This window comes from Lagenorhynchus albirostris, chromosome 9, assembly GCF_949774975.1.
Source record: "Lagenorhynchus albirostris chromosome 9, mLagAlb1.1, whole genome shotgun sequence".
NCBI classification, from domain to species: Eukaryota; Metazoa; Chordata; class Mammalia; order Artiodactyla; family Delphinidae; genus Lagenorhynchus; species Lagenorhynchus albirostris.
The window spans coordinates 37112962-37182218 of NC_083103.1; the positions used below are offsets into that span (position 1 = coordinate 37112962).

The 69257-nt window shown below is 52.7% G+C and overlaps 3 protein-coding genes across 3 annotated transcripts in view; 2 read left to right on the forward strand and 1 right to left on the reverse strand.

Annotated features, from left to right (window-relative positions):
- Positions 1 to 3710: 3710 nt before the first annotated feature.
- PTPN5 (protein tyrosine phosphatase non-receptor type 5) lies at positions 3711 to 43667 on the forward strand. The gene is made up of 14 exons (XM_060157757.1): positions 3711 to 3780; positions 11184 to 11264; positions 28879 to 29072; positions 29613 to 29720; positions 29961 to 30038; positions 30530 to 30771; positions 32125 to 32314; positions 34732 to 34816; positions 38812 to 38891; positions 39075 to 39212; positions 39750 to 39860; positions 42019 to 42179; positions 42271 to 42384; positions 42812 to 43667. Exons 2-14 carry the CDS (start codon positions 11240 to 11242, stop codon positions 42903 to 42905), a joined length of 1620 nt encoding a protein of 539 aa, XP_060013740.1. The 5' UTR covers positions 3711 to 3780; positions 11184 to 11239; the 3' UTR covers positions 42906 to 43667.
- A 1862-nt stretch (positions 43668 to 45529) lies between these two features.
- On the forward strand, positions 45530 to 64633 carry IGSF22 (immunoglobulin superfamily member 22). The gene is made up of 23 exons (XM_060159556.1): positions 45530 to 45674; positions 46940 to 47073; positions 48619 to 48750; positions 48960 to 49096; positions 50301 to 50400; positions 50483 to 50522; positions 50730 to 50904; positions 51578 to 51691; positions 52223 to 52385; positions 53039 to 53311; positions 54273 to 54557; positions 55280 to 55404; positions 55493 to 55634; positions 55789 to 56085; positions 56994 to 57296; positions 58071 to 58244; positions 58457 to 58585; positions 59226 to 59522; positions 60020 to 60108; positions 60302 to 60494; positions 61608 to 61907; positions 62709 to 63038; positions 64403 to 64633. Exons 2-23 carry the CDS (start codon positions 46965 to 46967, stop codon positions 64471 to 64473), a joined length of 3978 nt encoding a protein of 1325 aa, XP_060015539.1. The 5' UTR covers positions 45530 to 45674; positions 46940 to 46964; the 3' UTR covers positions 64474 to 64633.
- A 1234-nt stretch (positions 64634 to 65867) lies between these two features.
- Positions 65868 to 69257, reverse strand: part of TMEM86A (transmembrane protein 86A) — a 4432-nt gene continuing 1042 nt past the window's right edge. Inside the window, exons 2-3 of the mRNA XM_060159555.1 lie at positions 67755 to 68019; positions 65868 to 67383 (exon numbers count right to left, since the gene is read on the reverse strand). Coding sequence (XP_060015538.1) covers positions 66947 to 67383; positions 67755 to 68019 — 702 coding nt within the window. The 3' untranslated portion in view covers positions 65868 to 66946. The remainder of the gene's footprint in view (positions 67384 to 67754; positions 68020 to 69257) is intronic.

The window sequence follows — 69257 nt, forward strand, 5'->3', positions numbered from 1 at the left end:
GCCCTGGGTCGCCTCATACTTTGTGCGCTTCAGTCACTTCCTCGGTCATTACCACAACCCTGCGGCCAGCAGCTCCTGTTGCTTCCATGGCCCAGAGGAAGAAACCGAGGCTCAGAGAAGTTAGGACACTGGTCCAGGGCCCCGTGGGGAGAGGGTGGCAGAGCACAGCGTTTCACCCGTGTCTCTTGGCCTCCAAATCCATGCTTTTTTGCAGAGGACCATGGCTGCCTTAAGGTATGCAGCCTCAGAATGGCCAGTCTGTTGTGTATCGAGGCATTCCACCAGTGACGGAAGAGTCTGTTGACAGCCCACCCCAGGCCCCAGGTTTCCAGACCCTTTTCAACCTTGATTCCTGGTCCCCTCTTCTTTTTTTTTTTTCCTCTTTCCCATTCCGTTCAGCTTCCTGGCTCACACTCTGTTCTCTCTCCTGGCAAAGATGCCTCAGACCTAGCTAAAGTTTCCAAACAGCCTCTGCCTCCCAGGCCCTGCCTCTGACTGTTTGCCTGATTCTTTTACCAAACCCTGAAGTGCCAGGATCTTTCCAACCTGAGCACAGAAGGGTTAAATCAGAGGCTGAGTGGGAGGCCCTGATAGAGGACTAGACCCCCCAGGGAGGTATGACAGGAGCTAGAGGTTTCCCTAGCTGCAGGTGGGAGCAGACCTAGCTCTGCACCCCAGCTCTCCCCTCTGTAAGTGCATATGAGCCCTATGAGAAGTGGTTTTGTAAGCAACGAAGAGCAGAGCAGATGCCAGCCAGGATCTTCATGGACGATCCAGACCAAGGCACAGGCAGCCCTGGCATCGAGGCCCAAGGTTGGCATCAGGGACGTCTAGGGCTAAAACCAGAGACAGGTAGAGACCAGAAGCACAAGATCATTTGTGATCAGGGTGGGTGTATAACCAGCAGTGCCCCCTCCCAAGTGGAGGGGGCAGAGCTGTAAGAGTGGACAAGACCTCAGTCCTAGAAGGCAGATGACCAAGAGAGAGACTCTGCCTGCCAGGGCATCAGGCGGAAAGCCAGGGGCTGGGATGGGGCCAGTGTCTGAGCCAGACAAGCAGCAGTGAGACTGAGTGTTGTGAAAACTCTTAACAGTGATATTAGTTACCACTTACATGGTACGCTCTGTGCTAGGAACTCTTATTATAAGAGTTTTATGTTTTCTCATCTCAATAATATTTTGAGTTAGGTACTACTACTGTGTACCTATAATATTTTGAGTTAGGTCCATTTTACAGATGAGAAAACTGAGGCACAGAGAGTTTGAGCAAAACTCCTCATCTCCTCCAAGACTGGCAGCATGACCCTTCACATTCATAGCTTGAAATCAGCCATGGTGGGAGCCTTTACACCCGGGAAATCAGCAAATGCCACAAATCATGGCTTTTTAATTTTTTATTTATTTTAAAAGATTCTTTTGTCTGAGAACCAGTTTACTAGCACACCACCAGACTCATCCCAGAGCCTCCGTGGACCTCACCTATGGGAGAGAAGTCCTGTATTAACTGAGAAGCAGGCAACGCCTGACATACTAGACGACAGCATTTTTAGGAGTTTACTGGGCCCTGTCTAAGCATTTTGCATGCATCCCATATAAAAACTTCATGTGAGGATCAAAATTCATTTAATCTCCGTAAGAACCCTCTGAAGTGTAGACACTGCTTTCCTCATTTCACAGATGAGGAACCTGAGGCACGGAGAAGTCAAGTATCTTGTCCAAGATCAGGCAGCCAGTGAGGGAGCCTTGATTCAGACTCGGGCAGCCCAATCCCAAAGCCTGCGCTTTGTGGCGTTTTTAATGAGCCATTTATAAATGCTCAAACCCTAGCTTACTTTTCATTTATTTTTTCAAGAATAGGTCTTGAATATCTGTCTGCTGCCAGCTAGGGTATTAAATACAGGAAACAGGAACGTCCACATCAGAGGCCACACACCTAGTGGTTTCAATAAAGCCTGGGCCTGGGGTTGAGGCAAACGGAGTTTGAAGCCTGCCTCTGCAGCCTACCAACTGGGTGACCTTGAGCAAGTGACTCAGTCTCTCCAAGTCCTTATCTCCACATGTGTAGGAGGGGGCTAACGGTGTTTTAGTTCATAGGGTTTTGGTGAAGGATGAGTGATGTAATACATGTACAGCACTTGGCAAGGTATCTAGCACTCAGGAAGCACTCAGTAAAAGGAGGCTGCCGTGATTATAATCCACAGGTTTGTGCTCCGGTAGCTCCATGTGAGGTGGGGATACAGGCATCAAAGATAATCACCAAGGGACTTCCCTGGCAGTCCAGTGGTTAAGACTCTGCACTTCATGGCAGGGGGCACGGGTTCGATCCCGGGTCGGGGAACTAAGATCCTGCATGCCACGTGGCATGGCCAAAAATAAAATGAAAAAATAAGTTTTTAAAACAATAGATGATCACCGAATAGAGTGTGAGAACAGAAGGCAGGTACCCAGTTCTTCCTAAGGGAGGGTTCTGCTGAAGGGGTCACATTTGAACAGGGTCTTGAAAGGGTCTTAAAGAGTTTTCCAAGCAGAGAAGGGAAAAGGGGGCTTTTCCCTGAAGGGAAAGGTGCATTCCAAGGTATCATAAGTAGGAGCAAGCATCTAACAGAATGGAAATTCCAGACCAGCCCCCTCCTGAGAGGTGTGATCACGCCTTCACATTTGTAATTGTTTCCTCCTTGTAAATTAAACTGTATACCTGGAGTATGGGGAGTGTAGAAAGAGGGAGCAGAAGGGGGATGTTTTCAGAATCTTGCAGAGCAGATGGTTAAACCAGATGACCTTTGAACTCTGAAATCCCGCTGTTTGATTGATCATCTCTGGGCTCCTGTCCACCACACGGATAGGACTGTCCTCAGTACATACTGATCCACACAGCTGAGCTGAGCCTCCACGAGTAACTGGCTGGGGTGGGAACGCCTTCCCCACTTGAAGGTTGGGCAGCCTCTGCCCCAGGCTGCATGGACCAAGGGCTTGTTTCCCTGGTGCTGGGAGCACCCTCTGCTGCTTCCCTGCCACTCTACCACCCCCGCCTCATCAAACCTTCATAGCCCCAGAATTGAAACTTGACCTTAAGGAAAGGCCCTTAAAAGTCATTAAATTCAGTTCCTTTGATTTTCATTTGTGGCTACTGACACTCAGGTTAGAGGAAATGACTGGATCAAGGTCCTACAGTGGCCTAGGACTAGAGCCCAGGGCTGCTGGGTCCTTGGCCATGGAGCACATTTGTTCCTCCAGTAACGGAGCACAGCTGCCACCATCATGCACACTCTCCACTCCAGCCAGTCTCCCAAGGAGGGCTTCCGGGGCCGCTGCTTCAGGTGGAGAAACCTGAGGTCGGGGTCCAGGGCAGCACTTCCTGTTGTTCTGTTCCTGGGGAGGACACACAGGTAATGGCCCCGCAGCAGTGAGCTCCTTCAGAGCCCTGGGGACTGGAGTCTCCCTCAGGCTCCTTCACTGACTCACCCACTGTGAGAGTCTAGCACAGTCACTTCACCCCCTGAGCCTCAGTTTCTTCATCTGTAAAATGGGATGATGCCCCAAAGACCTATGGTGAGGATTTTTCAAAGAACATCTATAACGCAACTGCTGTAGTCTGCTGTTACGTTCGTGTTCACTCTCTTCCTATTTTCAGAGTGTTGTTAACAACGAAGGCTGAAAGCCAGAAGAGAAGAGAGCTGAGGAATATGGGCGGCGAGAAGCAGATCTGTCATTACTAGCGTTGTGGCCTTGGGCAGGTCACTGCACTTCTCTGGATCTCTATTTTCTCATCTAGAAACTACAGGTAATGATAGTATGTTCCTTCTAGGGCTGTTGTGAGAATTAAGGTCTGCCTTATGTCTCTGGGAAAAAGGGGAGGGAGGAGGAAGACGCGAAGAAATAACATCACAAGTTAGCACCTCGGTAAATCTCCCTGTCCGTACTCCTTCCCACATGCCCTTGTCAGACTGAATTTCTTTCCATTCCTTGAGTGTGCCCTGCTTCCTCTCAACTCCAGGCCCATTCATGGGCCCTCCTTCTGCCTGGCACAACCCAGCTGCTCCCCTCTCACTCCACAGCTTCTGACCGCCACTCCTCCTTCATGTCTCATCAGAGATCCCTTCCTGGGAATCTTCCCTGACTCCTCTGCCTCACTGGGAGCCTCACCAGCATCCCCACAGCACCCTGCATTTCTCCCATCAAACGGGCCACCTGTGTTCCATTGCCTTTTGCTTACCTGCACTGTCCCACTGTGCCGTGAGAGCGTGTACTTCATTGTATCCCCAGGACTTCACCCCGTGGCCTGCACGTAGTAGGTGTTTGGTAAACACTAGCTGAACACATGAATGTTCCAGTCCCTGAATCGGACTCACAAGAAAGATGGAAAACTCTGTTGCCGAACCACCCCCACCCCTTTGCAAGCTGGGCCTCTCCAGCACCCTTCCATCTTCCCTTCCCTGGGGTGCCTGCCAGGCCCACGCCCCAGTCTCCCACCAACAGAGCAAGTTGGAGAAGTCATCATTCATCTGGGCACATCCCAAGCAGAGAACACTCAGACCCTGTGTTTGGGATCCAGAACACTCCGAGTTTGCAGTCTGCTCAGACGTGGGGACAGATGGCTGGACAGTGGACAGCTGGGCAGGGAGGGTAGGCAGCTTGGCAGGATGGAAATAGCAGTGAACTAAGCATTGGGAGTCCTGGGCTCGGAGCCTGTTTGTTCCACTAGTTTGCGGCATGCATCAGTCTGAGCTCTGTGGTTGCCAGCAACAGAAACTGACTGAGTAACTTAGGCAGGAAGGCTGCGTGTTAGAAGGCTTTGGGCTGTGACACAGAGTGATCTCTGGTCTTGGACCCTCCCTGTAGCAAGGGACAAGCAGAGCACCTGGGGAAGAGAGAGGTAACTCCCAAAAGGGAATCTGGTTTAACTACCTGAAAACAATTGTTCACACCTTGTGTGACCTGAGGCAAGTCACTTAACCTCTCTTGCCTCAGTTTCCCTATTTGGATGTTCTAAAGCCGGCCTCTCTCCTCCATTCACATCTCCCATGTGCTTTGTGCTGAGAAGGCTTCCTGCCCTGGCCCCGATGGTGCCTTTCCCCATCCAGACACCGTAGGGATGATGATGAGTGAGCGCAGTGAGCAAGCGTGTGTGTGCTTCCCTGCCGCCGCCCCAGGAAGGAGGGGCGAGGCCTCTCCACCTGCCTGCTTTGGGACACATGATTCATTTGTGTGAGGTGGTCAGCTGGTTTTCCATGAAGCCAGAATGTCCTCTGCCCCTCTACACAGAACGTGCTGATGAAAATCTGGATGGCATTATGGGTCTCTTTCCGGCCATGGTCTGGCCATCTTCTCGAGGTTGGGAAGCTCCTGGCTAGATTCTGCCCTCCCAGAACCCCAAAACCATTAACCCTGAGACCCTGCCACTGCCCTCCATTTGACCTTTAACATGTACATCAACAGGCTCGGGCCCTGAACACCTGGGATGCAGGGAGTGGCTGAGGGGGTGGGTATGCTCCTACGTCACTGGCTGCCTGGTGCGGGAGACAGGTGCACAGACAGCTAACTAAGCAGCAGAACAAAGTCAGAGGCAGAGAGGAGTGTGAGCCAGGGGTGCGGGGGCGTGGCCCAGGGATGGGAGAGCGTGATTCTTCCCGGGAGATCAGGGGGTGCTTCATGGAAGAGGTAACGCTGCAAATGAGTAAGATTTGGCAGGAGGAGGAAAGGAAACATCAGGCTGAGGTAACAGCACAAACAAAGGCCTGGAAGTGGGAGTGGACAGGTTTGAATTCAGAGAATAGGGATGTCTGGTGGGATCGGAGCTTCAGGAGGGTGGCAGAGGCTCTGAGTTGACAGTTCGGGGTGTCTAGAGGGCCCCGGGAGCCCCAGGAGCATGAAGCCCAAGGTAGAGGGCATGTCTGCCTGGGGTTGAGTCAGGAGGTTCCTGGGGGCTCAGCCTCCCACCCAGGAATCTGGCTTCAGCATCCCAGTTCCTCCTCACCCCTCACCCACCTGGGAAGAGGGCGCAGGCTCCTCTGCCCCCCTCCCCAAACCTGTCAGCTATTTCTCTGCATACGACCTGGGCAAAGCTGGCATCCACTCCATGCCTCCTGACAGCACCCACCCATCCACCATTCCACCGCCCAGGCAGAGGTGAGGTGCTCCCAGCCCGTCCCCGACAGGCCTCTGTTAGCACGCTTCTCCCAGGCCACAGCGTTAGCTGTCCTGTCTCCCCCACCAGCCATGAGCTCCAGGAAGGTAGGTGGGCTGGTCCAGGCCAGGTCTCCAGTACCCAGCCAGGTACACATTACCTTCACACACGAATGGACAAATGACGGTGACGACGTTCAAGCTTCAAGGAGGATCTTACCACCTGGCTTTATAGATGAGGCCTCAGGGGCCCAGGGTGAGAGAGGACTGCCCAAAGTCGTAAGCATGTTGGGAGCAGAGTTTAAAAGAGAAGTTTGGTTCATAGCAGTACTACTCACAGTAGCCAAAAGGTGGGAACAACCCAGGTGTCCATCAGCTGATGAATGGATGAAATATAGTTCACCCATGGAGTAGAATATTTTCCAGCCATTAAAAAGAATTAAGTACTGATACGTGCTACAACTGGGATGAACCTAGAAAATGTTATGCTAAGTGAACGGAGCCAGACCCAAAAGGCTCCTTTTGTATGATTCCGTTTATATGAAATATGCAGAATAGGCAAATCTATGAGAGACAGGAAGCAGATTAGTGGTTGCCAGAAGCTGAGGGAGGGGAGAATGGGAGTGACTTCTTAATGGGTACAGGGTTTCATTTCGGGGTGATGATAATGGTGGTGGTTGCACGGCGTTGTGAATGTATTGTATGTTTTAAAATGGTTAAAATGGTGAATTTTAGGTTATGTGAATTTCACCCCAGTTTCAAAAAAGGAGTAGATTGGGAGCAGATCAGATGCCACCAGCTGGGCCTAATGTTTATTCCTCGAACACATGCCACTGATCGCCCTTCTATGACAGACCTCCTCAGCCCAGGGGTGGGGGAGCCTGTGGCACATCTTGGTTCAGAGGAAGCCCCATGGTCAACTGGAAGAGGACAGGATTCCTGCTCAGGTGCCTCTGCTGGTGCCCGGCCTCCATCACTTCCCCATCCCACTGACCAACCTGCTTCCAGTTAATGCCAAATATTCCGTACATCTCAGGCCTCCGAGATGCTCAGCTCTTGCTCTTGCTGTTTGCACTATGAAGGAAGTTCTTTCCTTTGTGACCCTCTCATCCACCTAGAAACATCCTTTAAGAACCAGGTCCTGTCTTCCCTTGCAGAAGACATCCACCCTCCGCCCCCTCACCACGAGCCAAGCTGAGCTCCCCAAGGTATCACGTGCATGCAGCCTATTAAAGCAGGTGTGGGAATGATCATGTTTGCCTGTGTGTCTCCCTTGGAAGACTGGGAGCTTCGGGGGGGAAGGGCCTGGCTTGTTCACCACTGTGTTCCTAGGATAGCCCTGGTGCCTTACTCACAGGAGGTGCTCAGTAAACGCTTGTCGAATGGGGCAACGGCTTTGGAAAAGTTCTCCTCCCTCCCAGATATTCTCCATCGGTGAGGGAAGGACAGGCAGGGTGATCTCCAAGTCCCTTTATGTCTGGGGTTCTCTGGTTCTAAGAGCAGCAGTGAGGGGCCAGCGCAGCAAGTTGCTGCCTGTTGTCACAGGCCAGTTTTCTGCTCCTGTTGCCCGGCTGGTAGAAGTGGAGAAGAGGAGAGAAGGAGCCTGCAGTAATCCACTGCAAGCAGCTATTTCTGCTCTTGGCAGGGAGGAAGGAGGGCAGTTCCCAGAGACTGGGCTTCTCCATTCAGCCTGAATGGACGAGCTCTTCTCTTTGGAAATCTAATTAAAACCCTCCCCTGAACAGCCGAGACATGCAGGTTTTGGCGAGGTTGCCTGGAGTCCTTCAACTGCAGGGCCGAGAGCAGGCTCTAGCTCCATTTTCCTCTACAGACGAGAGGTGCTACTCTTTCTGCTTTCCTGATTATGAAATTAGTCATTTTCTAGGAAGCTTATTTATAGAGTCCGCTGCACACATGCAGCGCTGAGCTATTCTGAACACGGCTTGGGGCCTAGGAGGCTTAAGGTGTGAAAGCAGCTGTGAGTCACACATGGGTCCCCCTCCAGAGGTATCTGGATACCTCAGTTACCTTTTTGCACTGAGCTAGGGGCCAGGCCTTTGGGGCTGCCCTCCAGCTGGGGCGCTCTTCAAGATAAATAAAGAAAAAGCTTCAGATCGGGAGGTAGGGGGTAGGTGTTCTCCATCCCAATCCACATGGCCACCCACTCGATATATCACCTGGGACAAGTCAGACCTCGGTTCTGTGCCTCCGTTTCCTCCTCTGCTAAATGAGAGGCCTTCCCGATGTGTGATTCTGGGCCTGCTGTGGACAGTAGCTGTGGAGGAAGGTTCCAGGTGACTTCACAAAGACTGCCTTCAGGGCTTCCCTGGTGGCGCAGTGGTCGAGAGTCCGCCTGCAGATGCAGGGGACACGGGTTCGTGCCCCGGTCCGGGAAGATCCTACATGCCGCGGAGCGGCTGGGCCCGTGAGCCATGGCCGCTGAGCCTGTGCGTCCGGAACCTGTGCTCCACGACGGGAGAGGCCACAGCAGTGAGAGGCCCGCGTACCGCAAAAAAACAAAAAAAACTGCCTTCACAAAGGCAGCTCAGATGATGGCCATGTTTGAGGTTCCTGATGTTTTTCCAAGAAGGTCAGGGCAACATTCAGTTATTCAACAAGTGTTTGTTTATTTATTGAACACCTGCTGTGAACCAGGCACTATTCGAGGCTTTCAAGATACAATGGTAAATGAAACAAATGGTGGTCCCTGCCCTCGTGTCGCTTATAATCTAATGTTAGTCAAATAATGGCCTGAGTTAAAATGAAATTTCAAACTCTGTCAAGTGCTGTGAGTAAAAAGTACTGGGAAGAAAATAGCTAATGGGAAGCAGCCGCATAGCACAGGGAGATCAGCTGGGTGTTTTGTGACCACCTAGAGGGGTGGGATAGGGAGAGTGGGAGGGAGACACAAGAGGGAGGAGATATGGGGATAGATGTATATGTATAGCTGATTCACTTTGTTATAAAGCAGAAACTAACACACCATTATAAAGCAATTATACTCCAGTAAAGATGTTTAAAAAAAACAAAAGTACTGGGAAGTAGAGCTCCTGGAGCGGTGGGGGGCTCTCCGGGCAGGGAGAGAAACACGTGCAAAGGCATCATGAAGGAAAGAGCCTGTCCCAGTGTAGCTAGAGTGCAGAGGTTAAAGGGGAAAGGGGCATGAAATAAAGTTGAAGGGATGAACAAGGGTTAGACCATTCAAGATCTGATAAACCATGTCAAAGGTTGCCATTGCCTTTGTTCCAAGTGTAATAGGATGCCATTCAAGTATTTTTTTAAGGAAAGTTATATGATAAACGTTGAGTTGTGAAAAAGTTCTAGCTCAGGCCTGCCCCATCCAGATGTACAGGTTGTAAAGTGCACAACCTATGAAGCCGTATGTATTGGAGCCATATGGAGAATGTTTTGGAGGCCAGGCTGAGTGGATGCCAGAGACCAGTTAAAAGACTGCCACAGTAATCTAGGCAAGAGATGCTGCCCTGGGCCAAGATGTAGGTAGTGAAGAGGGAGAAAAGTGGAGAGACTCAGGAGACATTTAAAGGGCCTTGAAGATAGCAGCCCTCTCTCCATAGGAGAGCAGGGCCCTGGGATTTGGGATTCTCAGAGACCCTGCCAATTGGAGTGAGGAAAAAATAAAACAATTGCCAATTGAGAGCAGAAGATGTCAGAATGAAAATGGTCACCATCCTTAACGGCCTGTCTGCCCTTCATTGATTCCGATCTGCAGCCGGGCCTGGAATCAGCCTCAGGACCAGTCCGAGAGGCAAGATTGCAGGACTAGTGGGTGGAGAGGCAGCTGACCTCCTGAACTTCTTGGAAGTATTATGCTAGCAAGGCTGTATTAAAGTTTCTTCTGGTTGCCAGTTTCAGAAATCAGATGCTGTTGGTTTGAGCTAAAATGTTGGAATTTATTGGAAGGATACTGGGGCATCTTATGGCCTTAACAGAAATTTTGCCCAATCAAGACTCAAGATGGGCCGGAATGAAGTAGCTCCAAGACCCATGGCAGCAGATGTGTTTGGACCTTCTCTCCAGGACCCTGTGACTACCGTGATTCAGCCCCCAGAATGCATTTTAAAAGTGCAGAGGAGAGGATCTGATTGGCCCAGCCTAGTGGGTTTGTCCAGCCCCGGATCAGTCAGCTACTGCCAGGGGTCAGACACGAAGGGCAGGCAGAGCCACTGGAGCCCACACCTGCACGGCAGGCTATTCCCAAAGCAGGGGAAGCCCTGAGAGCAACGCAGTTACCCTCAGGATATGTCAAAGTGCAGACACTGTCTGGGGTCTGACTAATCTCCAGCAACCTTTTTCCCAGCTTACTGGGTAAAGGAGAAAAACTAGTCCCCAGCATAGTCCTGGAAGGTGCCCTGATGAGCTAGAAAGAGGGTTTTCTGAGTTCAAAAAGAAATAGAACATTTAGAAAATGCATATACATATACAGCTACTTTTTCTAGCTATTTCCAGAGCAGAGTTTTGCATACCACTTTTTACTGCCTGAAGCACAGGGAATGTGCAGATGTGGGGAGCTGGACACACTGTATGTTACCCAGATCCCTCTTGCTCACCCATGGTTCAAACCCACAGGAACTAGGAGGCAGAATGGCACAGCAGTGAAAGTGTGAGCCTGGAGTCCTAGACTGTAATTTCGTACCCAGCTCTACCCTAATGAGCTGTGTGACCTGAGGCAGGTTACTTGACTTCTCTGAGCCAGTGGAATGATCCCTAATTCATGGGGCCCTGATGAAGATTCAGTGTGATAAAGTTTGTAAAGTGCTTTGAACGTAGTGAGCCCTCCTTCCTTCTGTGGCAGAGATGATGGTGCTGATGGTGGTTTTAGATGTTGCTGGTGGTTATTCCACCTGGAAGACACCTGTAAAATTCTGCTTCTGCCTCTGCAGCTTGACCCCTCTGTAGGTTGGTCTTTTCCTCCGGTCCCCCAATGGGGCAGGGTTATTCCAAGGGACACAGTGCAAGAAAGAAAGGCTTTTTCTCTTTGCTCAGGGTTTTGTCTTGATCCCAGCTCAACAGCCTCATCTCACGTTTTGCATTCTGCTGCAGGAGTGAGAGAGAGAGAGAACCACACTGCTGATGACTCCGAGGGAGGGGCCCTGGACATGTGCTGCAGCGAGAGGCTGCCGGGTGAGTCTTCCCAGCACCAGGTCCCCCAGAGCTGCAAATGGAGGAAGAGAGCTCCGGATGGCACTGGGGCTGGAGGAAAGCCTGGGTGGCTGTGAATTTGCTTTAGAGGAGTGACTCAGCTGGTCTGTAGGTCTTCGTTTCAATGAGGATTTGTTTTTCTAATCCCTGATGTCTTTCTGACCTGTTATCATTTGGAGCTGCTGTAGACTCATCTGGAGGGAAGAAGAGGCAGCTGAGGGTGTGCGGGGAGGGTGGAGAGAAGGGTGAAGAGCTGGGGAGTCCAGGCTTGATCAGGACATGACCACTGGCCGGTGGTGTGCTGGGCAGATTTCGAAAGGTAAGATTAGGAAACACAGCCTGACCGTGGCATGAGCCAAGGGTGGGGTGGACGAAGTGGAGAAAATCCCTGACAGCCCTGAGGAGAAGCCTGGCTGTGAATGTCAGATTGTGCTGCTTGAGTCTGGTTGACCACACTTGAACCACGGGCCATTGCTCTCGCCACAGAAACATTACCAAGGCACTCCTGCCCATGGAGAAGCAGCACGTCCAGTTGTAGACCAAATACCCAAGTCATGATTAACAGCCTTGGAAGGAATGAAGGAAGGAAGGTGGGGGAAACTTTTTTGTGTTTTTTCCTTTTATAAAAGTTTTTATTGTTTTTTTTTCCTCCTTATAACAAATATCCATTGTAGAAATATTAGAAAATAAAGACAAGAGAAAAAGAAAAATCACCATAATCCTGTAACACTACACACATTTTCACATCTCCCTTTCCAAACCTTTTTGTTAAGAAATAACCAATTCTGAATTCTAATTTTGAACTCTCAAACCTGTAGCTTGTCAGAAACCTCATGATTGGCAAGGAACCTTAGAGTGTCGAGTCTTCAGTGACCCTCTTTAAGACAGACATGGAAAACAACTCGGTGTGACTCTAAAGCCATGACTCTTTAAAATAAGTGGTGGTTTTTTCACCCCATGAGCAGTTGCCCCTGCTATGGATGAAGTTCCTCCAGCCTCCCACTGAGCATTGAGCCCTTCAGTATAATTCTCACCTTATCCAGTAGGGGGTGCCATTGCTCAAAACACTTAGGACGGCCTGTTGAGATGGGCTAGGATGGATGCCATTGCACCAGTGTCGCTGTGGGACCCAAAACAGCTAGCTTGAGGACTAGACTTCTCCAAAGGGATGTAAGAGCTGTCTGCAAACATCTGAAAGGCTGTCTTGTGAAGGGGACGGCATATTCATTCTGTGTGTGTCTTATGAAGAGGGCATAAATCCAATACATAGAAATTTAAAAGAGGCCTGTTGGCCCACGGGATGCAGAACTTTCTTTCTGACTCTAAAAATAGTCCAGTCATTGAACTTGATAATGCAGGAGAAAATGAGTGTTCCATCACTGGAGGTATTCAAGTATTGTCTGGATAGACACGGGAGAGGAAATTTCCACAGTGGGTGGGAGGTCGAGGTGACAGCACAAGTCCCTTTCAGCTATTAAACAGTTCTGTGATTCAGATATGAGTCATAGAATTCAGAGATGATTCTACAACCAGGGATGGCCCCAGTGGCTAGAAAAAATCCACAGAAAATAGGACACCGTGTATAGGAATCCAGAGAGTAGCATGGTGTGAAGGAAAGAGCATGGGGTCTGGTCTTGGAGTCTGGCTGTTCTGCACACAGGCTGTGTGTTTATGGACAAGTCATGTAACCCGCTGGTCCTGCAGTCCTTTATTTGCAAATGGAAACAGCAACAGTATGAACATTTATCCTCACAAGGAAAATAAATGTAATCACACAAGCATTCATTCAACAAATGCTTATTGAGCGTGTACTATGTGTCAGGTGCTGTACTAGGTGCTAGGGATATAGTGGTGAGTATGATAGACAAGGTCCCTGCCCTGCTTTGAGCTGCTTCTGGAAAATGGGATGAAGCCACCGCAGAGAGGCTACAGTAATAAGCGTGATTTGTTTAATTCCAACCTTCTCTCCCATTCCTCCCCAAAAGCCAACAACCAGAATAGAATCAAAGAGGATTATTGGTCATCTCCGCTGGACCTGGCACATTGCCTACCTTGTGCCAGGCACTGTGCTAAATGCTTTCACATGTATGCAAAGGTGCAGTAGCACCAGCAGGTTATCTGAGAATTCAGCTCATTTCTGACACTGTCTCCCAGGAGATAGCATCAGATTCCACAGGTAAAGGGCTCAATCCCACAAGTCTGCCCTCTACTTCAGACGCCAGTTGCAAGCCCAGGTTGTTACCTGCAGTTCTGACTGACTGGCTATATATCAGAGGTTCCCACAACCCTCTCCTCAGGTTCAATTAATGTGCTAGAAAGGCTCACAAAACTCAGAGAAACATTTTAGTCACTAGATTACCAGTTTATTTTAAAAGGCTATTAAAGGATATAGATGACCATCCAGCTGGAAGAGATGCGTAGGGCAAGGCAAGGGGCGCGGAGCCCCCGTACCCTCTCCCAGCACCACTCTCCCCACTTCTCCATGCGCTCACCCGGAAGCTCTCCAGGTCCCGTCCTTTGGGATGTTTCTGGAGGCTTTATTACGTAAACATCGTGGATTAAATCATTGGCCATTGGCAAATGATTCAACCCCCAGCCCCTCTCCCTGGAGGTCGGGTCTGGGACTGGAGAGTTCCAGTGCTCTAATCACATGGTTGGTTCTCCTGGCAACCAGCCCCCACCCTTGGGTGGGATCCAAAAGTCACCTTCCCTGAAGCATTTTCAGGAACTAAGGACAAGAGACCAAATATGATCCCACTGCTCTAGTAGCTCAGGAAATTCCAAAGACTTTGGGAGCTGTGAGTTAGGAACTGTGGCTGAAGACCGAATATATATGAGAAATATATATTTTGGTCATCTGAATGACGAATTATATATTTCTGATAAATCATAATATCACAACCTATATCTCATGCAAGCCTCTCTGCTACCCTAGGAAGTTGGTATTATTTGCTATCACCGTCTCATAGAAGAAAGGACCAAGGTTCAGGGAGGTTGGAGGGTCTGTCTGGGTTCATCCAGTGTCCAATAGAGTGAGGAGTCCCTCCAGGCAGTTTCCTTCCAGAGCCCAGGCTCCTGGCCGCTACCCCATTCTGCCTTCCTTGTCGCCATTGAGCCATTCTGATCTTCTGGCACCCTGTGGACTGAGGCAGGAAGGACTAAGCTATGTCTGTCCCCAGGGAGGAGTTTGGAGGAGTTGGGCGATGTCACTGTGCCTGTCCCTATCTGTGTCCTTCCTCTGGAAAGCCCGCCTGCCAGGGGCCAGGCAAGTTATATGCCCTTCTAGGCACCCATGACGCCGTCTTCATATGATACTGAAATAACTTTTTGTCTGTTTCCTCCATGGGACCGTGAGCTCTTTGAAGGCAACTACCTCTCTATTCCATCCTCCATGGCAACGTTCATTCACTCATTTCTTCATCCATTTACTCAGTATTCACTGACCACTTCCATGTGTTGGGCACTCTGTAAGCACTGGAGTTTCAACAATGAAGCAACCTGAGAAAATTTCCCACCCTTACAGGACAGTATTTTGCCCTAGTTAAGAGCAGGCATCCTGGACCCAGGCGTAGCTCCACCATTTACCGTTGCGGTGATCCTGGGCAAGCTACTTAACCTCTCTGCCTTCCATTTACAAAATGGCAAGAATAACATTCACTACCATGTACGGTTGTTGGAGGATTAAATGGAGCTCAGAACAATGCCTGGAATGTGGCAAATGACATAGGCATTTGCTATTAAGGGAAAGATAGGCAATAAATAAGTAAAATATATAGTATAGCAGATGGTGATAAGTGCTGTGGAGAAAATTAAAGCCAAAAAGGGGGAGGTGGGAAAGGACTGGGACTGGGTGGCCGGGGCGGGGGGGGGATGGTTGGCATTGTAAATAGGGTGGTCCTGGAACCTGGTTAGGAGTAGACTTCCGCAGTGTTCGTCAGCCAAAACCACCAACCTAAGCTGCACCTTGGACATAAAAGGAGATGGAGGCATACAGGCCCAGAGACCTGGGGCGTTGGGCCTTTAGAATGAGCCCATGGACACTGCAAGCAGTTGCATAATGATGATGTAAAAATACAGGCCTCGGGTAATCTCTCCCCCTCCCAGCTGTCTTCCCCACTGGGCGAGACTAAGAGGCAAGGCAGAGTGAGGACCAGCCATGCCTGGGTGACTCACTCATTCCCACAGGAGCTGCCAGGCGGGGGGGGCGACATGGCCAACACTCCCGGGGCCGCGGTCACCCAGACCCTAGCCAGCGTCATCCAGTCCTCCCAGACTGAGATTTCTGGGTGAAAACATCCTCAGGCATCGCCGACACCTGCAGGCAGCCCACAGCTGCCCCCGGGGCAGGCACGCTCACTCGCACCCCCGGAGGCGTTCCACACAGGCGCACACACACTCATGTCTGCTGTCACTTGTCACAGCCTCGTGCTCACGTATGCATGTGCACATACCCACACGCAGTCCCCTGGGCACGTGCAGCTCCCGCACCTATGAGTCTTCTTCCTCTTGCACACCCAGGACCTCTTAACTCCATCACCCTGTCATCCACCCCTTTCCGCTAGAGATGCTTCTTAGAGATGGACACGCTTGTTCTCTGTTTCCTCTTTAGGTCTCATTCTTTCCTGCAACGACGCCCCCTTCTCCTGCACATGCAGATAAGCAGGCACATTCCTGCCCTCCCTCACTGCACGCAGTTCCTAGGTACCGTGGTGGGCACCGGTGTATCTCCAGGTCCGTGCACGGGCATACACAGGTTTCTCCTCTCGCGTGCGCACGCGCTTTTTCACGTGCTCACCCTCCTTTGCTCTTGCACTCCCCCTCACTTGCTCACTTCCTCCCTCATTTTCTTGCTCACAGTCACCCAAACACATTTAAACATTCAAACTCACACTCTCTCCCCTTCTGTGTGTAGGTGTTCACATTTGCGAGAAAGCAGGCAACCCTGCTGATGCTGGGACCTCTGCTCCTGCCCGAACAGCACCAGTGCAGGCCTAGCCTGGGACCAGCAGCTTCCTCAGGGATACAGGGCAGGGGAAGGAGGTGAATAAGGCGACAGTAGGTGCTGGTGATGGCATGACGTCACCACGTTGCTCACAGCGTCTCCAGCGGGCAGGTTCATGAGCAGGCCTGCTCCTAATGTTTGCAGGGACCGAGGTCAGACTGCCGTTGGGGCCCCTCGTGGGGCACCACCCCCTGCTCAGTGCTGCACTGGGAGGGCCCTCGTCTGAATGCATGGGGGCACGTCAGTCTGTGCGTGCAAGTATGGTTCACACTCCACCCTGCTAGCTGACACTTGGCCACCCCTCAGACCTAAATATACCCCCGGGGAAGGCCACGTCCCTGCTCAGAAGCGTGTACGTGCATTCATGAAGACTTCAGGCCATTCGGGCAGAGAGTTCTGGAGTCCTCGTAACCAGAGCATGGCCTGGAAAGCGGGGCGTGGGCACGCCTCCTGGGCCCTGGGGGCCTTTTGCTCCGTGAAGAGTGGCGTGGCCAGAGGAGAGGGAGCCCAGGGGCCAGATCTAAGGACCACACTGCTTTGGGGAATAAGGTGCTCCCAAAGGCCTCCTACAGCCGGCAGCTGGTTGGAGCCATGGCAGTCCCCGCCACCCTGAGATTTAAGTGTGTTATGATCAGCTGGGTCTATGCAAGGCTGTGAGTAGCCACTGAAGGCCTGAGTAGGTCATTGCCCCTTTGGTAGGAACAGCTGACTTCTCCACACCTTAAGTCCTGGTGCTTTGAAGGCTACCCCCAGCCCAGCCCTAGGCTCTGTACCATCATGGATATCAGATGGACCCTCCTCTGAGGAGGTCAAAGTCTAGGTCTCAGCAAGAGACCACTGTCCATCCTGGGTGGTCTTTTATAAAGTAAAGGGAAGGCCTGTATTGAGGAAATCTTTGTTATCCTAATCATGCAGTGACTACCGCGGTCATCAGGGAGAGTCAGGCCGTAGCTTTCACAGCCATCCCACCATGACATGGATGAGGTCTTCGCCAGAAGCCAACAAGGGCTGATTGAAAAGGCAGCCTGACCCTGTTATTGCTTTAGCAAGCGTTTATTGAACATCCACTTTGTGCCCAGCGCTGTACCAGGTACTGACGATACAGTGAAGAGCAGGAGAGACCTGGTCCCTGCTGTCAGGAGGACAGGGTACCATGGAAGTGTGCAACAATAACATTACGTTATCTTGGGCGGGTTCGGCTGGGGGGGGGCAGTCAGGGAAGGCTTCCTGGAAGAAGTGGCCTTTAAACTGTGACCTAAAGGATGAGTAGGGTCCTGGCTCGTGTCTTGAGGAACCAGCTATCAAAGCATCTTAAGGAACAGGTTAACCTCAGAATGGGCCTTATCCCCCACCTGCTAATGCTTGTTCTCACAGAGCCCCCTGATCTGGTGCCTGGTACTGGTTCAAATGGTCTGGGACCAGGTGCAGGAGCCCAGATGGACAAACGTAGAGAAGACAGACTTGGAAACAGTATCATTACTGAGATGTCACTTCAGCAGCTTAGGTGCTGTTGACTTTTAGTTCTTTAATCGATGGCTCTGTTTTCATTCGGGACTTTTAATGCATTTAGGTGTGTTTATGTGGCCAATGGTACTATGAATTGTCTTTGAGACTTTAGGATAGAAATTAAAGAAAGGCAAACAACACCATCCAGATGTGCTGAGAACCCTAATTTAGAGGGTAGTCCGTAACGATACCACTGTATTGAGAAGAAATGTACCAACCCAGGTACTCACTGATCAGCGATGGTAGCGGTTAACTGTCCTCAGACACCAGGACAGATATGGAGGCAGGAGCCCATCTAGCTGGGTCTTGGGGTCCTGGAGGGGCAGTGAGACCTGGGTTCCAATCTCAGCTCTGCTGCTGTCCAGCAGCTTGATCTCAGGTAAATAGTCTGACCACTTTGAGCTCCAAATTCTTCACTGCAAAATGAGGGTGATAATAAGATCTTCACAACATTTTGGGAGGTTTAAATAAGCTGATGTGTGTGAAATGCTTATTACGCAGTGCTCCATAAATGGTAGCTAATAATGATGGTGATGATTTTGCCAGGATGTGGAGTATAAACAACAACCAAAAACACCTGTGCACGTTCCCAGGCATCAAGGGCCCAGGCATCAAGTCCCAGGCCAGACCTTCAGATGTGGAGTGGGTGATACGGGTCTGTGGCTCTTTCATGACTCCCCACCACATGCCACCACAGACACATAGGGGAGTGTTGTTTACTTGCAAAGTCAGGTGGGAAGAGGAGCCAGACTTGCTGGAGAGGCCAGTCATCCATTTTCCTGTATAGAAACAGTGCTGACGTTCCTGGGAGTGGCCTGGATGTATGATGAAACTACAAAGAGTCTTTGCAACTGGAAGAAAGAGGCCATCTGCTTCAGTCCTGTGCCTCCACCCAGGTTGATGTCAAGCCCTTTCAGACAAATGGGCATCACTCTATAACTAAGATATGCAGTGACAGATGCTGTCACCTTTCTCCTTGACTTGGCCCGGGGACTAAATACCCCAACTCCCAGGAACTTCTTTATACCTTAAAAACAAACAAACAAAAACAACAACCTCTTTCTTTCCATTTAAGCTCATTTCTTCTTTTCAAGTCTCAGGATGTGCTTTGTTTATCTATTGCTGCCTAACTGTCTCAAAACTTACTGACTTAAAACAACCACCATTTTATTTGTTTATGATTCAGAGGGTCATGAGGGGTTCAGCTGGGGGGTTCTTCTGTTCCCTATGGCTTCAACTGAGGTCACTCCTCAGCTGTATTCACCTGGTGCTGGGCTGGAATAGAAGGTCCAAGAAAGCTTTTCTTACATGTCTGGCACCTTGGTGTGAATACCAGGAAAGGGGGATCTCTAGGGCCCCCTGGAGGCTGTCTACCATACTGCTTAAGAGTTGAATCCTTGCAATTCAAAAAGGCATATTCTCAGGATATGCCTGTACAGTTGTCCCTCCGTATCCGCAGGGGGTTAACTGCAGGATTCCCCACGGATACTAAAATCCACCCATGCTCAAGTCGCATATGTGAAATGGCATGGTACAGTTGGCCCTCCATATCCACAGCTGTGGAACCCGCAGATACAGAGAGCCAACTGTATACAGAATGGTGGGGGAAAAAATCCACCCACAGAGAGAGAAAAAAATACTAGAAAATATATCTAAAGGAAACCAGTGCCTTTCTCAGTGTGGTAGGATCATGGATGACTTGGGGTTCATTTATGCTTTTATGGGTTTTTTTCCCCTCATATTTTCCAAAATCATTTTTAAAAGATTGGCCATCTGGGACTTCCCTGGCGATCTGGTGGTTAAGACCCCGCACTTCCACTGCAGGGGTGTGGGTTCGATCCCTGGTCGAGGAACTAAGATCCTGCATGCTGTGCGGCGTGGCCAAAAAACAAAAAAAAGATTGGCCACCGGAAAATATTTATTAATCCTCGCCAGGCAAGAGTGGTAGCTGGGGATCATGGGGGCCCCCTGGGGTGAGTCACCTCCCTCCAGGTTGGGTTGCTCAGCAGGGCAGGCACAGAGTCGGGGGCTGACCCAACCCCAGGGATCTTAATGGGGGCTGGTTAAGCCTTTGGGGGCATCAGTGGAGACAGTCACCAAGGCATGGAATCCCTCCCCCCACCCCATAGAAAGCCAACGAAATGACTCACGTCATGTCATGTTGGTGAACCAGCTCAGAGAAGGGGAGACTCAGGGGTCCTTGACAGGCAGCTCTGTTTCACTAAGTCCATGAGTCCTTCAGTGGGTGTCCGTTCCCAGGGCAGGAGGAACAAGTTCTCGCTCTGTAATTCTCCCAGTTCCAGGACACAGACGGGATGGAGGGTCCTCTGCTTTCGTTCATTCTTTCCCCATTGGACCTTGGCCCCCCCTCCAACTCAACTGGTTTTGTTTTTACCTGGGGGAGCAGGGGGTAGTGACTGGTGGTAGGTTCAGAGCTGTCAGTCATACTCCTCTGTGGCCCTGCTTTCTTCACGGGTCCCCGCAGTGCCCCTCTCTGGTTTCATTCACTGATTTTTTCTCTTTTGTCTCCCACCGCCAGGTCCCTTCTCCCCACAGTTAGCGTGTTCTAACGTGTTTAAGGCGTATTTTGTGCGTTTCTGTGTGCTCTTGCAGAATGAGTGGCAATATGTCGTGTGTATATATTTTTAAAATTTGTGTCTGTTGTGTTTGGTCTCATTCTTTTCGCTCAGCCGTGTTTCTGAGGTCCTTCCATGGTGCCATGTGTCCTCTGATCCTTTGCTTCTAAGGGCTGCAGAGTATTCCCCAGTGTGTCCCTGGACACGGCCTACCAGCTTCCCCAAGTGGTGGGAATGTAGGTGCCCCGCTCCTCCCACCCCACCGCAGATAGCACAGGAGGGAGCTTCGGCTTACAGCTTATGTGTTTCCTAGGACTAGGTAAGAATTTTTTGGAGCAGAAGCACGCATTTCCAGAGTTTTCTACTTCCCGGATTGGTTCCAGCAGAGGATCTGGAACACAGAGAACCAGGAGGAAACGGTGTGGGCGGTAGCTGGGGAGGTACGCAGGGGACAGAGCATGCTGGGCCTTTATTGATGGCCGTGGCAGGGATTTGGGCCTTTATTCTAAGAACAAGGGGAAGCCATTGGACGAAACTAAAGCAGGGGCTCAGATTCGTTTTTTTAAAAAAGGCAACTGTGGATCTTTAGCCTTAGAAGGGCCCTTAAAGACCCCCAGGCACACTCTGAATTTACAGAAGGCCTCTGAGGCCCATAAAGGCAGTGAGACGCCCAGGGTCACACAGCCCACTCCTCACAGAGCTAGAACTGCTACCCAGCCTCATGACACTGCCAGTGTTGTGAGCCTCCCCAGTTACTGAGGGCAACAGCCCCTGGAGGGTTGGAATTTGTCAGCACATCTGTCCTGGGGGGTCTCGGTTGGCTCTTGCTCACCTCCTATCCCCTGGACTTTCCTAGACCTCTGAGAGCATTTACCAGGACCCACCAAGCAACCCCAAACCAGGACCCAGCCTTCTGCTGTCAGGGAGGGAGGCCTCAGACCTTCAGGTACCCACAGGCAGCCCCTGTGAAACATCCCATGCTGGCTTAACGAGTGAAAACTGAACCAGAGGGTTAAAGACATGTGTGCCAAGCCTGATTCTGGCTCTTACTCTCTGGTCCTCAGTTTCCTCATCTGTAAAATGGGAGTGTGGAGCAAGAGGCTCTCCCAATTCTGTCCCTCCCTCCCCACATGTTTGGGCTTAAGTCTCAGGCACTAGGGACCTCTGGTACCCACTGCCCAGGGCCTCTCCGTTGGTTATTTTAGTTCTCACCGTGGGCTGGGGGGAGGGGTAGCTGCACCCTCAGAGTTTCATTGACCCTTTTCACCCTTGTGCTTCTGGGCCTCCCCTCCAGAGAGGCACAAAGAACTGAGGCTTTGTTTGCAGCAACAAAGCTGTTTGCAATTTCAGATAGAACCACTTTATTATATCCCATCCAAAGAGTACTTGAGTTGCCTTTTGTTTTGAAAGCTTGTTAGCATTTCAGATTTAATTAACTGAGAGAGCAAAGCTGCCCCACTTCCAGGGCACCCACTGTCCTCCTGAGGGGCTCACCTGGCAGATGAAAGGGACCCGGTCCTGTTGCCTGTCCCTCATGCTCCCCTCCCCTCCCCTCTTCCCCCTCCTCTCTCAATTCTGCTGCTGTTTACTGAGCGTTCACCGTGCGCCAGGCACCAGGCTAAGCACCGGGCATTTTTTACCTTATGGCATCCTCAGACCCCAGCCAGCAAGGCTTAGTGGATCTGTTGTCCAGAGGAGAGATTGAGTCACTTCCCCAAGGTCACACAGGTGGTAAGTGGCACAGTCGGGCTTCAAAGCTAAGTCTGGGTGACTCCAGAGCTTTGGCTAGGAGTCCCCCCAGGGAGCTTCCTCCCCAGAAACAAGGCACTTGTAGGGACAGCAAGAGCTGCGGTGCCGACTGGATAGGGCTGGGTCCTAGAGATCGTTCTTGTTACAGATGTACCTCCTTTTATTGCGCTTTGCTTGAGTGCGCTTCACAGATACTGCGGTTTTCACAAACTGAAGGTTTGTGGCAACCCTGCGTTGAGCAAGTCTGTCGGCACCATTTTTCCAATAGTGTTTTTTTAAATGCAGGTGTGTACATTGTTCTTTTAGACATAATGCTACTGCATACTTAATAGACTACAGTAGAGTACAGGCATAACTTTTGTATGGACTGGGAAACCGAAAAATTCGTGTGACTTGCTTTATTGCGGTGTTTGCTTTATTGCAGCGGCCTGGAACCAAACCAATAGTGTCTCTGAGGTACTTGGAAATCTGCCTCCCAAGAGCCTCCACACACTGGTCCCATTCTCAGCTCTTGACGTGCCCCCTTCCCTAGCACAGCCCCCTCAGGTGTCTGCAGACAGGCCCCCCGCCGCCTCCACTCCCCTCCATCCCCACAGTGAGGTAAGAGCAGTAATCCTATAAACAAGTGTCTGTGTCTAAGGGTGGGGTTTCAGACACAGTGATGGGCTGTGGAGCCCAGCACCATCTCCCACAGAGATGACGCTGTACTTGTGAACACATGGAGGGTCAGGAGTGTTGGAGATTTCTTCAAGATGCTGTGGTGTGGAGAGCTGATCACCTGAGCTAGTCTCATCTGGTGGGTTGGTTAACGGTATGGGCTCTGGCCGCAGGCTGCCCGGGTTCTAGTCTTAGCTTCTGCCTACTGTTAGCTGACTTGGCCAAGCGACTTAACGCCCGTGTGCCTCAGTTACTTCATCTGTAAGATGGGAGTAAGAGCAGTACCTTCTAGCATTGTTGTGAGGATTAAATGGGTTAATATACGTGAAGCACTCAGTGAGCGCTCAGTACGTGTTAGCCCTCAGTGGTCCTGGCTCTACGTTTGGCTGACTGTTGACCTACAGCAAGCCACTTTCCCTCTCGGCCTCAGTTTCCCCATCTGAGAAACCAGCAGACTAGACCAGATGCCCCTCAAGGCTGGTCTGGCTCTGCCCATCAGTGGTTCTAGAAGCCCGGGCAGGGCTGAGTGTGATGTTCTGTTGGTCAGCGCCCCCATGGCTATGTGGGCATGGTGGGGAGGTCCCTCCTGGCCACGTTTGGGAAGAGAAGAAAAGCTGAATGGGACAAGAGCTCCCTCCTCATGTAAACAGAAGCGGGCCAGCCTTCCGGCTCCGGTTCCGCCGGCTGGCAGCTCCAAGGATGAGTCACCAACAGGAACAGCCATGTTCTCGGGCTCGGGCGGGGCCGGCCCCGGGGCACACCACGGCTGCAGAGTTTAATGGTGGGATTTGGGTGCCAGGTGACGGGAGAGGGATCGTGGTGTTTCCACATGCCCAAGGTAAACCCTCAAGGCCACTTGCCTGCGCGCCTTACCCAGGGCCCCTAGAGCTCTGGCCCAGGATGCAGAGCGCCTGCCTTCCAGTGTTCCTTCCTTTCATAAGATACAGCCTTTGAGGAGCCGGGATCTGGCACAAAAGCTGCACCGCCACCCCCATGCAGCTGGTTAGGGTTCAAGGATCCCCAGACACAGGGACTCCCTCCCTCCCAGGTTCTCATCATCTCCCTGCCTTTGCTGCAGTGACCTCTCCTGAGAAGCAGTTTGGCAAAGCGGAAAGACCACTTGGCGTCAGGAAGGCCTGGGTTTGCATCTCGGGTCTGCACGTACTTGGGCAAGCCACTGAACCTCGCTCAGCCCGATTTCCATGCCTGGAAAATCCCTTTCACCCTATGCAGGAAGCAGGCCCGAGAGGAGCCCAGTGTTCTGTCACTGTCAGCAAGGTGGCTCTGAGTCAGGGCTTCGTGCATGGCAAAGCAGCCACCTTGCTGTGAACTGTTGAAAAGCCAGTCCTTGACACAAGCAGCCGCCTCTCACCAGCAAAACAGGGCTGATGATGCCAATGTCTACCTCACAGAGAAGCAAAAGGAACTGCGTGCGCACAAGCGCTTTGGGAGCTGCACAGAGCCTACCCAAGAGATCTGGCATTCTCATTCCGGAGCAAGACAGTGAGTGGAAGGGTGGGCAGGGTGAGGAGAAGGGCTGGCGTGATCTCTAGGAGCAGGACCTGGAGGACAAAGGACAAAGGAGCCCAGGACCTCTGTGGTCCATGAGGGCGGGCACTATGTTGTTCACTGCTGTATCCACAGAGCCTAGCCTGGTGCTTGGCAAAGTATTGATATATAATCGGTGCTCAATAAATGTGTCGGACTCACACATGAATGAGCAGAGACTAAAATCAGCCCAGTTCTCTACCTCCCCACTTCTACCACCTGATCACAGACCTCCGCTCCCCATCCCTGAGATCACGGGTTCTTAACCTGAGGTCCGTGGATCCCCTCCAGAATTACAGGCAGAATATAGTGTGTGTGAGAAGAAGTATCCTCCTGAGTAAAGAAATGTTAGATTTCTGCCCAGAAGAACTTTTAAATAAACCCTGCTCTGAAAGGTAGGCACCTACCAGGCACTCAGTTGGACTCATCCAGCCTCCAGGGCTGCCAGATACCCTGTGGGTTTAAAAACAAAAAAACAGCTTCCACTTGTCTCTGAGAGGTGCATACAGGGCCCCGCCAGCCTGCAGGTTTTCTTCTGCCCCCTTAAGGTGCCAGGCTGTTAACCTGCCATCTTTCATATGCAAAAGTGATGTCAGGGGGCCTGTCTTCTGAGTGGCTGCTCTCTGGCTGGGTGGGTCTCACAGAGACTTGCACTCACTCTCAGTCTCTCCCAGTCCCCCCACATGCCATTTAGGTGTGACAGGTGAAAGTTGGGGTCCTGAACCTGGGAATATTAAGCAGGCCTCATAATATCTGAACTCAGAACAGTGCCCTCTTTTTAAAGATATTTTTCCTCACTACAAATAAATATATGTATATGTATATACACATATATTTATCTCTATACGTATGTGCCTATTTACTTATTGGAGGAAATTTAGAATATATAAACAGGGACTTCTCTGGTGGTGCGGTGGTTAAGAATCCGCCTGCCAATGCAGGGGACATAGGTTCGATCCCTGGTCCGGGAAGATCCCACATGCCGTGGAGCAACTAAGCCTGTGCGCCACAACTACTGCACCTGCGCTCTAGAGCCTGCGAGCCACAACTACTGAGCCTGCGCACCACAACTACTGAAGCCCACGTGCCTAGAGCCCGTGCTTCTCAACAAGAGAAGCCACTGCAACGAGAAGCCCGTGCATGGCAACAAAGAGTAGCCCCGCTCGCCTCAACTAGAGAAAGCCTGTGCACAGCAATGAAGACCTAACACAGCCAAAAATAAAAATAAAGAATATGTAAACAATGAAAAAAATCACTCTACTCTCACCCTCCTCCAAAGAACTATTGTTACTACTACCTGTCTTCTGTTCTTCCCATTTACCGTGTATGGTGTTCATTAAACACTTCCTGTGTGCCCGGCGTCCGGTGTGCTGCACGCTTTCCAAGCACCACTTGAGTTAGCCTCTCGTCTTTCATCGGGGATTCTCCACCTTTTTATATACTTTCTTAATTTTTAAGGCCAAGGAGAGCAGACTGTTTTGTAACCTTGCCTTTCTCACTCCACACCATCGAAATTTCTTTCCCCATTATTAAATATTTATCTACAGAGTCATTACTAACGGCAGCATGATGACGTTTTATTGCAGGCAGGTTCCAGGCTTCTCAGACTGGGGTGCATGTACCCCTGAGGGCAAAGCCACAGGATAAATGTAGAACATTTTCCTGAAGCATAAATTTGATTCCAAGCTTTGGGAGGAAAAAAGAAAACATTATTTTAAGATCAAAACAAGCACAGATATGCCGTAGAATAGAATAAAGAACACCCATGAATTTTCAAACAAAGCAGCAAAGTCCAGGATCATGTGACTTGCTGTTTTTCCCCAAAGACCCGTGTCCCCTCTGCTCTAAGGATGGGAGAAGCATCTAAGAAGCACTGTGTTCTCCCTCTTCTTACAGATAAGGAAACTGAGACCCAGGGGGAGAAAGGATTGCCCAAAGTCCACAGTGTGTGTTACGAGCCAAGCCAGGTGGCCCCTGAGCTGTACCCCTCCTACCTGTCCATATTTGCCATCACACATCGACTGCTTTTTCTGAAGGTGTGGGTGGAGAACTTGCCACTCGGGTAATCAACCCTCTGCTTATCAATAGTGGAAACTCTTGGCTTCCTACGTCATCCATCTCTTAGCAGCGGCTGGATCTGAGATATCTGCTCTTGTGGTTAGTAACTATAGCCTCCCTGGGCAAAGGTAGAGGCCCTTAGGCTCTACCAGCACTTAGATTTTTCACGTAATGCACTGTATTGTAAATACTCATCCACTGGTCTGTTTTACCCAGCTGACTTGAGCCTTTTGAAGGCAGGAGTTACGTGTTGTCATTATTATAATCTGATGTTTCTTGAGCAACTACTAGATGCCAGGTGCCAAGTTGGATGTTTCATCTATAGGATCTACCGTCTTCATCGCAGCTTTTCAAAGAATGTATTATTATCCTTGTTTATCACTTACCCATCATCATTCACTCATTTAGGAAATATTGATTGTAGACTTACATGCCAGGACTAGCGCTGCATGTTGTGGACAGTCAGGATGAGCAAAACCAATACTGCTCTTGCCCTTGTGGAACTTACAGAGACTGGGGGAGATTATATTCAACAAATAATTTTGACAGACTGGAGTGAGTGTACTGTAGCTCAGAGCCTGTCCAAGTGCCTCACTTCAAACCCACCTCAACCACTTATTAGCCTCTCTGCACCTCATCTTTCTCTTGTGTAAAATGAGGATAATAGTAGTGCCAACTTCATAGGGTACCATGAAGGGTGAATAGATTAACGCGCAGAGCACTCAAAGCAGGGCTGTGTGTTCGCCAGGTGTATTGTTGCTGCTGGTCGTATGAAGGAGAGATGTGGGTTGCTGAGTGTGTGTGGTAGGGGAGCCCCTCCTTTAGGAGGCAGCTGATTGAGTTCTACAAGATGATTAGGAGTCAACTTGGCAAAGTGTTTTGGGGACAGTTGAGGGGAGCAGGATGTTGGGGGAATGTTCCTGGCAGAGGGGACAGGATATGCAAAACATGGGGTGTGGGCTTACCCGAGGAACTGCCAAAGAGTATGGCTGGACCACAGCAGGTAGGGAGCTATACAGGGTCAGGTCTGGGAAGGAGGAGCCTGGGAGAGAAATACAGGTATCCCCAGGATCACCGCATTGTTGATCCAGGCCATGCGAGATGCTCAGCAAATACTTGTCACGTAACCAAGCGAGCATGTAGACAACTATGTTGGCCTCACGTGGTCTTGGCTGTGAGTGTTCCGTTGTCTCCCAACCAGAAAAGGAGTCCATTGTCCCATATATATACACAGTGATATGTGGACCGTCCCATCCCCACCATCAAGCCGTACACGTCCGTCTTGCCGGTGCCTCTCTTCTTGGCAATAGATTGGACGGTGTGGGTTTAAATGGGGAGCTCCAACCTCTGGGGCTCACTGAGGTGGTGCTGCTGGAATCTCCACACTCCACCAGGGCATCAGATCCAAGCCAGTGCTGTTCAGACTTGTTTAGTAGTGGAACCTTGTGTTGAAATCATCTTAGAGGAAACCCAGTATATGGAACGGTACTGAACAGCTCCCACGGCTGAGGCCCAGGCACAGGGACCCAGAGCACCTGGTCATAGCTGGTGCACCTGAGAAAACACCAGGGCTCCTTAAAGCACAGTTAGAAAACCAGAGGACTTCCCTGGCGGTCTAGTGGTTAAGACTTCGCCTTCCAATGCAGGGGCCGCGGGTTCGATCCCTAGTCGGGAAGCAAGATCCCACATGCCTTGTGCCCAAAAAACCAAAACGTAAAACAGAAGCAATATTGTAAAAAATTCAATAAAGATTTTTAAAATGGTCCACATCAAAAACAGCAACAACTTTAAAAAAGAAAACCAAGGGAGGACCCCCAACCCCCATTTTCGAGGTGTGGAAATTGAGGTCCAGAAAGGAGGGGGTGACTTTCCCAAGGTCACACAACCAGGGATAGACCCAGAACCGGATCTTAGACGTTTGACATCAATTCTGCTGCACCGAGATTTTCCTCCACACCATCCTGACCACCCCCATCCCCCCTCAGTGTGGGGTCTTGAGGTGGGGAAGGGGCACGGGGCTGTGACCTTGTCAAGTGTCCAGCGTCTCCCCCCCGGCACACATACTGAGTCGGGGTGCAGAGCATGAGAGACGAAAACCCAGAGGACAGGCATGGGTGGGCTGTTCAGGGTCACGGCCTGGTCATGCCGTACCTTTTTTTCCCTCTCTCTTGTAATTGAGTTTGAGGTGGTGGTTTTTCGTTTCCTTAAGGAATGGGAAAAGAATGAAGCTGTGTAAACACCACGATGTTAACTCCCTGAAAAACCTCCTGCCATTTTAACTCTGTTACTGGAGAAATCAAAGAGAAATAATTTGTCCACCCACACTTAGCTCTTTCTGACGAAGGTAGGTGAGTATTGCTTTGCTAATCGAGGGTGACTGCTGGAAGCGGAGCCAGGCTGACTGATCCCGGATTGAGAGGAAGCCACGGCAGCCCCAGAAGGAGCGGTCCGCCGGGGTCGGCAGGGCCCGGATCACCGGCCGTGTGTCCGCCTTCCGCAGGTGTCCCCCAGCCGGTAGGGATGCAGGCGCTGGACCAGGCCGAGGGGCCCACGGCCTTGCAGAGAGAGGTGCCACTGCCCCCGCCTCCTTCACCGCCTTCAGAGACAGCTCAGAAGCCGCCACCTCGAGACGCCAGGAGCCCCTCCCTCGCTGTCAGGAGCAGCCTGTGCCTGCTGGCTGCCTCCCAGTTCCTGGTAAGGACATCACAGGCCTTGCGGGGCCTGGAGGGAGGGCGGGTTGAGGGACGGCCTCCACTTCCTCCCCGAGATGGCCGCCTGGGGACACAGAAGGATGAGGGGCCTCCGTGGCGTCCCTCGTGACTCCAACCCTCGGGCTGGTGTGAGGAGAAGGCTGGAGTTCTGAGCCACAGCCTTGATGGATAAACTCCTCACACCCTGGCCTCAGAAGTAGGAACACAGGCCCACTCCCAACCCCCTGGCCCCGCAGGGGTTCTTCTGAGGACTTCCTGTCTCTGGAGGCATCTCTGGGAGACTCTCCTTGTTAGGTGTACCTGGTGGGGTGGGAGGGTCCCCTCTGGGAAGGGCTTTCTCTTGGCTCCCTTGAGTCAGCTCTTCTCTAGGGAGAGGTCCCAGGCCCTTGCCCCAGCTGCGCAGTCTGGGCCTTGGGGGGCCAGGTTGAGGCTGAAGGGGAGCTCTCGAGGGTGGGGAGATGGGGGTATATGGGAGCAAGGAGCCCAGGCTCCGGGCTCAGCGTGCTGCCCCCGGCCGCCCCAGCTCGCCTGCGGGATGCTCTGGCTCAGCGGCTACGGCCCCATCTGGTCGCAAAACGCCACAGACCTCATCTCCTCTGTGCTCACGCTCCTGGAGCAGCTGGGACCCTCGGTGAGTACGCTCCAGGGAGCCCCAGGGTAGGAGGGAATGCTCGGGGGCCTCCAGTCCCACCAACCCCTGCCTAGGGCTTCTTTGAGTTCAGGAGATATTTACTGGCCCCTGAAGTGTTTCTCCCTGTCCCCCACCCAGACCGGGTCCAAAGTTTTCAGAGCCTTGATTTTATCCCTGTTGAAACATGAGAACTCTGCCCACCCCCCCATCACCCTGACCTGTTTGTCTGATGTTCTCCAGGCCTGGCTGGCTGTTGGGACCTGGGACATCCCTAATCTGCTGCTGGTCTCTCTGTCCGTGGTCCTCGTCACCACCTTGGTAAGACTCCTCCTGAACCAGCCTCCGTGCTCCTCTTCCATGACCCTGAGGCCCGATCCCCACCTTCTCCCATTTGACCTACAGACTACACCTTCTGGGTAGGGCTGAGGATGGGGTACCCGTCTCCTTCCACCAATGCGCCCAGCCTGGGGGGAGAGGTGCCGTCTTTCTCAAAATTGGTTTGCAGCGTTCTTGGCTGGGGAAAGGGGCTGAGGCAGGGAGAAGACTGGAGAAGGAACCCTACCCCCACCCCACGAAGAAGGCTTCAATCCACAAGAACCTGAGGGTTGGAGGTGGAGGGGGCTGGGAGGACATGACAGGGGTGGAGCCTCTCATCTAGGTGAGGGGTGGTGCAATGCAGACAGCTCCCAGGAGAGTAGGGCTGCTCCAGACACATGGAGGAGCAGGGGGCTCAACTCCATGGGCACCCCCTCACCCAGGAGGGCTGCCAGAATGGTCCTCGGTCCATGATGCCATATGCCCTGAACTAGGTGTGGCACCTCCTGAGAACTCCCGCAGAGCCACCCAGCCCGCTGCCCCCCGAGGACAGGCGCCAGTCGGTGAGCCGTCAGCCCTCTTTCACCTACTCTGAGTGGATGGAGGAGAAGGTCGAGGATGACTTCCTGGACCTGGACCCTGTCCCTGAGACACCTGTGTTTGACTGCGTGATGGACATCAAGCTTGAGGCCGACCCTGCCTCACTGACTGTCAAGGCCATGGGTCTGCAGGAGAGGTGGGTTCAGTGGAGAGGTGGGCTCTGTGGGCCCTGGAGCTCTCAGCTCCCGATCGGAAGGGCAGATGCCTGACTCTGCCTCCCAGTGCCCAGGGAAGAGCTGAGCTCATAAGCCCACCGGTGGAGACACATCCTCTTCAGGTCTGATTCACATAGATCAGGATGCCCCAAGGTGAATGCTAAGAAATGCTGTTACTACACACAAACACATGGGCATACACAAGTGTACATACGTGCATGCTCGCACATACACTTGTGGTTTGGATAGGTTTCTTTACTGCAGGACTTGTCAGGACCTTTAACGTGCTTGTAGTCATTGTAGACTGACTAAGGGGAGTGTGTGGCATTCCTCAAAGCCATCTGACCACAGAACCCTACTTTTTTTTTTTTGGTTTGAACTCAATTTTTTTTTATTTTTTATTGGAGCATAGTTGCTTTACAATGTTGTGTTAGTTTCTGCTGTACAGTGAAGTGAATCAGCTATATGTATACATCTATCCCCTCCCTCTTGGACCTCCCTCCCACCCCCACCCCCATCCCACCCATCTTGGTCCTCACAGAGCACTGAGCTGAGCTCCCTGTGCTATACAGGTTCCCACTAGCTCTCTTTTATAGTGTCTCATAGTGTTCCACAGAGCACACGTTGGGAGGTGTCAGCACTCTCTTTTGGGGGCCTGGCTGGGTAAGCCAGATCACACCAAGGTTGAGATGCCCACATGATGTCATGGAAAGACCACTGGACGAGGACTCGGAAAACCTAGCTTTTTGTTTCACCTCTGCCACCCCCTCACTGTGTGCTTGGGCCATTCTCGTCCCCGCTGTAGCACTCAGATCCCCTTTCCGTGTAACGAGGGCTTTCCCATGCTGTGCCCTGAACACAGTAGGGTTTGTTGCGTCTGCTCATCCTTGCTGCCGCTGTGCTGCCCCTGGGACCCCATCTTTCCCAGGCCTCTCCTGGATTCTGCGTCCTTGCAGACTGCCGGTCCAGGGCTGGTATATAGAAGGTCGAGCCCTGCTTCTCTGCTCCAGGCAGGCACCCTCTCTGTGAGCTTCCTGGGGCCACAGGGCTGGGAACTACCTCCAGCAGTGGCAGAGGAGAGTGCTCAGGGCCCTTGCATTGAACCTTGGGAACCGGGCTGAGGCCACGCTCGGCTACTCCACCACAGGCAGCCTAAGCCTCGGGGCTGAGCCGCACGCTCCCTGTGTCAGGGGAGATGTCACACCCACTCCTGTCTCTGGAGCCCACCTGGTTCCCACCCCCATCTCTCCCTCCCTCATCCTCCTGCTCCAAGGCCCCCAGCTGATGGCCGTCCCTGACCCTGATACTCACCCCTCCTTACCCGGTCCTTCCAGGAGGGGCTCCAACGTCTCCCTGACCCTGGACATGTGCACCCCGGGCTGCAATGAGGAGGGGTTCGGCTATCTCATGTCCCCACGCGAGGAGTCGGCCCGCGAGTACCTGCTCAGCGCCTCCCGTGTCCTCCAGGCTGAAGAGCTTCACGAGAAGGCCCTGGACCCCTTCCTGCTCCAGGCTGAATTCTTTGTGAGTCCCCTTGAGCCGGCTCCCCTGCAGGGGGCAGCCCGTTCTGCACATGTTCATCCCCCCAGCAAGGCTTTGGAGCGGGATACCCCAAACTCAGCATCTGATAGATGAACATCATTTCATTCTCACCTCTCCTACTGTCTTGTTTTCTCTCTGGGCCTCAGTTTCTCATCCGGAAAATGGGAGTAAAAATAACAGGGGTATTGCAAGGATTCAAGAGATGCAGAACGTGTGCAAAGCGCCCATGGAGTGATTGGTGTTTGTGGCGTTCCCAAGTCTTTATCATCCAGGACTGTGCTCTGAAAGCCTGAGAAAGACTTAGAAAGCTTTCTCTTCTTTTTTTCTTCTTTGGCCACGCCACGAGGCACCAGGTATTGAACCTGGGCCCCAGCAGTGAAAGCACTGACTCCTAACCACTGGACTGCCAGGGAATTCCTGAAAGCCTTCTCTTCTGACTCTCCCGTTTTCCCACCCTCCCCCTGCCCGACATCACCTAACATCGTTCGTCCTCCTTTGAAATCTGTCCAGTTCTGTGATTCAGGCTTAGGGGGGTCCTGATCGCCTCCCCTCTAGACTTAGGCAGCAGCCTCCAGCTGCCTCCTGTTGGACTTTGAGGGGCCCATAAATGACAGCCCTGTTTTACCTGCCTGAGCACTCAGCCAGTTAGGAGCCAAGGCATGGAAAATCACAAAACCACCTTTATTTTTGCTGATAAAGGCTAGGTTTAGCATGAGGATTAGGTATGTAGCAGTAGGGAACTTCCTAATACCAACCACCAGAGTGAACAAACTTTCCACCCACCCCGGGCAGTGCTGACACCTCATAGGGGAGCCCTATAATTCTTCCTTGGCAGGAGGGCCGGGAAAGAAGGAGGAAGGAAGGGGCTGGGGCCCAAAAGCCCGGTTCCTCAATCAAACACACTCATTGGGTAACTCGCCCACCTCTGTGGGTAGGAACGGGCAAGAGGCCATGAGCATTTGGGGAGAGTCCCTCTTGGGAGAAGCCAGAGGGATGGAGAACCTGTGTGCCTCCCTCACAGCTCCCCTCGCCCCAGGCCACCCTGCTCCCTACCTGGACCCGATGGCTTTCCCCTCTGAGAAGCCCTCCATCACCCTCTGACCCGTTGCTCCAGATTCTCTAGAATGTGGCACAGCCTGCCTTACCTGAGTTCAACGAGCCCCAGACTCCTTTTCCGGACTTATATCCCCATCCCTGCAGGGACTGTCCACTTCAAACTGGGCCCTGCACCACGCCCCCGCCCCGGTGCCTTCCCTGTCATCATCCCCCACCCTGGAGTCCCCTAGGAAGCCTTCCTCGACCACTCAGCCTCAGCTGCCATTCCCACAGCCACACCTCCCCTTGAGGAAAGGGCTTGCGTCCCCTTGTCATCTCCGGTTCAGTAGATCATTGTCAGTTTTGCTCAGAGAGTAAGAAAGAAGGGGTGCCCACACATCCACTCCATGGGCGCTTCTGCACATGCTTTTTATTTTGATTCTCACAACCACCCTAGAAGGTAAGTATTAGGATCCTCATCATACAAAGCACATATGTAGTGTGTCCACAAACAGTGAACACTGTAAACCATGTGAAGTCAGGTGCTAAAGCGTGTGGACAGAGGGAAGGGACGTGAAGAGAAGACAGACACTGAGGAGTCATCCCAGAGAACATAGGTCGGGGGGAAGAGGTGAACCTTAAAGGCTGGGAAGGATTTGGGGTGATGAAGAGGGGTGGGACCGGTGCTCCCCACAAGCTGGGTGCCGTGAGCTCAGACCTGGAGGCTAGCTGGATACTGACAAATTAGCCACAGGAAGAGATGGGCACAACTGGAGGGTGGGTCTCTTCAGAGCAGCTGGTGGTGAAGAAAGGCCAGATCGGAAAAGACCTCACATTCCAGGCAGAGAAGTTCCAACTTGGAACTCTTGACATAGAGAGTGATTGGGAGATGCAAATACAACTCTGGGAGGCCCAGAAGGAGGCTCCTTTCCTGCTGGAGAATCAGGGAAGGCTTCTTGGAGGAGGTGGCTTTATGATGGACAGGAGGACATGAGAAGATGAGGATGGGGTGGATGTTACTACAGAGTCAGCAGCACTATCCAGGGTCCTGAGGTAGAGACACCCAGGGTAGGAACACGGGTCAGTAAAACCACTCAGTGTGGCCACAGCACAGGGTGCAGAAGAAGGCAGTGATTTGCCAGGTCACTTTTTCTTCTGTTCTTCTTTGAGTGTCTACTATGTGCCAGGCTGGCCCCCAATAAACAATGGTGATAATAACATTTATTATGCACTCAGTATGTGCCAGGTCTGTTCTAGATACTTTTTATGTGCACTAACTCATTTAATAGTCAGTGTTTGTTGAATGAATGCATGCACTTAAGTCAACCCACCTCTCCTCACACCCCCATGTCCTCCTCCTGCAGGAAATTCCCATGAACTTTGTGGATCCGAAAGAGTATAACATCCCTGGGCTGGTGCGGAAGAACCGGTACAAAACCATCCTTCCCAGTGAGTACTCACTGCCCCAGGGGGCGGGGGAAGGCTCCCCCTCACCTGGGTGCCACTTCACCCTGAGGAAGGCCTTAACCCCAGAGTGGGCCTCCACAGTCACAAGGAGAGGGGACGGAGGGTGCAGGTACCCAGTGAAGGGAAACACCCCCTTTAGAGGGTAGAGGGCTCCTTGTTCCTTCACACAGCACTTTCCAGACCCTTGCCCTGTGGAAGCCCAGAGAGGAAGAGGAACAATAACAGCAGCTCCTAGACAGTTCGTGGTGGCTGAAAAGTCTTATCACATCCTTGGTCTCTTCAGAATGGGCAGATTTTAAAGAGAGGACATTAAGGCTCAGAGAGGATAAGTGGCTCATCCAGTGTCACACAGCTAAGACATACAGAACTGAGTTTCAAACTGGGCCTGTGACCCCAGAATTGGGCTCTTTTGTCTACCTTGAGTTCAGTTTGGCCAGACTGTGAGTCCTCTAACAGGCAGAGCCACCCCCTAAGGGAATGAGCTGCCTGTCCGGTAGTAAGCTCCCCATCAGTCAGGGTATTCAAGCTAGACTGCATGAGCAGTCCCCTGGAAGGTCTGATAGGGATTTTCCCTCTTTGAAGGCAGTTAGACCAGGCGACCTGATATTCCTCTTTTAGCCCCGGAGTGTCATTTTCAGGTAACTTTCATCAAGCCCCTATCTGCCTGTCACCCCTGCCAAGTTCTGGCCCCAGGCCCCAGGGCTAGCATAGAGGGTGATAATATTGAAAGCAAATCCACAAACCTACTCCACTCAGTTTATGGAGTAACGAGGCTTTAAAAAAGCAGTTTTGCCATTAGCAACTCCAACAACATGTAAGATGTCATGACTTATTTTTAACTTTTAAAATATCGACTTGTGGTTGCTATGGTTACACAGTGTCTAGGTAGTTCCGGTTAAACAAAGCACCATTTAAGGCCAGGATGCAATATTCAGGGCTGCTCACCTCTTCCCTCCTCTTGCCGCCCTCCACCCACCCAGCCCAACCTGGAGGGAGGGGTTCGGGTACCCCACAATCTAGGGCTTTGCTGGCCACTCAGAATAGCCACTGGGGGAATATGGGAGCCGGGCCATCACTCCATTTGGTCCCCACTGGATTCCTGAGAAGACTCCAGCCTCCAGCCATGCCCTGAGCCTCCAGGTCCCCGAGCCCAACAGAGACCTTCTCTGTGGCCGACAAGAATTGACCCTGTGCCTTCAGAGACCAGGCTAGGGTGTATGGCAAAGCCCCCTCTCAGATCCGGGACACCCAAAGGTTTGCTTTCTCATTCATTCTACACCATGCCCAGGGCCTGAGAATTCAGACATGAATGAGACACAGACTCTGTGCACAGGGAGCTCGCAGTCTAGTGAGAGAGAGATCCATGGACAGTTCCAGTACAGGGTGACCCAGCAGGCAGCATTGAAGACAAGATACAGGGGAGCTGCACCTATATGAATGAATGAATGAATATCCCTCAAATCTAGCTCCCCCTCTCCAACTTCACTGCCAAATTACTTTTATGGGGTGAGGGCTTCCATGTTGCCCAGTGATTTTGAGGGGTCGGACTTGCATGTTGCACAATTCCAGGGGTGCGATTTACATGGACTGCGTTGACATAGTGCCCCCTGGAGTTGTGCAGGGCTAGGGCAGCCCTCTGACCTGACATGTCTTATGTGGATCATGACAGTAATCTAACTAGCCTCCTGAGTCCCACATTCTCTCCTTCTGTCCATCTTCTACCATTGTCACCAAAATCGTGCAAAACAGAAAACTAATCATGTCATTCTCCTCTTTAAACACTGTCACTGTTACCCTGTAATCCTTGGGTTGAGGTCCAGCCTTATGAGCATGGTTTATTGGACCCTTTGTCAGCTGGTTCCTCTCCAGCCTCATCTCTCCCCAACTCCCACCTGGCCCTGTACACTTGAATTGGACAGAGTGGTGCTCCCTACTCCGCTTTCTACTGGTCCTTCAAACCCAACCCAGGTGCCCCCTCTTCCATCTGAGCCAAGTCAAGTCTCCTCTGTTCCCTCATCCCCAGTGCTCACAGGCCATACACTGCTCGACCGCCTGCCCAGCAGTAGGGGACAGGGACCGGGCCTGGCTGATCTAGGAGCCCCCGTGCTCAGGCACAGTGTCAGGCTCAGAGTCCACGCTCGGTAGGGTCAATAGAACCATCACCATTCTCACGGTGGTTCTTTAATATCAAAGGCCCTGGTGTCTGGCCAGGGGGTCTAGTGCCCACTTCTGAGTCCTAATCTGGGCAGGCACCACGAGGAGAAGGGAGGTGGCCCACACAGTGCTGCCCCTCCTCTCTCCCGCTGGTCACCCCAAGCCTCCTTCCATTTACCCTCGCTCTTCCCCATACCTGACGCCCCTCCACTCCCTCCTCCACAGGAGCTGCCCTGTCCCCACCTCCCCCACCATCACCTGCCCAAACCTCAAGCACTGGGGCCAGGGCATGAAAGGGCCAGAGAGGGGAGGCTTTGTGGGTGTCATGTCCCATTTCATCTACCGGGTTTGGGATCCTTCTTTTTTTTTTTTTAACGTCTTTATTGGAGTATAATTGCTTTACAATGGTGTGTTAGTTTCTGCTGTATAACAAAGTGAATCAGTTATACATATACATATGTTCCCATATCTCTTCCCTCTTGCGTCTCCCTCCCTCCCACCTTCCCTATCCCATCCCTCCAGGTGGTCACAAAGCACCGAGCTGATCTCCCTGTGCTGTGCGGCTGCTTCCCACTAGCTAGCTGTTTTACATTTGGTAGTGTATATATGTCCATGCCGCTCTCTCACTTCGTGGGATCCTTCTTTTAACCTGTTAGCTTATAGTGGAACTGGTAATGATGGTAGTAATAACAGCAGACACGTGCCCTATAGTGTTCACCATATGCTGGGCCGAGTTACGGGTCTGAGGACTCACTAACATCTACTCTTGAACGTTTACAAGATGAGTGAGGTTGTGATGGAAGGAATGTCTCTAGTTTACAGAGAAGGCACAGGGGGACTAAGTAAATGGCCTACACTGACACTGCCAGGACTTGAACCCAGCCTTACTGGTCAGTGGTGTAGGCTCCTCACACGCTCCTCACACAGAAGAGACCCTGGGGCCCAGAGAAGGGAGAAGACAGCCAATTGGTGACAAAGCCAGACCGGAGCTCCAGGCCCCAGGCCCCAGGCCCCAGCTTCCTGCCCACCCCGCAATCTGCCGGCTCAAGCCCAGCTTCTGCAGGCTCACAGAGCAGACTAGTCAATACAGGGAGGCTGTAGCTGGAACAAAACAAACCCAGGAAGAAGGGCAGGACGTTGTGAGAATCTGCTGCTGTGGGATTTGACATGTGAATAGATGGGGGTAGGGGGGAACCCTTGTGCACGTGTGTGCCATCTCATCTCAGACGTGGAAGACTTTATTCCTTTCATGGTAATATTCTCCCTCAGCGTCCTACCCAAATCTTAGCTATAAAGTGCTTTACAGTTTAACATTGCACTTTCCCATCTGTTTTCTTATTTATCTTCCCAACAATCCTAGGAAGTAGGCATCTTTGCCCCCATATTACAGATGAGAAAACTGAGGCTTAGAAAGGCCATGTGCTTTACAAGCTTACACGGCACGTTGGGGACAGTGTATACTCGAACTCAGCCCTGCTGTCCAGGATTCATCCTCTAGGGAATTCCTTACTGATTTAGCTTTCTCCTCCCCAGAACATGAGGCACAGTGAGGACAGGGAAGCTTAAGGGACACATGGCAAGGGGCGGCATGGATCCTACAGAGGGAGAGACCTAAGGCCTCTCTCTGTACTGTCCTCTTCAGCCTGGGCCTCACCTGCCTGAGTGGGCCACAGGGATGGGTCAGTGTTTTGCTTCTGGGCAAGGGAAGAAGGAACTTAAAGTTCCAGAAGAAATGTGGGTGCCCTGAAATGGGGCAAAGTGGGCTCTGCACCAGGGGGACTGCATATGTTAAATCCCAGCCTCACCTGTCTCCCTCACCCCAGACCCTCACAGCAGAGTGTGTCTGACCTCACCAGACCCTGACGACCCTCTGAGTTCCTACATCAACGCCAACTACATCCGGGTATGTAGCCCCATCCCGATGGCCTCTCCCTGAAAGGGAGGCCCGAGTCGATGGGATCCGTCCTCTAGGCTTGTCCCTAAGCCCATGTGGCTCCTGCCAGCCCCCCGGAAGAGCCTGCGTGTGGGGACTGGGCCCCAGGAGCACGGCCTCTGACCCTGATGGCCTGGCCTTGGCTGGCTGCAGGGCTACGGTGGGGAAGAGAAGGTGTATATCGCCACTCAGGGACCCATCGTCAGCACAGTTGGCGACTTCTGGCGCATGGTGTGGCAGGAGCACACGCCCATCATTGTCATGATCACCAACATCGAGGAGATGAACGAGGTAGGCACCCCTGTACCTTACCAGGTGTCTGCTGCTTTGTGCCCTGAGCTAAGCGTCTCGTTTCCGTATTAATCCTTACAGCAGTTTTGTGAGGTTGGTATGTTCACCTCACTGCCTGCCAGGGGGAGGAAATGTGAGGCTCAGCGAAGTTAAGTCAGTTGCTCAGAGCCACACAGAGAGTCAGAGGCAGAGCCTGGAGCTGTGGCCTCTCCACCTCCAGGGCTCAGGATCTTAAACACGATGCTCTGCTGCTGCTCAGCCTGCCAGGGCTGATGCTGGCTACTTCTGTACGCATCACGGCCCATTTAATCGAACTCCCATAAAAGTCCTTCAAAATGGGTATTATTTCCATGTTCCAGGTGAGGAAACTCAGGCTCAGAAAAGGGAAGTAACTTACAGGTTAGGAAGCTGAGATTTGAACTCTCTAACTGCAAACCTACTGCCCTGTTACCTCTCTTCCCGCTGGCCTGGGAGGGGTATTGGGGAGAGTATGGCTGGGGTGCTGGGGGTATCACAGCCTGATCTGGGCCCCTGCAGAAGTGCACCGAGTATTGGCCGGAGGAGCAGGTGGTGTACGACGGCGTGGAGATCACTGTGCGGAAAGTCATCCACACTGAGGATTACCGGCTCCGACTCATTGCTCTCAGGGTGAGGCCTGGGGTTGGACTGGGCTGGGCAGATGGGGGACTCCACAGCCAACAGGGTCCCAGAGGCCATGATAGCTGAAATTAAGGCGTGTGTCACTCCCAGGATTTACTGATAAGCAGGGACGAGGGAGAGTGTGGTGAATAGACTTGGAGGCCAGAAGAAGGACCAAACCCTCAGTGCATTTCATATCGTTAGGTTCTCTCCATCCACACTGTCATTCATAATGTCTTCCAGCTCTGCTTCAAGTGTACCCAAGGCCAGGACTGTCTGGAAAAGGGGGCTTCAGCAGCTTCCAGCACTGTCCTTATAACTGAGCTTTGAGGTCCTGCCTAGAAACATCCCTTTACCTGAGCTTCCAGCCTGTAGTATGACACCGTCCACCAGAGGGCAGGCACTCCTTGCTGCATTTGGGCTGCACAGGGAGGTTGTGGTTGCACAGAAAAAGGAAAAAAAAGAAAAAAAAAAGAGAAGAAGACATACGAAATACGAGCAATTACAGAACAGCCCAAAAGAGTGGGGGGAGGCATCCTCCCACCCTGAGGTTGAGCCTCTTCCAGGCTCAGCATTAGAGGAGATTGTTCCTTTGGAGTCAGGAGAATCAGTGCGTTCTGTTTTTGAGAAATCATATGACCCATGTTTGGGGAAAGTGGTGCCACTGTAATAACCCAAAGTCTGGAAGATGAGCTTAGATGCCAGTAAGCTGACATCCTATCCAGAAACAGCCTAGGAGGTCCACTGATGCTGGCAGCCACAGGGTCTGGATAGGATGTCAAGGGCCTGAGACTTGTTCCTCTGAGCTGCCCCCTCCCACTGGAAAAGGTGAAAGAGGGGGTGTCAAGGAGAGCTCAGCCCCTGGAGGACTGGTGCCAACTAAGCATCTCCAAGATACAGGCTTGCTTGCGGGCGGAAAGGGCCAGGAGGTAGAGGGCAGAGGCCGTGGTAGCTGCCACAGCCAGGTAACACAGGGGCGCAAGGAACCAACTTCCTTTTTCCCCCCGAAAGATATGCTGGGGCTGTCTCATCTTCTCAGTGCTGCCGGACTGGTTAGGGAAGAATTGGGACAACTTGGGGCTTGGGGGTATTTACTTCTGTCCATAAACCTTTACAAGCACCTGCTCTGAGCCTGGTTCTGGGTTGGGTACTGGGAACACAGAGCTGTCCAAAGCCTGGACTCTCTCCTCAAGGAGCACCTATAAAATGGTAAGTACTGACATAGAAATAGGTAAGAGCACAGAAGAAGGACCCTTTGTCAGCTAGGGTGCTTAGGGAGGGCTTCCTGGAAATGGTGGTGCTGAATGGGGTTCTGAAGGATGAGTAAGAGTTGGCTAGGAAGCAAAGAAGTGGAGAGAGCATTCCAGGCAGAGAGAAAGTAAAAGTAAGGGCGTGGAAGATAGAATAGCTCTATGTGTGTATACGTGGAGGAAGTGGGGGAAGCAGAGGTTTGATCTGCAAACCATTTGGAGTGCAAGAGAATCAAGTGCAAGTTCACAGGAGCAGGAGTTGGGCCTGGAGGGTAGATACTGAACCATGTGTGTCTTATTTGCCTGGCTGAAGACCGGGGACGGTGGGTTTGATTCTAAGAGCAATGACGGCCATCAAAGGGTTCTGAGTAGCAGAGCAGCCTGTGCTGTAGACAGACCGTTTTGACCACTGTGGAGCTGAGGCTGTCAGGGAGGAGATGGGAGGGTCTCACACAGTCGAGAGATGATAAAGACCAAAGTGGAGGCGGTGGTGGTGGAGAGGATAGCACGGAGGGGGGAACACTTGCTGGGGTTGGAGGTGGGCAGGGAAATATACTGAGGCAAGAGGAGGGGTCCCAGGGCTCTTGGGGGGTGACTGGGCTGTTAAGGGGTGACCAGGAGACAGGAGTGAATTGGAGAAGGGACTTTTCGCCTCTCTTGGATGATCTTGGAGTTGCTGGGGCAGAACCCACGTGAAGACCAGTGCTGACGCTGCTGACCAGCCCCTGCTGCCCACCTGGCTTCGGGTCTCTGTCTGGTGCCACTGGGTGATGTGGTATAGCTGGCAGAGGCCCGAGGCCCCACTCCCTGTGGCCTCCCTCTTGTGTGTTTCCTCCTTCCCTCCATCCATCTCTGGGCTGATCTGTGGGCTCAAAGAGTTCACGTGTATCTGGGGTGGGCCTCTGTGTCCTGGACAGAGTGGCACAGAAGAGCGAGGCCTGAAGCATTACTGGTTCACATCCTGGCCTGACCAGAAGACCCCAGACCGGGCCCCCCCACTCCTGCACCTGGTGCAGGAGGTGGAGGAGGCAGCCCAGCAGGAGGGGCCCCGCTGCGCCCCCATCGTCGTCCACTGCAGGTGGGTCCTCCCAGACACCCACGAGGGCAGGGCAACTTCCCCCAACCCTAGGCTGCCCTGCCCCTCACCCACCCACGCCCTCGGCCCTCAGTGCAGGGATTGGGAGGACGGGCTGCTTCATCGCCACTAGCATCTGCTGCCAGCAGCTGCGGCACCAGGGCGTGGTGGACATCCTGAAGACCACGTGCCAGCTCCGTCAGGACAGGTCAGCCCATGGGCAGGGTCTGAGCACGTGGGGAGCTAGAGCCCTGGGGGCAGCAGAGAGAGACTGACGTGTGCATAGGGTGAGGGTTAGGGGACACACTCCATGGGGACTGACCAGCAGACAGGAAGTAGGGAGGACAGATGGGTAAAGGAACCGGATGCAGGCAGTTGGTGGCTGGATGAAGAGGGGAGAGAAACAGAGCTGGGGGACAGAGGGGCAGGGGCTGAGTGGGGGGGGACATGTCACCTGTGTCCCTGCTGTCTGTGCCAGAGCTGGCAGGGACAGGAAGGGGCAGGGGGAGTGGCTGGCCAGGGTTGGCTTCTCTAAGCTGCACAGAGTCCCTGATGTGCCTCAGATGACTGGCACTCTGTGGATCTGGGGGCAGGTCCCTCCATGACCCCGTCCCCACTGTGCGTCTGCCGGGCAGGGGCGGCATGATCCAGACGTGTGAGCAGTACCAGTTCGTGCACCACGTCATGAGCCTCTACGAGAAGCAGCTGTCCCGCCAGTCCCCCGAGTGACCACACTCCTCCCCGAGGTCCTCTGGGTACCACCCAGCCTGAGTCTGGGCCCTCATCCCGGCCACACCCAGGGCCCTGCCTCGGGTCCAGCCTGCCCCCTGTCCCTCCCGCTTCCTTCTCCTCAGTCTGCTCCCCAGCCTGGGCCTGGCCCCTGCCTCCCCTCACAACGTAGTTCTTCCTACTGTACATATTGGGGAGTGGGGGAGGGTGGGGGAGGGGTGTGCCAGGCCAGGCCTGGGGCCCCAGGGCCTGACCCACGCTGCGCGACCTGGGGCCTCGGTTTTTAATGATGGTTCCATTGCTACTTGATCCAAAACATTTCCGTGCCGCACTCTACGTGTCCTGCTGCAGCGTGTTCTGTCTGTCCATCCATCTCTGCTGTCTGTACCGGACACTGTGTCTCCTCAGCCCGGGAGAAGGGTAATGAGCTCCAGCCCCCAAGTGGCCCTGGCAGAGGTGCCTGCCCCCGGCCCCCAGCCCCACTTCTCCCAACAGGCAGATTGCACTTTGCCCCTAGTTACTGGGACCAGGATAAGGACGGGGGGCCTGAGGACCTGGAGGTCAGGCACAGGGAGCTCCTGAGGGGGTGGCAGAAAGATCTCAGCTTGGGGAGAGGTCTCTGGGTGGTGGTGGTGGGAGGAGTATCACAGCCAGGGTGGCCTCTGGGTGTCAGATGCCCGCAGGAGGCAGTGAGCAACCCGCGAGGCATCAGGGAGGAAGGGGACAGATGGGGACAGTGAACCTAGAGGACCTGGGCCACGATGGGAGAGGGGGAGCTCCGAGGGTGGGGTGGGGACTCGGCCCCAGATATGTGTGAAACATTTTTCGGTGTCACTGTGGGAAATCCCTCCCAGAAGTCTCACCACGTGTAGCTCTGCGTGTGTCCCATGTCCATGCGTGTGTTGAGAGCCCGTCAGCAGGGCATGCATGACTCTTTGGCAACATGTGTTATCTTGGAGCCACGTGTTTTTATTGCTGACTTTAAGTACTTATTCCACGGCAGACAGAGACATTTGGTGTCTTTTTATAATTTGCTCATGGTCATTGAATAGAGCAATAAATGGAGCATTTTGAGCAAAACTGGGCCTGTGTGATTGCCTCTCCCCTCCACTCCCTGTATCCCTGTCTTTGTATACACACACGCGCACACACACACACACACACACACACACACACACACACACACACACACCTGGGCCTTGAGATCCCTAGCACCACACACACACACACACACACACACACACACACACACACACACACACACACACACACACACACACACACACACACACACACACACACACACACACACACACACACACCCTGGCCCTCGAGATCCGTGGGACCCCCTTGTGGATGCTGGGAGTGTGGCTTGAATCCAGATTTGAAAAGCCAAAGTCCATCGAGCAGGATCCTCACACACCCCCACCGTCTCACCCAGCCAGGAGCCAGGAGCCATGGGGAGCCACAGGGACAGGTGTTGGAGGTTTCCAGAGAAGGAAAAGTGTCTGGCAGGCCACCAGCTTCGACAGATGGGCCAGAGAGGCCAAGGCTGGAGCAGGGAGACCTTCAGCTCACTGAGGCCCCTCCCTGTTGGCCAGCCCACTTATCCCTTGTTAGCCCTGCGGGTCCCAAGAGCAGCTGCAAGCCAGCAATTTCCCCTGTAAGGCCTGGGCTGAGAGGAAGCCCCACCCAAGGAGCCTGGGGAATCTGCCCCTAGGCAAAGACGCTGTGCCTCCTAGACGTTCCTGCTCTATTCTTATCCCAGCCCCCAGGGATGCAGCAAAAGTAGTTGTCATGCCCTTGATGACAGGTGTGGGTCAACCCAGGGCAGGAGGGAGTCCAGGGCAGGGCTGCTAACCAGCAGGTCCTTACAAGGTAGCCTTGAGTGGGCTGGTCGAGGGTATACTACAGACAATGAGGAAAGAACAGGGAGTGCTTGGGCAGCTGGGACGGAGGGCCCCAGAGTAGGGGGGCCTGCTCTCCAGCCACCCTGCAACAAGAGGGTGGGCTCTTCTACCCTTCTGCCCAGAATAGGGGGGTTGGGCGGTAGAAACGGGAGCGGGGAAAAGAGCTAACAATTCCCCCTCTTCTCCTGGGGTGGCCCTGTGAGGCCACTCAGCCTCTGCAGGCACCGCGTGTAGAGCACAACACGAACGGTGCCCCCTGGATTTGTGCAAAATGACAGACCTGCCAGACTCTCCCTAACTCACCCCCTCCTGGTCCCTGGAAAACACAGACCTGTCGCTTTGTTCCCCAAGCCCTGTTGGCCACACACACACACACACACACACACACACACACACACACACACACACACACACACACACACACACACACACACACACACACACACACACACACACACACACACACACACACACACACACACACACACACACACTGCCATTCAGCTCAGAAGGTCCCACCCGGCAGCAGCGAGAACAAAAAGCTCTGCACAAGGGAACAGAAAAGGTACCCCGGGACCACCCCCCTCAGCCACCTGCCTGCCCCATGCCCCACGTTTCCTCCAGCCCTGGCCTCAGTCCCCCCCCAAAGCAGTGTCCCAGCTCGCTGGGACAGCTGCAGAGCCTGAGTAAGGGATCGCCCCAGGGGCCACATACTTAAGGAACCAGTGACTCCTGGTGGCCCCATTGCTGGGGCAAAGGAAGAAGGAGACTGGTCAGTCTACAGCCCAGGCACCAGCTGCACCTCCAAAGCTGCGGTGGACACAGCATTCGAGGGTTACAAGGGATTGGTGACACGAAGGTAAGGCTTGCATCTTCCCTCAGGAAAGGGGCAGAATCTGCTAACTTCTGAGCCCAGAGGGGGACAGCAGGAGCTGGGACAGGGGAGTGGTCTCAGAACCCGGAGGGAGAAGCAGCCCAGGCAGAGAGATATCATGGGATGAGGGGGTTAACTTTAGCCCCAAACCTTCTAATTTGGAAGAAGGCTTTGGGGTCCCCTGGAAGGACACTGGACTGGGAGTCGAGGCCAGGATTCTAGTCCGGGTGACCTTGGACAGGTTATTTCTCTAACATCAGTTTCTCATAAACAAAATAGAGGTTTAAAAACCGCCACTCTGGTTAAATAAAAGATGGTATGTATACCCATTCGTTGGAATACTGTGTAGCTATTAACAAGGATGGGGAAACTTTACAAACTGGGATGGAAAGATCTGAAAGATGAAGAAAGTGAAAAGAGGGCTGAATAGCGTGTATAATAGGCTACCTTATGTGTTAAAAAAGAGTAGAGACAAAAACATATTCATATTTGCATGAAGGAGGTCCAGAAGGAGCCCAGAGACCACAAGTGGTTACCTGCTGGGGAGGGCTGGGAGACGGAGGGGCTTGGGAGCCGGAGGGAGCCTCTTCACATAGATGTTTATATTGTTTTACTTTTTAACTATATGATTGAATTACCAATTCAAAAAAAAAGTATAAGAAATAAAAACTCAATCTCTGTCTTTACCATGTCGCAAACGAAAGCAGAGCTGTAGCAGTGCTTTGTCACCTGTCTTAGCATTCCCCCAATGCCAGGGCTCCCCAGGGCCCAGCAAGAAGATCCGCAGTTTCCTTTCAAGGCCTGCTCCAGTGTGGCTTAGTCAGGAAGTTCCTTCTCAGGTCTGACTTCATCCTCTCCTGATAAAACCTCCAGCAGTGCCCCCCTAGTTCCATGTAGCTATCAGTAGTTATCCTCAACTCCCTCTGGGCCTTACTGGGTATGCTGGGTAAGTCTAAATCCTACCTCCTCTCCCTCCAAGTACTTGGAATAGTTTGGCACTAGTCAGTGGGGGACAGGCCCATTGGTCCTTGTAGCCAACCAGGGAAAGGGAGACACTAAGGGAAGAGAAGAGAGGCCAGAGGCTTGCTGCCCAACCTCACCTCACCCTCTCCTGTGCACAGCCATTTCCCTCTGTGTCCACCTGTCCCATCCCTTCCCCCCACCACACACACACATAAGAACATCTCTGAGTCTCCCTCTTGCTCCCTTCCTTGTCCTTCATGGCCTCATCCTCTCCCTGGTCCTCCCAGGTGAGCGCCCACGCCTGCTGTCACCATGATGACCATTCACCACAAGGAGATGCTTCAGGAGCACGTGTCCATGGAGTTCTCCAGTTCCACCACCGACATGCAGACCTTCTCCCAGACAACCAAGATCGTGGGAGGCAAGTAGAGTGGGATGGCTGGAGGAGGGGGTCAGTAATCAGGTAGGGGCAGCCTTTCTTCCTCCAGTATTTGCGACTGCTGGGCCCCTCAAGAGCCCAAGATACCACCAGCAACCCTTCCCAACCTGTGTTTCTAATCTATGCTTTGATAAAGCTTAGCCAGCCAGATGCTCACCCACAGATCCAACCTCCAGAAAAAAAGCTTAGGAAAAATCAGTCACATGGATGTGTGTGAGTGATTGATGAACTCTCAATTACTTAAGATCAGAGCCATAGGCAAATACCATCTCTGATGGTAGAATTTCAGGCATGGAGGAAGTTAGGGAGGTAGCAACCTTATCTACCTATGAATAATAATGCTGGCCCTGCCTCACTTAAGAAAGAGAAGACCTGGAGCTGCCAGTGGAGAGAAGATGAACACATAAACAACTGACTTGAGCTTCCAGGCAAGCAGCCCTTGGGGACCAGACTTGGGGGAGGGCAGATCCAAGGGAAAGCTGAGAAATGGTCTCAGAGCAGAACAGACTGTTTTAGTCATGTCTCTAGAGGAAAGTGATTAAAAGATGGCCAGGGACCAGGATATTGAATTCCTGTCCTCCCAGTCATTGCCCCCTCCTTCAGAGTCCTCTGTGCACAGAGGTGAAGACCAGATAAACACTTTACACCAGTTCCTCCTGGCCAGTGAGGCAGAGCTAGTGGAACAGCCAGGACTCAAGACCAGAAGTTGCAAACTCAATTGACTATAGTAGCGATTCTCAGCCCTGACTGCGCATCAGAGTCATCTTAGTGTAGGAGTGGGGGGAGAGGGGAGTGAAAAAAAACAGCGATATGTGAGTCAGAGGGTTAAATCTGGTGGTTTTTTGTTTTTTGTTTTTTTAAGATCTCCGGGGATTCTGACGTGCAGCCAGCGTTGAAAACCACTGGCCGATAGTGTCCAGGCAGGGAACATAAATGCAGAAAAAAGACTGAGGTGAACTGGACAGGATATAGTCCATCTAAAGGGACAGTCACTCTTCACCTCCCTCCCACTGGCTGTTCTGTTACCATATGGGAATGTGAGTCCAGTGCTGAGGATCCAGAAATCTGCATTTTTATGTGAAATCTCTGTTTTTAGATGTAGGGCTATTTTTTGTTTAAACATTGTAAAGGTCAAGTAAAAAAACATGTGTAGACCAGGTGCAGCCTTTAGAACTCTGGTCACTATTTAATGCTACTGGGGGACCAGAACTTCCAGAAGAGAAGCCCAAGACACCCATAAAATCCCAAAGACAAGTTTCCGTCTAAGAGAGAAAAAAGTAGAACTCGAGGCTTTGACCCAATAAAGATTGACCAGGGGGTGGATGAGGCGTTGGCTCCCCTAGTGGTTGAAATTTGCCATAACACAATGACCCACCGACTCTTTAAGGTCCTTGTTTCTCGGCCAGTGCTGGTCCTGCCCCCCGCTAACCTAAAATGCTCCACCGTCCCCTCAAGAAAAGGTCAGCCCTCCAATCCCAGGCTAAGCTCCGCCTGTGGCCCATTCTGACCTCTCGCCCGCCGCCACAGAGGAAATTGTGACGAGGAAGTCCTCCAGCACCACAGAGTTCTTCAGCTTGGTGACCCGGAGTTCCAACATCCCTGCTGGCGAGAGCATCCCGGAGTTCGTGGATAAGCCTCAGCCGGTCACCGCGCCCGAGGGTGCGTCCCTCCCCGCGTCTCCCCAGGCCCCTGGGTGCTTCCCTTTCCTCCCCAGTGCCCCAGCCGCCACCACCACCACCATTGTCCTCTCAATACACAATCACTGGCTGGGTCGGGCCGAGGGTCCCTGCCCTGCCCAGGGCTGGGAGCAGGTAGAAGGTGCAGCTTGGAGGCTAAGAGGGAAAAAATAGGTCCTGTGCCCACTGCAGGGGATAAAGCCATGTTCCGAGTCCGGGTGCAGGGGAACCCCAAACCCAACATCTCCTGGAAGAGAGAGAGCGGCACCCCCATCAAGGAGTCCGCCAAGATATTCTACGACAGCGTTAACAAGGAGCACGTGCTGAAGGTGCGAGGTCCAGTTACCCATAAGGTCGGAGGCGGGGACCCCTGGCATGGGCTGCAGGTCCTGTCGCAAACAAGAGATCCACAATGGAGACCCAAGAACTGGGAGATGGGAAAAGGGGCTGTCATTGCCCTAGAGGAGGGGCAGGATAAGAGAAACCATGTCAGGAGCTGGGGGGTTGCCAGAGTGAGCAGGGGACCAAAATTAGGGGCGGGGCAAGGCAGAGCTAGGACAATGCCAGAACAAGGAGGGGGCAAGACCAAATGGAAGAGAAAGAGAGGTTCCAGAAGGTGAGTGAGCCCAAAAGGAACGTGAAACCAAAGCTATGGGCGTGGCTAGAAGGGGCTAAGACCACGGTGGGCGGAGCCAGGCTGAGCTGGCGCGGGACCGGCACGGAGGGAGGGGCTGGTCCTAGAGTGTAGGTGAGGGTGAGGGTTCCTGGGCTCTTCAGGGGAACCTTCCAGAAGAGCAATGCCAAGGGCCGATCATCCTAGGGTCTAGCTATCTTCTGCATGCAGCCTCTGGCTCCAGACCCTTTGAGGAGAGGGAGGGATGGGTCCCTGGGAGACCTAGACCTATAATTACTCCTGTTCCTCATCCTGCCCGGACTTCCCACTGTGAAAGGCAAAGAGCCTCCCTTCTCCCCACAGACGCTGGTTGCTTCCTTCTCCTCCCGAAGGCGCATTCTAGGACCCTTAGCCCCTACAGCACACACAAGCTGCCCCAGAGCGCCCCCCCCTACTGGCCACTCCTTACACAAGGTCATTCATTCGGCAAGCACTTTCCAGGAACCCACTGGTACCTAAGTGCCTTTCTACAGGTGCCAGGGCAGCCTTGTTCACCCCCATTTCCTCAGGGGCTCAGGCCAATACCTGGTACAGAGGAGTAAATCCGTGTTGAATAAAGGCGTACTCAGCCCAGCGTCAGAAACTGCAGATAAAGCTGCAAATCAGAGGAAGTCCCTGTCATCCAGGAGCTCACAGCCAAGGGGGAGAATCCAATGCAGAATCAGGCTCCAAACAGACACACGCACACTGACCGCTACCTGGCACCTCCTAATCACAGAGGCTGCTCAATCCTCCACACACACATCCAGCACTCAGCTCCTCCCCCAGCCCGAAAGAAACACCCTCCTTTCCCATCTCACAGACAGTCCCCCTGTGGTTCCCTCCCCGCCTCCCCTGCTAATGGCCTGACTCTGATCCAGCTGGAGCCACTGACCTCGGATGACTCTGACAACTACAAGTGCATTGCAAGCAATGACCATGCAGACGCCATCTACACCGTGTCCTTGCTTGTGACCGAGGGTGAGCCAGCCCCGCTCTCCTGGCCTTTCCTCTTAGAGACCAAACTCCCTCTGTCTGACCCTGTCCCTCTCTCTGTCCTCAGGTGAAGAAAAATTGGATTTCAAAAAGATGTTGAGGAAGAGGTGAGGCTGGGAGGCTCCTCTGCCTAGGGTGTGGTCCCCCCACCCTCCAGGCTAGAGCTTCTGGAAGGCCTTTCAACAGCCCCCTGAGTTAATGGCCCAGCCTCCAAGAATCCATGGAGTAGGGAGGAGCATCTCATGGTTGGGAGAGGCCCCCTCTGTCTTCAGAGAAAGGCACTAAGTCCAAGTTTGGCACCCACTTCCTTCCAGGGGACCCCCTCCCCCCAAGAAGCAGCAGAAGAAGGTGACGGATGAGAAAGAGATGCTGGAGATTTTGTCCCAGGTGCCCAAGAAGGACTTTGAGAAGACCTGCATGGAGTATGGTTTCACAGACTTCCGGGGACTGCTCAAGAAACTCAAAGGGATGAAGAAAGTGGAAGTAGAGGTCAGTGCCCATCAGGGAGCAGGGAGCTGCAGGCCAGGGGCTGGGCCTTACCGAAAGTGCTAGTGCCTGTGTGACTCCCGGTGGCAAGGTCTCCCCACCACGCACGTGCGTACTCAAGGGCATTCTCTACTGCAAGGGCAGGCAAGGAACTCAGGTCACCCTCCTTCTACCTCTTTTCTCTTCACTGCTCCCTAATGTATTTGCATGGACTTTGGAGTCAGACAGACCTGGGTTCAAAGTCCGGTTCTACTGCCTTATGAACTGAGTGAACTTGGGGGTCTCTCTGATCCTGTTTCTTCATCTGCAAAATGAAAATTATACTTTCCTTTTTCATTTGTTTTTGTGGTGGTGTTCTCATTTAGTCACTCAACAACTCATAACTGTTAAGCATCTACACTGGAATTAGAAGGCCTATGTAATGGGCCCAGGTACATAGCGACTATTCCGCAAATGGTGATTCCTTTCTCTTCCCTTATCGTACCCGTTTCCCCCTAAATCTTCAAGTTGTTCGTTGTAAGGGGAGGGGGGTGGCGGGGAGCACAGTTATCTAATCAGCCTAGTCATTTCTCCCCAGACCTTCAGGGGGCTCCTCCAGCACTGGAGACACAGTCTGGGCAGATTCCAGATTCCAGATGCCTCTGACACCTGCCTTTTTGTTACCACAATCTCTCAGACCATCCAGATTCTGAAGCCCCTGGAAGACAGAGAGACCAAGGTGGATACCACGGTGGTCTTTGACTGCATAATGGAGCTGAAGGACCCCAATGTCAAAATGACATGGATCAAGGTGGGGAGAGCACCTAGGAAGGGCCCACCCTGGAATATCATTTTTCCTCTGCACCCCTTTCCTTCCAAGACCCTCTCATTACCCATAAGCCCTTTCCTCTCCTCCATCCCATCAAAAGGATGCCATCTGGTATGGTTGAAACTGGATGAGAGCTGGGCTTTATTCTTAGATGTTCCACCAGTTTGCTGTTTGATTTGAGACAGTTACTTCCCTTTCTCCATACCTCAGTCTACCCATCTGAAAAGGCTGGATTAGATAGTCCTGCAGGTCACTGAAGATGGACCTCTAAGAGAAAGTATCTAGTGAACTCATGCATATTAAGAGTTCAGGCCTCGGGAGAGGCAGAGACCCTGGATTCCACCGAGCCAGATGATGAGGCTAGAGAGATCTTAGGGGCCTCTGAGTGTGTTTGAGGATCTTAGAGAGGTAGATACGGCACCTTCCAGCTCAGGCTGGCTTTGGGGAATGGAGACCTCTAGAAATCTCCTCCTAAACCCCTTCATCAGCTTTTCTACCTATTCCATGAGGCAGGATAATGAGCCACTGAGGATCCAGTACTCCCTGGGCAAGTATGACGTGAAGCAGATGGGCACCAAGTACATGCTGGTCATTACCAACGTGAACATGAATGATGCAGGCACCTACAGCCTGTCCGTGGACAACAAGAGGATAAGTGCAAAGCTCACAGTGCTGGGTAAGAGTGTGGGCACCAGGCAGCACAAGGAGGACACAGTCAGGGTCAGGGCAGAGGAATATCCAAGGATGGGGTCCATGGGGACATGGGAGGAAGGACCATGGGGCTGTGCATAGATTGCACGGGAATGGGAGTTAATGGCGGAGAGAGACGTGGGGTATAAGGGAGAGGACTAAGAGATAAAGTGCTGTGGGGCAGTGTAGCATAGTGGTTAAGAGTACAGCTTCTGGAGTTGAACTACTGGAGTTCAAAGCCCAGCTTCTGTCACTTATGAGCTGTGTATTTGGGGCAAGTGATTTAACTTCTCTTTGCCTCAGTTTTCCCATCTGTAAAATGGGAACTAATGGTAGAGTCTACCTGAATGCTTTAATATGTACAAAATGGCTAGAATAGTGCCTGGCGCATATCTAAAATCACATAGAGAAATATTCTTTCTAAAATTGCTGTTAACATTACTGGGGAGGAGACCATATGAACATCATGGGAGGAGACTCTAGGATTCACAAGCAGAAGGAAAGAAGGATGCTTTCCCCAACTGTGGGCTACAGGACGCCAATGACACCCGAGTCTTTATGCCCCCCCTTCACCATCCTGCCCCTCAGGAGGGATCAGGGATACAGCCCAATGAATGCCCCTCCTACTCTTTGCTGCAGATGAGCCTCTGAAGTTCTTGGGAGAGATGAAGCCAATGAAGGTGATGGAGCGCCAGACAGCTGTATTTGAGATCCACCTCTCCAAGAAAGTGCCCAACTTTGTGTGGAAGTTCAATGGAAAGGAGCTGAAGAGGGATGAAAAGTATGAAATCACTGTGTCTGAGGATGGTTTGACCCACACGCTTAAGATTAAGGATGCCAGACTCAGTGACAGTGGCGAGTTCTCTGCCGAGGTGGGGGACCTGGTTCAGAAGGCCCAGCTCACTATTGACCGTGAGTGTTTGGGCCAGAGCTTGAGGGGTGGGCTTCATGCCACAGCAGCCTCCATGTGAGCATCTATCCATCCGTCCATCCATCCATCCATCCATCCATCCATCCATCCATGTATCTGTTCATCTCCTCCTTGCAAGGCCCTTTGATGGCTACTAGAAAGGTAGAGAGTTCTCTCTGCTGATTCCTAGTCTAGTGGGAGAAGCAGGTGTGGAAATGGAATTAGAACAAAAGTTCTTAAGCAAGGAGTCAAGACACTCTAGGATCTTACTATCGGCTGGGAGATCACAGGCCAAGAAATTATTAGCCTTTATGGCTCTAATATCATATATTACAGCACATCACTCTTGACTACTTACATTCTTATATTATACCTAGTTTGGAGAGTTGCACATGATGGTGGGTCATACATGTGAACCACTCTTGACACAAGTGACATGCAACAATCATTGCTGTGATTGAGGGAGACATGGAGGCTGTGAGAACCCAGAGAAGAGGTACCATGTGGCAATGTCAAAAAGGATATGATGAGATGACGGCAAAGCTTTACCAAGTAAAACAAAAAGGAATTCAGTTTTCAGGGAAGGGGCAAGAGAAGAGGACATTCTCAGGAGAAGGAATAGCATGTGTAAAGGCCCAGACACCAGAGAGACAATGCAATTATGGCTGGAGCTCCAAGGGGACATTAGAGATATCGCCTGCAGTGCCGTGAGGAGGTAAAAGCTGTTGTCCCATTTTACATATGAGGAAAGTGAGACTTAGGGAGTGAATGCGCTGCATACAGTCAGCTGGCAAGCAAGAGGCAGAGCTGGGACCCTCCCTGCCGGGTACCTCTGTGAGTCGGGTACACACTTCATGTCACAAGGCCCTGTGGTTTCTAGGGTCAAAAAGAGGAGCAGGGCAGCATCTAGCTGCAGAGAAGGAGGTTGGGAGCAGGACCAAGTGTTTGTTTGTCTGTCCATAGGCATCCCTATAAAGTTTGTGAGCACCCTCAAGAACGTGCGTGTGAAAGAGAGGAGTTGTGCGTGCCTTGAGTGTGAGCTGACATCCAAGAATGTGACCCTACGCTGGAAGAAGGAAGGACAGCTGCTGGAGCGTAGCTCCAAATACAGCATGAACCATGAGGGCAAGCGAGCGGAGCTGGTCATCGAGGATGCACAGCTCAGTGACAGTGGCGAGTACACTGTGGTGGCCATGCAGGATGGGGACCCCATGGAATACTGCAGTACTGCTGTAGTCACTGTGGAAGGTATACGCCCACCCTGTCAGTCCCCACTGACCAACCCCCCAGCCCTAACAGTTTCCTACTGTGGACACCCATCAGTCCCCTGACTGACTTCAATCCTCCTCCAGACCATGATCTAATTCTACCTCCCCACTCTGACCACCCCCATCTCCCAAATTCTGACCATCTCTACCTCCTAGACGCTGACCATCCCTCATCTTTTGAACTCTATCCCCAATCCCTTGACTTCATCCATCCTTTACTTCCAGACTCTGACCATCCCCAGCAAACGTGGTCACCCCACACCCCTAGACCCTGACCAGCCCCTACTCGCTATCCCTGACCACTCCTCACTGACTCTGACCACCCTCAACTCCCAATAAACGCTGGGCATCCCACAGACCAGCATAACCAGCTAAATATCCCAACTCCATTAACCACCTGCATCCCACCATCTAGTCCCCTTCTTCACCTGAGAATCCTATGTCCCCACTGACCATTCTCCGATGATCAGCCCCCCATTAGCCATCTCCCAGAATTCCCAGTTGCCATTTCCCAATGCCATTGACTTTTCCCCAACCGCCCCCCACCTACCTGCTCTAATGCCCCCACCGACCATCACCCACTTGCCCATTTCCAAACATCTTGCTCATCATAAATGATTTTGATAGATGCCACCAGCCCTTTTCCCGTAAGTCCCTTCCACCCCGATACCCTAACCCAACCCCTGCCCCCTTTCTCTCGAGAGCGGCTGGCCACCGTGAAGAGCGGGATGTCCGACGTGCACGCGGCCACCGGGAGCTCGGCTGAGCTGTGCGTAGTGCTGAACGACGAAAAGGTGGATGGCGTGTGGCTGAAGGATGCCGAGGAGGTCCGAGGCAGGGGCCAGGGAAGGGAATGAAGGACGAAGAGGTCGACCGGGCATACACTCGCACTCATGACTGCCCCTCGCCCCGCAGATCACGGACTTGACTGGCGCGCAGATCGTGAAGCAGGGTGCAGTACACAAGCTCATCTTCCCCAATATGGGGCCAGAGCACGAGGGCAAGTACACATTCAGGGCCAAGGGTGCAGAGAGCGAAGCCTCGGTATTTATTGCAGGTAAGGTCGCCGCCCACTATGGACAAAGCTAGACCACGCCTGGCCCGCCCACCTACTCCTAGCTCCTCCCCCATCCCCCATGGGCTCCTCCTCCACCCCTCGGCTCCTCCCGCATCCCTGCTCTTCGAGCCTTCCCTGCCGCCCCTCCCTGCAGATCCTCCAACCATCGACCCATCGGTACTGGAGGCACTGGCCGCGCACCCGGTGACCGTGAAGGTGGGCCACACCGCGAACATCAAAGTGCCCTTCCGGGCAAAGCCGCTGCCCAAAGTGACGTGGTACAAGGACGGCATGGAGGTGACGGAGGAGGAACGCGTGTCGATGGAGCGTGGGGAAGACCAGGCGCTGCTCAGCATTTCGAACTGCGCGCGGGAGGACAGTGGCATCATTATGCTCAAGCTCAAGAATGACCATGGCTCCGCCACAGCCACGCTGCACCTCAGCGCGCTGGGTGAGGCCAAGACCCTGGCTCGGCTGGGCTGGGGGCGCCACGCAGGCTGAGGAGAGAGCTGGAGTTCGGGTTGAGAATGGGAATGAAGTGCTGGCTTTGCAGCCAGAAGCAGCCCATTTCCTAACTTCCTAACTAGGTGGCCTTGGGCAAGTCCATTAACTTTCCTGAGCCTCAGCTTCTCATCTGCGACAGGGTGGTTTTTTTAAAGTGCCTATTTCAAGTGAATTTAAAGACTATAGCAGAGTGCACAGCACGTACTTGACCTTCAGATGTTGCTGAAGTATTGTAACTGACTTGTAGATGAGGATGTGGTTGGAAGTAAGGTAGAAATGAGGTAAAAGAGAGGTGGAATTTAGGATGAAAGTGAGGTTCATTGCGAAGAATATTGGAGTTGGAAGTGAAATGGAGTGAGGGGAGGTGAGATAGGGTTGAGGATAGAATGAAATTGGAGAGAAAGATGGAATGAGGGTGGAAATGGTATTTGGGATGGGTCTGAACATAAAGTTAAGGAAAGACATGAGGAGCTGGCCTTAGTGAACTCATATTAAACATGCAACACACACACACACACACACACACACACACACACACACACACACACACACCAGCATCACCTCCTCCACCTGCATCTCCATCAAGTTGTCTGGAAGAGGTAAGTGGGAATTAGCTGAGGCGGGGGTCCCTCAGGTCCAGTTCACTCATTCCTAGGCGGACAGGAATCTCGGGGGGGCAGGGATCAAGATATTTGGGCAAGTCTTAGGAAAACAGTGACAGAGGGAAGGGCAAGGGATCCGCAAAGCTCAGAATCTAGCTATGTCTCAGTCTGGTGGACCTCCAACCAGTGGGATGAAGCCCTTCTGGCCCTTTGTCCTCCAAAGACACATTCTGATGCTCTCTTCTGTCCTTAGACCGTCCCAAGCCTCCCCAAGGCCGGGTGGAGTTCCTGGAGCTCTCGGGTAATTGTGTGCACATGAAGTGGAAGGCCCCGAAGGACAACGGCGGGCGGCCTATAACACAGTTCATAGTGGAACGGAAGGCAGTCGGCAAGAAGTCCTGGATTAAGATTGGTGAGGTGGACAGCAAAGTCACCAAATTCTCCACCAACAAGGTGGAAGAGGGGAAGGCCTACCAGTTTCGTATCCTGGCCGTCAATTCGGAAGGAGTGAGCGACCCGCTGGAGACAGAGGAAGTGTTTGCAGGAAATCCTATTGGTCAGTGAGATAGCCCCGTGCTCAGTGGGGACCTCAGGGGCCACCATGGGGGCCTTCAGCCGGTGAGGAGTGCTGGTCTGTGTCATCTCTAGCTGCCCCACGAGACAGATGGCTTCTAGAGTAAGAGCAGAAGATCGTTTTGGACGGGAATTGTCAACTTTTTCCAGTCAGATCACATGCACAACACACTCCCGTGGGTACATCCAGAACTGTGCACGATTCCAGGGAGATAACTCCTCTTGTTTCTCCATTCCAGAAATCATCCCATATCCAAGGGAGAGTAATGTTACTTTAGGGATAGCCTTGAATCCACTCTAATTTTTTTTCCAAAGAAAACCCTTGACAACATTGGCATTTTAATTATGATCACTAGTTAATTACTTACTACACTCCTCCCAACTGATCTCCATGTTTCTGTGTGTCAAGACAGTACATTAAAAACTGTGCCACTGGGGATGCCACAGGTTGGAAAATTCAAGTTGGCGGCTCTCTATCTTGGCTACACATTAGAATCACTTGAGGTCTCTTAAAAAATGCTGATTCCTGGTCTCCACCCTAGGCCAGCTGAATTAGAATATCAGGACACAGGACCCAAACACTAGTTTTTGGTGGTGTTTTGGGTTTTTTTTTTTACTTCCCACATGACATTAATGTGCAACCAGAGTTAATCATTGGCTTAAGTTTTTTTAAGGAAGGAACCAGAGCTCAGCATGGGGTGGGCAACTGTCTACATGCTCCCCCACCTAACCTCTGCCCCCTCTCTCTCTCCCACAGAGCCCCCTGGTCTTGCCTCCCAGCCCCAAGTGACTGACGTGACCAAAGAGGCTGTGACCATCACATGGAACGCCCCCACCCAAGATGGGGGAGCCCCAGTGCTTGGCTACATTGTGGAGCGGAGGAAGAAAGGCAGTAACCTGTGGGTGCCAGTCAACAAGGACCCCATCCAGGGTGAGGTCGAGGGACAAAGGCCCAGGAGGGACCACGGGAGACTTTGTTGGGTGGACCCATGTACCCGTGTTGCTCTGAACATACTCCCTCCTCCAACTCCTTTGTGGGTTTTCATAGCATCTCATGACCCCCTCTTCCACATCTACTCACTCTATGGTCTCCTACCACGTGGACCACCCCTGGCCTCATTACCCCTCAAATTCCCATTTCAGGCACCAAGTACACTGTGGATGGTCTCCTGGAGGACACAGAATATGAATTCCGAGTCATAGCTGTGAATAAGGCAGGCCCCGGACAGCCTAGTATGCCATCCAGCTCAGTGGTAGCCAAGGACCCTGTCAGTGAGTATGGTGCTGCCAGGCCCCAACACATAGTGGAATTAGCCATTGGAGGTAGAAAGAGGATTTCTTCCCGGGAAAGTCTAACAGGAGTGGATCACACAGTCTCCACTCTCTGGGAGCCGCCAGCCTGATAGAGGGACGAGATTCACACACAAGAGAAAGCCAGCAAATAAAGATTGAGAGTCAGGGACAGCGAGGAGGTGGGTGGAAAAAAGTTTTTATCAAATGTTGAGTATGTCTGGTTAGGTGAGGTAGTAGAAGCATGTTTGAGGATTGAGCAGGGGTGTTGGGTAAGTGGTTGAGTGGGTGCTGAGCTTAGGTGGTGAGATGGGGATATCACGCATGAATGGGTGTGGTGCAGAGGGCTGAGCTAAAGGCTAGAGTTTTGAATACAGAGGGGCTGAGTGTATAGTGTATATTGAATTTGGAGGGTTTTGACTTCAAGGGTGAAAGTATTGAGACTGAGAGAATTAAATTTAGAGGTTGTTGAAGGTGAAAGCCTGGGTATTGAGCGTTTTAACTGTGAGTGTTGAAGGTAGAGGTGTTGAAAGTTAAGTTTCAGGGGTATTGAGTGTAGGAATTGGGCATGGCATTGAGTGGAGAAGAATCTGGGGGCTGACTAGTTGTCTGTGTCACGCAGAACCCCCGGGCCTGGTGCAGGGCCTGCATGTGTCGGATTCCTCCAACTCCAGCATCTCCCTGGCCTGGCTGGAGCCTGCCGAGGGAGACCCACCCTCTGGCTACATCCTTGAGATGCGGGCTGAAGACACCAAGGAGTGGTCCAAGTGCACAAAGATCCCCATCTCGGGCACCTGCTACACAGTAGGAGGCCTCACCGAGAGGCAGAAATACTTCTTCCGAATCCGGGCTGTGAACGAGGCTGGGTGTGGGGAGCCTGTGGAGCTGGACGAGGGGGTCCGTGCCATGCCACCACCAGGTGAGGGATGCAGACAGGGCTGGAGTGTAGGCCGCAACATCCTAGCTCCACACCTTCCTCTCTGGGACCTCATCCCACAGGAGAAAACTGGGCAATGCTGTGATCAAGAAAGAGTCGTCCATGCTTGTGCCTGGACAGAGCTAGGGATAACCCCAGGGCCTTCCCTGCCAAAAACAAACAAACAAACAAAACAAAAACCAAAAACCCCACTCATTGTGTGCCAAATAGTATCTACTGTGTGCCAAGGGAGGTGTTAGGGATTTAGAAAAAAATAAAACACAGGACCTGCCCTAAAGAGTCTTATATAATAATAGAGGGAGACAGATGAGAAAAAATAAATAAATGCTTCACAGCATCGCAGGGTTGCTAGATGTCTGTATGGCCTGTAGTGAGAGCATGAAGGAGAAGAGGTTGGGAAAAGCTTTGGAGGGGAGGCTTAAAGCTAAGTCTTCTGGAAAGAGTGTTCCATGCTCCCATCTCTGTCTCCTCCATCTCAGCTGCTCCCAAGTTTGACCTCAGTGCCCGGCTGAAAAGTCACATGGTGGTTCGCGCTGGGACAGCCCTCTGTATCCACGCCGCCTTCTCTGTGAGTCCTACCCTGGCCCCCAGACGCCCACCACTTAACCAAGTTGGCTGCTACAGCTCTCATAGTCTCTGCCTCTGCCCCTCGCCAGACCCCTGGCCCCAGAGCCTGGCAGGAGACTCCTGGACAGTGGGATAGGGCCTGCCCCCAAATACCACCCAGGTGACCCCTGGTGCCATCTCCTGTCACCACCCAGGGCTCACCACCACCCAGCGTGATCTGGCTGAAGGACAGCGTGCCCACCAAGGGCAGGGAGGCCATCACCAAGAGCAAAAACCACTCCCAGTTCCTCATCAGCAGCACCAAGCGCTCCGACTCAGGGATGTACCGCATCTTGCTCCAGAATGAGTTTGGAGAGGCATACCATGACATCCACGTGCGTGTGGCAGGTATGACAACAGGTAGAGGCCTGGGGAGGCATCGCTGCACACGCTCCCTAGGGCTGCTTGAGTCCCTACCACTGTAAAGTCATGCCTTAAGGTAGTCAAGGCTTCTTGGGCACCACAAAGCAAGACTTCATCAGCCTTTGCCTTAATGCGGAGGGTTGTTTTCACTTGTTCTCAGTGTCTTGAAGCCCCAGAGGCATTGAACTAGGACCCAGCCCTTGTTTCAGTCTCAGTCATATGTGGAGAGCTTCGGGGCATATGCAGAGTAGGGTCTGTGAGCATAGAGAGAGCAGAGAATGGGTAAGAGGCAGGAGGGACAGATGGAGAGGAATCCATTAAAACTTGGGGTAATTTGCCTATATGTTATTGGAAATACTTTTAAAGTTTGTGATGTGGTCACCGAGAAAGGCTTTTGGGGGGAGCTTCACAGTCCCACAGTGTCATTGCCATCCAGCTTCATTAGAATTCTTGAACCACAGCTGAAATGAGCCTTCTGTTATTTTTCCGTCCCCCCAGATATTTAGAATTTTAATAATAAAGGTGGTGAGTAAACACTTTGGAAAGAGCCTTTTCATTATCTTAGGTTGCAGGAAACTTTGTAGGTTTTGAGGTTTAACACATTGTGTATTATTAAATTTACATTAGTCACTATGCCAAAGAGTATGTGACACATTCTTCTGCATTGATGCATTTTGTACCCCTCTCCATTAAAATCATAACAGCCCCCCCAAATTGGGTGGCCTCTTAGAGACGGCTGGAAGCTTTACAATAAAGCCCTAAACCCCCAAGAGAAGAACGGGTGAACTTTTATTGAACAGATCCTACATGCCAGGCACTTTACGCAACATTTCCATGATAGTTATTGTTAGCCTCATTTTGCAAATGAGGAAATGGGTCTCAGAAAAGATAAGTAACTTGCCAAAGTTCACAGGGCTAGTAAACGGCAGAGCTACACTTCATAAATAGTTCTTTCTGACTCCAAGACCCCCAGCTGCCTGAGAGTTAGAAGAAGGTAAGGTGCCCCATCCCATCCTCCTTAGGGCTTGGCAGGTAGCGGGGGTGGGGGCACGATACTTCAGCCCCCAGGGTGGCTGATGGACCTTCGGACCCTTCCAGATTTTCCGCAGCCACCCACAAACCTGCAGCTGTTCGAGGAGGTCCCCAACACGGTGACTCTGACCTGGAACCACAGCCCCGACGTGCAGGAGGACAGCGAGGCCCACTACGTCATCATGAAGCGGGATGCCAGCACCGCCACCTGGTTCACTGTGGCCGAGCACGTCTTCAGCAACAAGTACACGGTGACCGGGCTGCTCCCCGGCAGGAAGTACTACTTCCGGGTGCTGGCCCGGAACGAAATCGGTGACAGCGACCCGCTGGACTCCAGGGATACCTGGCTCGTCAACAAGGACAAGAGTGAGTCTGGGGACTTGGGGGTTCAGGTAACGTCTGGGATCCCTGATGGCGGGCATGAAATAAGGGTTGCAAGGGGTACCCAAGATTTGAGGTAAAATCTGAGGAGCACTGAGGTGAGAGGGTTAATTAACATCGGGGACCCTGGGGAGAAAAGCAGAGGTCTGGAAGCCTAGGGGAGGAGATTCCTTGGGGGTACACTGAGGGGTGGGACTAACGCGGAGGTGGGGTGGGGAGGTCCCCTTGGGGGCGGGGATGACAGTGGGGTGCCGGAGGGTGAGGAGGGGTTGTGGAGCTGAGAGGCTGACTGAGGTCCTGACTGAGGACTCAGGGAGAGTCCAGGGAGCAGGGATGACATCCAGAAACCCTGGAGGGAGGGCATTAAGGGTAAGGATAGCTGCGGGAATCTTGAAATGAGGGCCTAAATTGGAGAAAGCAGAGACCGTGGAGGCTGCGAGGGCGTTGGGGAAAGCTTGGATGGGGAGTTAAAGGCCAGATAACAGCTCGGGTCCGGAGGCTGGCGGCTGGAAAGAAGTCTAGGACGCCCGGGTCTGGAAAAGCGTAAAACCCCGCGGACCTGGTTTAGGTCTTGGAACCCATGGGGGTGGGGGGGTGGCGGAAGGGGAACCTTAGGAACCAGTATAAAGTCGGGGCCCCAGAGTTGATAGCGCGTGGGAATCTAACCCAGGTCCTCGGGGTTCCGTGAGCTGGGTCTCCGGGGCGTCTTAGGAGCACTAAGCCGGCGCGCGATGGATGGGGGCCTTGGTGTGCGCTCACCGCCCTTCGTGTCCCATCCGGGCGCAGCCGAGGACCAGAGCGCCAAGCTGAAGCCGTATCAGCAGAAAGACTGGCGCCACGCGCCGCGCTTCCTGACCCCTCTCAAGCCGCACACCGTGCTGCGCGGCCAGGACTGCACCATGACCTGCGCCTTCCTTGGGAACCCACGGCCCACCGTGACCCTCTACAAGGGCGACGTCAACATCACGGCCAACTCCAAGTTCTGGTACAACTCCACCAGCGGCGTGTGCACCATCGTCATCCCCACCTGCACACTCAAGGACAGCGGAGAGTACAGCGTAGTGGTGGAGAACGAGCTGGGCAAGGACCGCAGCAGCTGCACGCTCACCGTCTACGGTGAGGGTGCAGCGCCGGCCGGCCCGGGACGGTGAGGGTGCCTGGCTGTGTCCCGCGTGGGGCGGAGGCGCAAAATGGCGGCCTCCTGAGCCGTTGATCAGCTCTTTTCCTATGGCTGGCGCAGGGTTTTATTTAATCTGACATGGGGTGGTGTAAACATTCTCCAACCGGCCATAGTTCGTACCACTGTCCCATCTTCTCGATGTCATTTGTTATGTGCCTGGCCCCTGCACACTTGGGAGTTTGCAATCCCTCAGTAGTCTGTAGTTTGCAACCCTTGGTGGGCCTAGACTTGCATTTGAAAAAGACGCCAGTGATCAGGCCTAAACCAGACTTACCAATCGCAATCTCCCTGGCAGGGTTCTGGAAGGAATCTTAATGTTTACAAATTTTGCAAGTGGTTCTGATGCGCAACCAAAATTGAAGACTACTGGTCTGAGATAAGGATAGATGGGAGGCACTGAAGGGAACCTAGTGGAGGGAGGCCCTCCCTCTGCACATACGTGTGCTATGTTTCTGCTCATGGGTGCACATATAGGGGAAGTATTCTGTTTCTTCCTACACACTCTGCTGTCTTCACAGCTAAACAGCCAGTTGCATGAACTGTCTAAATGCAAAGATGACCTGTTTTGCTCCTCTTTGTTTAAACTCCCTCCTAGCTTTCCCATGATCCTTTAGATAAAAATCACAATCAACAAGCCCCCCCCCACCATCTACCTCTCCAGCCTTATCCTCTGCCACTCTCTGAAGTCTCCATGGCACACTATTGGTGTCCATGGTTTCCATGGTTACAGATGCCTTTTTTTTCATCCTGTTATAGATGCCTTTCTCTGGGGAAAGGACCTGGTCCTGTTGCTCTGTCTCTCAAGTACTCAGCTAAGTGTCTGGCATTGAGATGATGCCTCCACAGTGGCTGCTGAACTGTGTAACAGAACTAGGCCAGGGAAGGCCCTGTGGGAGTCATCCAGCTCTCATTCCACAGCTAGAGAGATCCCTGACAACTTAATTCTGGTTGTAAGCACATGGGCACAGGGCCCTGGCTCCAACACTCACCAGCCATGTGACCTTGGCAAGCCACTCTGAGCTTGTTTCCCCATGTACTGCTTAGGGCTGTCATGAGGATTAAATGAGATAGTGCACAGAAGTTCCTGGCACAATGCGTGGCAAATACGAAATGCCGAATAACTGGCAGCTCTTGGCCCCACACACCCAGCTGACCTTGGGAGACTGGGGCTGGCAAGGACTGAGGATTCCGGGCAGGGTCCAGCCCCTGGTTCCTGCATAGCGACTGCAAGTCCGGCAATTTGGAGTTTCCCTTACCCCAGCATCATTCATACTAACAAATACTTGCTTTGCTCTTTCAGACAAAGATGACAAGGCAATTCTAGCCTCCGTCACTGAGAGTCTGTCGAAGAAATCAAAGTACCTTATGTGAGCTCCAGCCCAGACCAGGCATCAGGAGGATGCTGTGATGTGGGTGGGGCTTCTTGGCCCATCCTCTGTGTGGTCCCAGCGAGAGAGACCTGGTTCCCTCTGTGGTGCTTGTCAGTGTAAACATTCAGTGAAGGCATGGGACAATAAACTGAGTGAGTGCGCCTGTGCCTGTTCCTAACCATGGTGTGCAGCAGGGACCAAGGAGATAGACGTGGGCGTAGGATGGGGATACACAGAACCGCGACCCCTGAGAGCTCGGTCCAAACCCACCCACATGGGGAACGACCAGCCCCCTTCTGACTGGGCCTCGCCTTGCCTTCCCCTCCTCCACAGCCACACTGCACCCTGCCCTCCCTCCGGGCATAGAGGGCAAAGTCTGCATCTTTCTCCCCATCCTGCCCTTCCCATTTCTTCACTCCAGGTAGGTGTGTCTTCAGAGTTCAGGGGTTGGAAGGGATCAGGACCTTGCCTCTTCAGTGTCTGGGGTTTCCACTATTTGAGAATTAGAGCATCTGAAAGCTAGAACGGATTGGTCATCCTGCTTGCCGGCTTTCAAACTTATGTTTTGCAGCAGAAAACCCTTCCTTTAAAAAAAAAAATTCTTAAGAACCTACTGGACTTGAAACAAGGATGGGGGGGGGGTCTTTGAGCCTCCCTCCTCTACTTTATTCTTTTGCTAGCTCCCACTAGCAGGGATCTCTGTAAAAACCCTAGTTTGAAAATCACTGATTCATTCAACACCCATATGGGGCTTGAGTCTCTTTATCACATCCCCACAACTATACAACCCCTCTACTGATGGCGTATTCACCACCACCCAAGGCTTCCCTTTTTACTTCTGGGTCAGGGCACTGCCCATTAAGATGCAAATGCCCCTGGAGTGGGGTGACACATTATTCTGCCAGGGCTTCACATCTAAAGTATGAACCAGACAATCTAATCTCATTCCTCCCAGCTGTTCAACTGAGCCCAGAGTCCAGGAAGAAAGGAGATGCTTGAAGGGAATCTGTATCATTTTGGAGCAGCTGGCAGGTCTGGGGTGGGGAGGGGAGGAGTTAGGTAGCAGTAGAGGACACTGGGTAACTAGGAGTCACCAAAGGTGCTGGGCATCTGTGCACAGGGGAGTGCATCGAGGTCAAGTTTGGACGGTGGCAAATACTACCCAACCCCCATCCTCTTGATCTACATCCTCACCCACACACGTGACCAGCAAGTGAGACAAGCTCCAACCAGCAGTGTCAACAGAGCCAGGGAGCCAGCCTGGCGCCAAGATGCACCGGCCAGGACTGTGACCCAGGCTGTGAGGACACCCAGGGCCCCTGGCGCCATGCCCCACACCCCCACCTCTGCAAGACAGGCACGTGCCACACAGGCAGACAAGCAGAGCAGCCAATGGCCCTTGGGTATTTTTTATTTTTTTTCACACAAGCAATAGGATGGAGTTGTCCCATCCTTGCTCCCCTTGCATTGAATGTGCCTCGGGTCTTACGACCCTAGAGTGTCACTGGAGCCCCCTCCTCTCACTCCCAGTGCAGAAGGGGCAAGGAGGAAAGACCTGAGAGTGGGTGTGTATGTGGGGGGCGTCCCAGCTCTCTGAGCCAGGCTCAGCAACCCCTCAGCAGCTCCCTGAGGCCCTCTCCCTAAAAGACTTTGACACACAGCAGGTCAGAGACAGCTGGCAGAGTAAGATATAGATAGGCTGGGAGACAGACTACACACAAAACACTCACATACAGATGCACACACAGGCTGGCCCCTTCCTTTGGCGTGGTTCACCCTAGCCCTGGGGATAGGGTCTGAGGGTGGTGGTGTGGGGCCTGAGTTCTGGGACGGCCTTTGAGAGATGGGACCAACTTGAACCCTTGGTACTCCAAACTCCCAGGCCAAAGTAGTCCCCAATCTTGCCTACCTGGATAGACACCCCTTCACCTTCCCACCCAACACTTACAGATTAAGATTGTTCAAGTAACAAGGATAGATGTGGGAAAGGGAGACTCCACCCCATCCAATCTTCCCAACTAGCGGCCTGTGAAAGGGGCTTCAAGCCCTGGACGTGGGTCATCTCAGCACAGACTCCTCCCCTCCTCCCTCAACTCTGTGCAAATCAGAAAGACTGGAAGTGGGCGAGTTAGACTCTTCCACCTAGTAGAAGTAGGGGAGGTTGAGAGGATGAGCACCATGGCCCTCCAGAGGGGCTCTGACAGTCTGGATGGGGTGGTACAGGTGGGGAGATATCTTCTTCTGGCTCCAGCAAGGAGCATCAAGCTGGCTCTTTTTAGTCCTCAGCATTGTCCTGGACCACTAGCTTTGCTAGAAAGATCCTTTTGCTGCTTATCCCCTCAAACTTGTGCATTTCACAGGTGGTACCTGCTGCCCCAGGCTGGTACTTCAGCCATCCTGATCCAGCTCTTGCAGGTTCCCAGGTTCTGGACCCCAGCGCCAGGAGCAGAGAGGGGTGACGAGCACCTGGCCCCTCATTTGGCCTTGCTCAGTCTGTAGTCTTCCACTGGCTCCCGGCTCTCGACAGCTGACAGGGCGATGAGCATCTGGGCGGTGTAGTAGGTGGACATGATGAGGGCCCGTGAGTAGGGCACAGGAAAGCAGAACTTGTTGAGGGCGATGGTCAGGTCTGAGACAATAAAGAGCAGTGCACCGCTGCCCGCCGCCAGCTCAGTCCAGCGCCAGGCAGTCCCAACCAGCTGTAGCCCTGCCACAGCCCGCCAGCCCATGAAGCTGATAAGGGCCATATAGACCCCCACCAGGTAGGTGAAGGCACCCGTGAGGCATGGGTAGAGGAGGGCATAGCACAGGCCCGACAGTACTGCCATCACCAGACCTGTCCGAAGAGCCAGTGGCCGCATGCCAAAGGCCGAGGCATAGAACATGTGGGTCACAGCAAACATCAGCAGACCTAAAAGTGAGAGGGGATGATGGGATGTTGAAGGCAAGCTCAGGCGAATAACGAGTGACAGGAGGCGGGGGTAGGAGTATAGTGCTTGGGATAACCCAGGAGCTTTCTTCTGAGAGTAACAGGGGTGGGAAGAAATCCATGAAGGCAAAGATACCCTCCCCGACTCTCCTGTGGCACTCCAGAACTGATCACTGTATCACCGGCAGGGTCATCCTCCGACAGGGGCCCCAACAGTCTTTGGCCACAGAACCCCTCAAATTCCCCATATTCTTGTTTTTAAAAAAACCTCCCTTTCCCAAATCCTTGGCCCCCCAGGGTCCTCTAGCCCCCAACCCCAGGATTCCTCCCAGGTAGCTACTGTGATGACTGACCGTGCACAAAGTAGCCCTGGTCCTGCCAGATGAGGAAGGCGTCACCTAGAGCAGAGAAGATGAGCCCCACAAAGATGCGGGTGGCACTGGGGTGGGCCAGCAGGAATCCCAGGCCGTGGGCCAGAAGGAAGAGCCAGAGGCAGAAGATGGGCAGGCACTTGACGAGGGCGCTGACCCACGACGGGCTGGACGAGGGCAGCCAGAGCACAAAATACACACAAGTGGCTTTGAAGAAGGGCACTAGCTTGGGTCCCTCACTCTTCACCTGGAGGACATAGGACAAGGGCAGCACTCAGAGCGTGGGAGCTCAGAAGCCCAAAGCGGGGCTCAGAGCCAGCACCCTCAGCCCAGGCATCCACCCCAAAGACAGGCCCACCGCCCAAGCAGAGAGGATTGACACACAGAAACCCAGTTTGGCCTGCCCCAAGCAGCCAGCAGAGTGTGAACAAGCCCATCATTACCCTGAGGCTTAATTGATTAGGAAAAGAAAGGGCTCCCCTGTCCCTGCTAGTTGCATCCATTCTTGGCCCCGGGGCAGGACCAGAATAGTCACTCACTGCACAGAAAACAGACTTTGCAATAGTGTCCCATCCTGCAGCCCAATGCTTCTCCCTTCCTGCCCCCTCCCTCTCCTTCCCCAAAGCCCCTTTGGCCTCTCTCTGCCAGCATCAGCCCCCAGATGTCTGGAATAGAGTGGAGACAGCAGGAAATCACAGAGACGCCACAACTGGCCAACTCGTGATCCTCAGCAGTAGGGCCAGGACACAGGCCCAGCGACACCAGGTGAGCTCCAGGAATGTGTGGGCACCGTCAACCATCTCAGCCCCCACAGGCTCTCTCCCTGGCCAGTCTGCAAACTCAGCCTCCACTCCAGCTGCCCCAGCCTCAAGGTACCATCAAGGGCAAGGAGAGGAGACAGGGATGCTGCCTAGATATATGGACCCATGAGTTAGGAGCAAGAAAACTGTCCCTGAAATACCAGCAATCTCAGGAATTGGGGGGTTGGAGAGGGTGTCAGTCAGCCTCATTTCCCAGAGAATAACAGCAACTCGAGGCCCATCAGAAAGAGAGGCAGGAAGGGGAGGGAGAGGTTCTCTTCCCAGCTTTTGATCAGAAGCCAGCAGTCAGGCTGGGAGGAGATGAGGAACTGAGATGGGGAAGTTAGAGCAGCTGACTTGGTCTCAGCCGGATTAGGGGGGAGGGCAGCTAAAGAAAGGTTGTGTCCAAGGCCATGCAGGCACCAGGGGGCTGCTGCAGATATTCTGAATCTGTGATCCCCTGAAGCTCCTTTTCTTGGGCCTCTGGTACTGGGGCTCTGAGAGTGATTCAGAGCAGCTGAGGTTTCCGGTATACTCATGCTCTGCCCCAAGTGACAGGCCTCTGGCTGGGTGAACCGCCTAGCCCAGGGCTCTGGGTACACACTCAGACTCTCAGACCTTCAGTCCCTGGTTACCTGGGACTGAACAGGCTGTGATGAAGGAGGCTGGGAAGAGGCAGATGGTG

What these genes read in the sequence shown, in the direction of transcription:
- PTPN5 (XM_060157757.1), top strand. Translation starts at nt 11,240, where the DNA reads ATGTGCTGCAGCGAGAGGCTGCCGG. An exon ending in TGGTCCTCGTCACCACCTTG is followed by an intron (nt 30,039 to 30,529) that starts GTAAGACTCCTC and finishes GCCCTGAACTAG; the next exon opens with GTGTGGCACCTCCTGAGAAC. An exon ending in ACATCGAGGAGATGAACGAG is followed by an intron (nt 39,213 to 39,749) that starts GTAGGCACCCCT and finishes GGGCCCCTGCAG; the next exon opens with AAGTGCACCGAGTATTGGCC.
- IGSF22 (XM_060159556.1), top strand. Translation starts at nt 46,965, where the DNA reads ATGATGACCATTCACCACAAGGAGATGCTTCAGGAGCACGTGTCCATG. An exon ending in ACAAGGAGCACGTGCTGAAG is followed by an intron (nt 49,097 to 50,300) that starts GTGCGAGGTCCA and finishes ACTCTGATCCAG; the next exon opens with CTGGAGCCACTGACCTCGGA. An exon ending in CCGTGCCATGCCACCACCAG is followed by an intron (nt 59,523 to 60,019) that starts GTGAGGGATGCA and finishes CCTCCATCTCAG; the next exon opens with CTGCTCCCAAGTTTGACCTC.